This window comes from Protopterus annectens, chromosome 2.part1 (assembly GCF_019279795.1).
Source record: "Protopterus annectens isolate FY-2018-M chromosome 2.part1, PAN1.0, whole genome shotgun sequence".
NCBI classification, from domain to species: Eukaryota; Metazoa; Chordata; order Ceratodontiformes; family Protopteridae; genus Protopterus; species Protopterus annectens.
Genome location: NC_056729.1, coordinates 1,573,852,337 through 1,573,924,425, shown reverse-complemented (window position 1 = coordinate 1,573,924,425; position 72,089 = coordinate 1,573,852,337).

Below are 72,089 nucleotides of genomic sequence, written 5' to 3'. Positions count from 1 at the left end.
TATTTCTGTGATGTTTGGTTATGCAAATCCAGTTCTGATAACAAGATTGCAGAAATACTATTTATTTTACCCAGGCAGCAACAAAGTATCTCAATGTATGCCTACCTGGTAGCAGTATAAAATTTATGTCTAAAATATCCTGCATTTTGAATGAGAAAATATTGCATTCCAAAGTGAATATTTTAATCAAGTGCTTTACAAATAAAAGTGTTAATGAAGGAGAAGTAAGGGGAATAGTATTAATTGGATGAATCCACCTGAAGAACTACTATATTGACCATACCTCTCAACCTTGAAACATCAAAAATCTGGACAAGGCCCATGAAAAATAGGTACAAATCTGTAAGCTGTTTAACATAAAATTTGCATACATAATTATGTAACCCCGCCCACTCCAGTGGAATTGTGGGATACCAACTTTCGTGCAAATTGAAGAACAGGCAAACAAAATATGGCACCAGAGTCACCCTGCAGCCATTCCCAATATCCCTTTACCTGGCTATTTTGCCCCATTTACCATAAACACTAATGTGTGCATACTGCTTTGCTTCTACAATGATTATTTGGGTTTTAATTTTTACACTTTACAGCACAATGGACAAACACCAATAGACACCTGTTAAACTGTCTCACAGTGAAAATAGATTTGGCATTAAAACTTCTCTACCCTTGAAACTCACATTCATTAAAATAGCATTGAAACATGCACCACATCCAAAGAAAATACATCTGCCCAGTGGTGGATAAAGATTACCTTTTGGGTTGCTTTCAAATCACTGGCCCCTTGCACACAAAACAAGAAACATACATGGCTTTAGTAAATTATATTCCTTGTATAATACAGCACACTTGTTAGAGCACATTTTTAATTTGTTTGAACATTTTTTCAGTAGGCAATGAAACAAAATGCATGAACCAGTAATAAAAAAACTGCCCAATTCAGAACATTTCCATCATAAAAGTGCACTTACACACACATACACACACACACACACACACACACACACACACACACACACACACACACACACACACACACACACACACACACAATATACATAAAAATAAAATGACAGTAATTTAAGGCATAGGTATCTTGCACAGCTCTTATTTTCAAGTTATGTTTTTTTTTTGGGGGGGGGTGTGGTGCAGAAGGCCAAAAACCAGGGGCACATTTTAAGCATTGCTTATTTAATTTTGGAAAGTTGCTAGAATAAAATGTGTTACTGCCATGTATTTCACTGGCAAGTCTTAACACAGGACTCTGTGCACTACAGTCAGAGCAACATACCACTATGCCAAATCAGCAGCTTGTTTCCCAAAAGATAGGAAGACTGAAACTTAAATGGCTATCATTTAGTGAATTCATTTCTCACTTCTTACTATAGTTCTCAACCTCTTAGCACAAAAACCTGGACAAAGCCAACAATGGGAGAATACAGCCCCAAATTAGGTACAAATTCAAATACTCATCTTATAAACTTATAAAACTGCTAGAATAAAAGGTTTTTGTTACCATTTATTTTCTGAAGAATATGAAGTCTGAAATTTAAATGCCTGTCATTATTTAATAAATTCATCAGTGATTTGTCACAAGCATCCTGAAACCACAGAGTCTGAGGAACAGAACAAAAACAATTCACAAATGGTGGTGGCTAGGGACATTAGACTCTTTTTACCCTATACCCAGGGTACAGGGTTTGAGCCTGAGTACCTCTAGCCACCAGGTGTATTATAATGGGGGCATTTACACACACGCACACACAGATAAAAATGCACACCTCCATCCTGAACAGTGTCCAACATACCTTTAAAATGACCATTATTCAAGGGATCATTACTACCCAAACCTATGTAGACCTCGGCTGAAAAGGGGAAAAACTAGGATTACCTTTTTCAAATACTGACACGGAATGCACAGCAAAAAGCTTTAAACAGACAACTTGTCTGCTAACATTAACCACACAAAGAATGCTTCTGGTACAATGCTGACGGCACCTGCCTAATACACCTTTGCTTAAATTAACATCTCCTGGCTTATCTATACATAGCCCATGAAAAACGCAATGCCTCACTCTCAAAATACCCAGTTATTCATTAAAATGTGGCTATCCACTGTATGGGACAGGAAGGTTAACCAAACAATACCGATTCCAAATAACATCATACTGTTCCATACTACCTGATCCAAAGATACACAATACAATGACACAGAAATTGAGAGCAACATAAACATACAAATACTACTTAAGTTACCACACTATTAAAAGTAAAGGCACTGCTAGCAAATTGTTGCTTGCCACTCCCACTAATCCAAGGTTCAGTAAATTTTAAGTTGGTATATACTTCCCTGTAATTACATTTGAGTTTTCACACTTCAGAAAACTGCAGTTATGGTGCTCAAACAACTTACAAGGGTAACCTTTGTGTTAGAAATAACTTGTTTACTTACTAGCCATGAGACAAGTGAAAGATGCTGTAAAGTGTACTTCCTCCTTTCTGGGCTTGCTATAATACTTTTCTCTCTATTTTCTAATCAATCATTTCATCAATAACCATAAATAAAGGGAAACCGTTAATATATGAAAGGTGACTACTCCGGAAACTATGTTATAAAGTGCTCATAATATAAAAAGACACAACGTATGGTGAAATGGTTGCATAGGACCTAGCTTGCCTAATTAAATTGTGTTAAATGTACAGAGATCTTTACAAAATGGAGTCTTAGCAGACAAACCCATGACAAACAAAACATAACATAGCTGAACATGCCTCCATAAAACGGTGCGCACAGGTACTATTATTAAAATAGTAAAATAGGTAATATTATTAAAATAAGATCTGCACTGTAACTGTTGTCATGGGAAAACTGTGTGTGTGTGTGTGTATACCAGACCTCCCAACCGTCCCGAATTACTCGGTTTTTACCGAGTTTTGGGGTCTAAATGAAGGGGTGCCACGATTCCCGAGTGGCACCCCTTCATTTCCGATTTCTTTGCTTTTATTTTTTTTATTTTTTTAATTTTCACGCTGTCGGAGCTGACGTCATCACGTGCGTGATGACGTCAGCTCCGTCAGCACTACCAGCCAGTCGGAACTGAGCTCAAGGAGCTCACGTCATCATTTCCGGCTGGCTGCGAGCAGTAGCTGCCGAAAGAACCAGGCGGGAAGTGTTTAAAAGTAACTGTTGCTGCCAGAAGAATTGCTGGCTTTGCTTTAGCCTAGCTAAAATGACTTTGGTGCTGCTGTCAAGCCAAGAGAAGGGCTTTGCTTTGATGCTGCTGCCGTACCCTGTAGCGACTTAATGGATCTTCTGCTGCTGTTTTGGAAATGACTTGGATATTGGATTAGGTAAGGAACAAAATGTGAGTGTGAGTGTGTGTGCGTGTGTGCATTATGAGCCTGTCAGTTAAGGTAACGGGCGGAAACTTCAAATGCTGCTGCTTGCAAACATATTTTGTGTGCGCGTGTATACACACACACACACAGTTTTCCCATGACAACAGTTACAGTGCAGATCTTATTTTAATAATATTACCTATTTTACTATTTTAATAATAGTACCTGTGCACTGCTTTATGGAGGCATGTTCAGCTATGTTATGTTTTGTTTGTCATGGGTTTGTCTGCTAAGACTCCATTTTGTAAAGATCTCTGTACATTTAACACAATTTAATTAGGCAAGCTAGGTCCTATGCAACCATTTCACCATACGTTGTGTCTTTTTATATTATGAGCATTTTATAACATAGTTTCCGGAGTAGTCACCTTTCATATATTAACGGTTTCCTTTATTTATGGTTATTGATGAAATGATTGATTAGAAAATAGAGAGAAAAGTATTATAGCAAGCCCAGAAAGGAGGAAGTACACTTTACAGCATCTTTCACTTGTCTCATGGCTAGTAAGGCGAAACAAGTTATTTCTAACACAAAGGTTACCCTTGTATGTTGTTTGAGCACCATAACTGCAGTTTTCTGAAGTGTGAAAACTCAAATGTAATTACAGGGAAGTATATACCAACTTAAAATTTACTGAACCTTGGATTAGTGGGAGTGGCAAGCAACAATTTGCTAGCAGTGCCTTTACTTTTAATAGTGTGGTAACTTAAGTAGTATTTGTATGTTTATGTTGCTCTCGAATTTCTGTGTCATTGTATTGTGTATCTTTGGATCAGGTAGTATGGAACAGTATGATGTTATTTGGAATCGGTATTGTTTGGTTAACCTTCCTGTCCCATACAGTGGATAGCCACATTTTAATGAATAACTGGGTATTTTGAGAGTGAGGCATTGCGTTTTTCATGGGCTATGTATAGATAAGCCAGGAGATGTTAATTTAAGCAAAGGTGTATTAGGCAGGTGCCGTCAGCATTGTACCAGAAGCGTTCTTTGTGTGGTTAATGTTAGCAGACAAGTTGTCTGTTTAAAGCTTTTTGCTGTGCATTCCGTGTCAGTATTTGAAAAAGGTAATCCTAGTTTTTCCCCTTTTTCATGCGAGGTCTACATAGGTTTGGGTAGTAATGATCCCTTGAATAATGGTCATTTTAAAGGTATGTTGGACACTGTTCAGGATGGAGGTGTGCATTTTTATCTGTGTGTGCGTGTGTGTAAATGCCCCCATTATAATACACCTGGTGGCTAGAGGTACTCAGGCTCAAACCCTGTACCCTGGGTATAGGGTAAAAAGAGCCTAATGTCCCTAGCCACCTTGTTTTTGTTCTGTTCCTCAGACTCTGTGGTTTCAGGATGCTTGTGACAAATCACTGATGAATTTATTAAATAATGACAGGCATTTAAATTTCAGACTTCATATTCTTCAGAAAATAAATGGTAACAAAAACCTTTTATTCTAGCAATTTTATAAGTTTATAAGATGAGTATTTGAATTTGTACCTAATTTGGGGCTGTATTCTCCCATTGTTGGCTTTGTCCAGGTTTTTGTGCTAAGAGGTTGAGAACTATAGTAAGAAGTGAGAAATGAATTCACTAAATGATAGCCATTTAAGTTTCAGTCTTCCTATCTTTTGGGAAACAAGCTGCTGATTTGGCATAGTGGTATGTTGCTCTGACTGTTGTACACAGAGTCCTGTGTTAAGACTTGCCAGTGAAATACATGGCAGTAACACATTTTATTCTAGCAACTTTCCAAAATTAAATAAGCAATGCTTAAAATGTGCCCCTGGTTTTTGGCCTTCTGCACCCCCCCCCCCAAAAAAAACATAACTTGAAAATAAGAGCTGTGCAAGATACCTATGCCTTAAATTACTGTCATTTTATTTTTTTATGTATATTGTGTGTGTGTGTGTGTGTGTGTGTGTGTGTGTGTGTGTGTGTGTGTGTGTGTGTGTGTGTGTGTGTGTGTGTGTAAGTACACTTTTATGATGGAAATGTTCTGAATTGGGCAGTTTTTTTATTACTGGTTCATGCATTTTGTTTCATTGCCTACTGAAAAAATGTTCAAACAAATTAAAAATGTGCTCTAACAAGTGTGCTGTATTATACAAGGAATATAATTTACTAAAGCCATGTATGTTTCTTGTTTTGTGTGCAAGGGGCCAGTGATTTGAAAGCAACCCAAAAGGTAATCTTTATCCACCACTGGGCAGATGTATTTTCTTTGGATGTGGTGCATGTTTCAATGCTATTTTAATGAATGTGAGTTTCAAGGGTAGAGAAGTTTTAATGCCAAATCTATTTTCATTGTGAGACAGTTTAACAGGTGTCTATTGGTGTTTGTCCATTGTGCTGTAAAGTGTAAAAATTAAAACCCAAATAATCATTGTAGAAGCAAAGCAGTATGCACACATTAGTGTTTATGGTAAATGGGGCAAAATAGCCAGGTAAAGGGATATTGGGAATGGCTGCAGGGTGACTCTGGTGCCATATTTTGTTTGCCTGTTCTTCAATTTGCACGAAAGTTGGTATCCCACAATTCCACTGGAGTGGGCGGGGTTACATAATTATGTATGCAAATTTTATGTTAAACAGCGTACAGATTTGTACCTATTTTTCATGGGCCTTGTCCAGATTTTTGATGTTTCAAGGTTGAGAGGTATGGTGTATACGCGCGCACACACACACAAAATATGTTTGCAAGCAGCAGCATTTGAAGTTTCCGCCCGTTACCTTAACTGACAGGCTCATAATGCACACACGCACACACACTCACACTCACATTTTGTTCCTTACCTAATCCAATATCCAAGTCATTTCCAAAACAGCAGCAGAAGATCCATTAAGTCGCTACAGGGTACGGCAGCAGCATCAAAGCAAAGCCCTTCTCTTGGCTTGACAGCAGCACCAAAGTCATTTTAGCTAGGCTAAAGCAAAGCCAGCAATTCTTCTGGCAGCAACAGTTACTTTTAAACACTTCCCGCCTGGTTCTTTCGGCAGCTACTGCTTGCAGCCAGCCGGAAATGATGATGTGAGCTCCTTGAGCTCAGTTCCGACTGGCTGGTAGTGCTGACGGAGCTGACGTCATCACGCACGTGATGACGTCAGCTCCGACAGCGCGAAAATTAAAAAAATAAAAAAAATAAAAGCAAAGAAATGAATGAAGGGGTGCCACTCGGGAATCGTGGCACCCCTTCATTTAGACCCCAAAACTCGGTAAAAACCGAGTAATTCGGGACGGTTGGGAGGTCTGATATTGACCAGAAACATTATTGCTATAGAAACTAATATTAAAAAAATAAATTAAATACCTAGGAGCAGTGAATAAAATTCATTCTTAATGTTACATAGGTACATATTTGAACACCCAAATTATTTTTACACAACAGTGCGATGCCAGGCAATATCACAAATTAGAAAACTAAAAATAAATGTAAGAAAATAAAACAAAATTACAGTCTGCAAGAAATGTATATTGTTAATGAGCAACATATGACAATTTAATGGCTCACTGCAACTGTATACTATTATAGGATCATAGGATCATAGGTAGTTACTAGGTTATTGGCCCTGATGCCCTTATAAGCCTAGCCAAGTGATTAGTCCATGCATATACAAATCAGCACCCGATGCCCCTGTCCAGCAGGGGCATGGGTGGAATCCCAGGGATGAATTTTCTATTTTCCATCCAGTTATCCAGATTGCACTTAAAAAGGGGTAAAGAGGTACTCTGCTTGACGTGGAGAGGGAGTTTATTCCATAGATGGGGGAGTCCATCGGACACAAATCTGTCCCGCCAGCAAGTCCTATTGATGTCACAGACCAGGTTGAGGCCGCGTGTGCGGGTTACTCGAGTGGAGCGTGACTTGCAGATATGCAGCAGTCCCATCAAGGCGGTGTCCGAGATCGCTTTGTATGCCAGACAGAGGTCACCTCTGAGGCATTTTTATGAAACAGAGTAGAGGCATAGGGCTTTTAGCTTATCTGTGTATGGTAGATTTTTGAGGCCCTGGATTCTCCTGGTGAGGAACCTCTGTGGTCTCTCCAGCTGCTGCATGTGCTTTGTGAGGTACATGCTGAATGGGGCATTGTACTCAGTAATGGGCCTTATAAGGGAAGAATACAGGGATTTTATGACCTCCTTGTCCCTGGATGTGATACCCTTACTTATGAGGTGGGCCATGTAGAAAGCTTTCCGTACAATGGAAGCAACATGGTGGTCAAAAGTCAGGCTGCTATCAATCTGGGTGCCCAAATCCCTCACAATTGACTGCATGCTTAGAACATTATTAATGTGATAATTTGTGGGGACATCTCTCTCCCCAAAGGGAATGATGATGCATTTTTTTGTATTCGGCTTGAAACCATGTTTCTGACACCAGTCATTTGTTTGGGTGAGACCATCTTGGAGGATGTCCATGTCACTAGGGGAATTGATGACAGATCCCAGCTTGCAGTCATCTGCAAACTTGGTCAGCCGTAGCCCACTGGTTTTGTCCTGCACCTCAGAAAAGTATATCCCAAATAACACAGGGCTCAAGACCGAACCCTGGGGTACGCCACTTGATATGGGTCTACTGCTTGAGGTGACTTCCCCTATTTTGACTAGGTGGGTTCTATCAGTGAGCCAGTTGGCTACTCATCTGGTAACGTACAGATTGATGCCTAGATGAGAGAGTTTATCTATTATGCCTGAGTGGGGAATAGTGTCGAAGGCTTTGTCCCGGTCAAGTAGGCAGTGTGCACTATCTTCCCCTCATCCATGGCTTTGGTGACTGTCTCAAAAAAGTCGACCAAATTTAACAGACATGACCCCCCCCCCCCCTTGTTATAGCCAAACTGTGTGGGATTGAGTGTTTGGAGGTTGCCAATGTCCTTGTTTATGAGGTCTGTGATAATCCGTTCCATGGCCTTGCAGATCAGGCTAATTAGGCTTATGGGTCTATAATTTCCCATATCAGTGGATGCTCCACCTTTGTGTAAAAGGATGACAGTCACTGTCCTCCACTCAGCTGGGACAAAACTGGTACTCAGGCTTTGGTTGAATAGGGTGCCTAATGGTGCTGCAAGTTCCTGCCTGAGTTTATGTAGGATGTAGCTTGGGATGTTAACAGGTCCCATGGAGGCTGTATTTTTTGCCTTTGAGAGAGCAGGGATGACCTCATCCCTAGATATAAGGGGAAGGGGGCAGATACTGAGAATGTCCTGGTTTTCTGATGGGAGGGGGCAGAGGAGTGAAATTTTCGCTGAATCTGTCAGCCAGCAAGTTTGCTATATCTATGGCATTTGACCACCAATTCTGAACAGATCCGGGTGCTACCTTTGAGATTGTGGACGTATGTGAAGAAGGCCTTAATGATTGTCTCTAGTAGATGTGGCCAATTTGGACTTGAAGTTTGCTTTAGAGGATTTCACTATTGCTCTTATTTGCTTGTTTAGGCTAAGGAGAGATTGCTTCCAATTGGGCAACTGCTCCTTCTTGGTCCTGGTCAGCAATTATTTTCTTCTGTTATAGAGTTTACTTATTGTAGATTTCCGCCAGACAGGTTTACTCTTGCTAATGAGCAACATATGACAGTTTAATGGCTCACTGCTACTGTATTCTAATATAGGATCATAGGATCATAGGAAGTTACTAGTTGATCATAGGAAGTTACATATTAAATGTGCTTTCTATAATAATACATCACATTCATACAAATGGCAAAAGACGTTCATGGTTATTGTTCACCCTCCTTTCTGAAACACCACCCCTGTAATCCCACCCAGTAAAATGCTTTTCATTATCTTAACAATGAATATGTTATATTATGCTGTCAATTTCACAGTCTTTATAGCAACACATTACTTTTATGCAATAATTCAGGGACAAGATGGGACTTTTTTCTTAGGTGTTCAGTGTGATGGTGCTTTTTTCTAAGAGCTGTTCTAATAGTCCTCCCTCACCAAGAGCAGTGTCTTCCAAGGAAACAACTCAATCAGCACAATTCCCCTAAGATCAATTCCCTTATTGCTATTTTCCATAGGAAATCACTGCCAATGTGGTTTCTAACTGTACACTGACACTGATTCCTTTCTTTTTGGAGATTTCTCCTTTTTTCCAACTATGTGCAACTATGGAGTTTGCATATTTGTGTGTGTATATACATATATATATATATATATATATATATATATATATATATATATATATACACACACACACACACACACACACACACACACACACACACACACACACACACACACACACACACACACACACAAAACAACACATACACACACACATTCTGAATCTGGGGTGGTGGGGCTTCCTCTGACATGGAAGGGTAGGGGGGCTTGCCCCCTGGGAAAAAGGTTAATGTTTTCTGTGTCACTATTTGTTAAGTCCTCTTTAGGGAAATGCTTCCTCATGCAGTTGTTATTTGACAGCTCACAGTGCAAGAGTTTCACATCTGCCTGAGAATTATTGCTTGTTCTTATTTCAGTCTACTATATATAAATAATATGCATGTTATTAAAATCTAATAATTCAGCTGCAGTCTGAGACTGCAGGGTCTAGGAGAAAGAATGAGATGGTTCTGCCTGCTCTTTCTCCAAACTGCAGTGAATTCTGAGTGAAGAAATGAAAGTAAGGGAGATGTGTGGATTTTGTTTTACTACAGTTGCATGAAAGTACTCAGCCACAAGTACGTGTGTTAAACTGCACTGTGAATGTGAGTCCTCCAGATGTTGCTTTCATGCAAATGCAGCTGGCCAGAGTCATTTAGAGCAATTTAGTTTAATCAGACATAACCTTGTGTTTTACCCTGTGCAAGTTCATAGGTTCATAGGTAGATACTAGGATATTGACCCTAGGGCCTATACAAGCCCAGCCAAAAAGGTACCCTGGCTTTTGCCACCCAAGAAAATTATTTTCCTGTGCCAATGTCGAGCAGAGCCACAGAAGTGATCCCTGGGGTGAATTTCCTATTTCCCATCCAATCATCAAGATTTTTCTTGAAGAGCGCTAATGAGAATCTTTGTTTGATATAGATAGGAAGTTTATTCCAGAGTATGGGAAGTCTCCGGGACAGGAATTTATCCCTTCAGCATGTTCTGTTTATTGTGGTGACAAAGTTTAGGTCCCTAGAGCATGTAGCTCGGAGGGATTGGGATTTCTTTAAGTGGAGCATGTCCAACACCTCTGGGTTTGACATAGCTTTGTATGTTAGGCAGAGATCACCTCTGAGTAGGCGATATACGACAGAGTAAAGCTGGAGTTTTTTGAGACGGTCTGCGTAGGGCATCTGTTTGAGGCCGGTAATCCTCTTTGTGAGGTATTTCTGCGGCCTTTCCAGTTGTTGTAGAAGTCTTGTGAGGTACATACCAAAAGGGGCGTTGTACTCTATAATGGGTCTAATGAGTGATGAGTAGAGGGGAACAATTACCTCTTTTTTTCTGGATGAGAAACCTTTTGTGATGTGGAGTGTCAAGTAGAAGGATTTCCTGACTACTGTGGTGATGTGATTATCAAAGGAGAGACTACTGTCCACCTGTGTCCCAAGGTCTCTTATCACACTTTTGGTGTTAAGTATACTGCCACCTATGTTGTAGTTCATGGGTACAGAGTTTTTGCTAAAGGGGATGACAATGCACTTTTTGGCATTGAGCTTGAGGCCATGGCTTTGACACCAGGCATCTGTCTCAGTGAGGCCCTTTTGTAGGATGTCCACATCATTAGGAGTTTCGATTATGGCTCCTAGTTTGCAGTCATCGGTAGACTTCGTTAGCCAAAAACCTTCTGTGTTAGCCTGCACTTCAGAGAAGTAGATATCAAACAGGAGAGGAACTAGGACTGAACCCTGTGGTACTCCACTTGTCACTGGTCTGAAGTCGGAGTTGGAGTCTGCTACCTTCACAGTTTGGGTTCTGTCAGTGAGCCAGTTGGCAACCCATCTTGTGACATAGGGATTTATACCTAGTTTAGTGAGTTTATCTATAATTCCAGAGTGGGGGATGGTGTCGAAAGCCTTGGCAAGATCTAGATAGGCTGTGTGAACCACCTTACCCTCGTCTACGGCTTTGGTGACTGCTTCAAAGAAGTCTATCAGGTTTAGGAGACATGATCTGCCTTTTACAAACCCGAACTGGGTGGGGTCCAGAGTTTGAAGATTACCAAGTCATTTATTTATAAGTTCCATGATGATAAATTCCATGGCCTTGCAGTCCAGGCTCATCAGGCTAATGGGGCGGTAGTTCCCAGGGTCCGTGGTGGCTCCCCCCTTGTGGAGTGGGATAACCTTTGCTGTGTGCCATTCAGCAGGCACAAAGCCTGAGGTGAGGCTATGGTTGAACATGGTACTTAGGTGGGTGCCAGTTCATTCTGTAATTTCATATAGAACGCAGCCAGGGATGTTGTCTGGTCCCATGGATGCTATTTTCTTGGCTTTGGAGAGTGTGGTTTTTACCTGTGCAGCCGTGATTACAGGAATTTTGCATTCTTCCAGTATAGAGATGGGCCCTTTAGGTGGTGAGGTGGGGTAAAGTTAGCACTGAACCTATCTGCCAGGATGTTGGCAATATCAGTTGGGTCTGTATATTTAGTGCCATTGTGCTGTAACTCAGAGCAGATCTGAGTGTTGCCATTGATATTCTTGACATAGCTATAGAATGCTTTGTGGTTGTCTTTAGAATCAGTGGTGATTTTGTTTTCGTAACTAGCTTTGGAGGATTTTTGTCAGGGCTCTCAGCTTCTTACTGAGGCTGACCAGGGAGCTCCCCCACTCATGGGATTTTACTTTCTTTGCAACAGTTTCTTCCTTCTGTTGTAGAGTTTGTTTATGGCAGGGGACCAACAGATTGTCTTCCTTTTTTTGGAGGATAGCATCTTGGTTCTGTTTGGGATAGCATGATCCAAGCACTTGTGTAAGTGCTTATAAAGTGCAATTGTGTAGGATTCAGTAGTCGTAACTGTATTGTCCATCTGCATGAGTGTCATGAAGTTCACCACTTCTGTCTCAAGAAGCATGAAGTTGGCTTTGGAGAAAAAATTTACCATGGTTTCCTTAATGGAGGGTGGGGGCAGGATGTGGATATCTAAGGTGATTATTTTATGGTCGGATCAGACCAATGAGGCATTGACGTCAGGTGTGGAACACCGGTCACTCATGTTGGTCATGACTAGATCTAGGATATTGTTGCCCCAGGTGAGGGTGTGGATAAGTTGATCCAGGGCATTGGAGTTTATGAATTCCAGAAAGCGTTGAGTGAAGGAGTTGGTACATGAGTAGTTTTCCCAGTTAATGATGGAGTAGTTGAAATCGCCCATTATTAGGGTGTTCGGTTGAACCCTAATATTTTCCAGTACATCAAGAAAAGAGGAGTGGGAATCCTGAGGCATGGTGGGGGATCTGTAGCAAGCTACAATTTGGATTGCAGTTTTGCCCAGAGTTAGTTGCACTTGGATAACCTCGGATGCATTATGCTGAGCAACTAGCCTGGAGATGTGGATATCCTTAATGAATATGGACACACCTCCGCCTTTGGTGTTCCACTCCAGGTTACATGGCCGAAAAGTGTGGTATGAGTTATAGCCTGGTAGTGCAGGGGTGCTCTCTGGAGCCTTGAACCAGGTCTCAGTCACTGCACAGATATCGATGTTCTCCATTTTAAGGAGTGCCTCGAGTGAGTGCATTTTGAGATTTAGACTTCTAGCATTGAGTAGCATCACCCTCAGTTTTTGCTTGCCTGTTCCTGTTATGGTGGTGAATTTGTTATTTGAACCTTGCCTAAAAAAGGCACTATAGGGGCAACAAGAACCTTAGCCAGTATCTGGAATCCCAGGGGTGACAGGTGCAGGCCATCTCTGGCAAAGCATCGTGGTCTGTCGACCATGTCATCCCAGGCAGACAGATACTGGATCACTTTAGAATGAGACCAGACACTTAGCTAATTCTTGAAGTCAATCATTTTGTCCTTGTACTGCGGTATCATTCTGGGTGATGGCAGAATGCTACTCAGGGCTAAAGTCATACCTACCTGGGCTACAAGATTGGAGAGCTCTTCCAGGTCACTTTTCATGTAGTCCAGGGAGGTACATCTCAGGTCATTTACACCAAAATGGAAAATAACAGAGTCATATTTGTACTTGTTGTGGAGTGACCTGAGTGCGTGGGTTATGTGGCGGATCCTAGCACCCGACAGGCAGCTAACAGTAACCTTCTCCTTGTTTAGCCTGGTGAGTGGGACATCAGTGTGCCTGACTATAGAGTCACCTATGACTAGTGTGTTGTGTATGTTGTTTTGCCTTATTGGCTGTGGTTGAGTGTCACACTGAGTCTGTGGGCTATGTGTCATTTGGGCTGTGTTGGAGGGTTGAGGTTGTTTGCATTTCTGCTTTGGAGGACTCTGTTGCTTGAGCAGATTATTATTGAGAGCCTCCGTGAATGTTTTTGTGTTTCTATGTGTGGATTTTGGTGGTGTAGATTTAGTGAGACTATGTGGTGAGTGTGGTGTGGTGCAAATGTTTACCTTCTCCTCTTGACTGTCAAGTTCATTCTTGATTGGAGAGAGCTTTACCTCCAGTTTGGCTAAATAAGTGCATCTCTCACAGGTTGTAGTGTTGGGTGGTAGGAGGAGAGGGTTGTCTGTGTACATGAGGCAATTTCTACATTGCCCCAAGATGCCCAGATTCATCAGATAGACAGGAGAGAACACTGGGAGCTGACCCTTGGACATGCCTGAATAAAAAACTATTTTCGTCTAGACAAGTGAGGAAAGTGAGTATAAGAGCAGTTTTTCTCTAAGAAAGTGAGGAAAGTAAGTACCAAAACTATTTTCCTCTAAGTAATGAGGAAGGTTGAGTGCTACAGTAATTAGCAGCTTATTTAGTGCTTACAAGTTCTGAACAAGTGCTGAGCATGAATAAGTAAATTTAAGTGCTAAAATTAAGAATCTGTATCTGGACTAAACTAGTTACAGGAAAGGGGAAACAAGTGCAAATGCGGGCTTTTAAATCAGAAAGTTGAGAGAGATGGAAAAACTGCCCAAACGGCCAATAACTACAATTTCTGGGCCAGAACCACTCCTCCTTACATGGTAGATAGGTTACCTAGTGCTTACCACTCCCACTGATAAGCTAGAAGGCTTCCCTCCAACACAGAAAGCTTGGGGGGGCTCAGAAGCTTACATAGAGTCCTGGATACAGCAAATCTGAATCTGGACTACACTAGTTACAGGAAAGTTAGGAAACAGGCTTAGATTTTTTTTATACAGAAAAGTAGCTAAAACAGCAGTAAAAACAATTCAAATGCAGTGCAAACTAGCACACTTGAGTATGTAGCAATGTTAGACCAAACAGTTTAAAAAATGCAATTAAATTAAAAATGACTAAAAACAAGTGCAGAAGGAGTATATTAGGTAGAATGAGGTAAAGAGATGGGACCGGGGGGAGTGTCCCAGATCATATCTACAGTGGGGGCAGGCAACTGCAAAAGCCTCCAAATTTAAACAAGATATGGAGGGTGGGTAGGGGAAAAACAACATCTTCAGCAGGGATCTGAAAAGCTATACAGTGAAGCAAAAATAGTGCACAACTCTGAAGTCAGCCAGCAATGATATAAAATTAGTCAAGCAACAATTAACAGCACACAACTCTGAAGTGCCAGAAAAGTATACTTAGCTCTGTATATCTCCAGATAGTTTGAAGAGCACTCTTTCAGGACACAGGAAGGCTCCAGCAATGATATGCAGGTTGTTACTAAGAGGGTCTAATTTTATGCAAGTAATCCTTGAGATAGTCAGATAACACATTTTATTATGAGGTTTTTACACTGTTATAATGAGGTTTACCATGCCCTGCAAAACAGCCAAAGAAGATGAATTTCTAGTGAAGAAATGTTATAGACAAGGATGAGTAATTTCTATCATAACCCACATCCCATCTTCATGGATTATTTTATTTATTTACTTTTCTTTCCAGGATAGCATAACTGGACTGAAGAGCATTAAATTAATTTCATTAGGATTTAGAAGTAGGTTAGAGTTAGACATCCAACACTCGATGGCAGTAAAAGGTTCTTGTGTGACAAATTATATGTGGCTAATGTTGAGATTGAGCAGATCAGAATAGCAACACCTGCATATTAAATGGAAGTAGCGTGAGATGAGGTAAAGGAGAGGTTATTCATGAACAAAATAAATTGCAGAGGAGCAAGCATACAGGCATGTGGGACACTAGTGAAAACTGTAAAATAAGAGAAGGCAGAGTGCCACTTGACTGTGCACGATCTTTAAGATAGCTGGTGAACTAGTTAAGAGCAGAGCAGTAGAAGACTAAGGATGAAAAAGTGTGTAATTATTTATGGTGAGAGACTATCAAAAGCTTTTTTTTTTTTTTTTTGAAAAAAACACCTGTATTGAATTATCACTTGTGACACAGGGCAAACCTATATTTATGTAACAGTAATCAAACCATATTAACAAGTTCACATTTACAAACATCACCTATATTATGTCATACCACATAATCAAAGCAACATTACATAAATTGTTCAACTCTTGCCTTCTCTTGTGCCTCATTTATCTTTCAAAACATTTTTCTGCATGTATTGTTCTCACAATTTACATTTTTCTTATGCAATTTGCTCCTATCCTTTTCTAAAAACCCAAATTCCACTTCTTTTATCTCTGTTACAATATTCACTTCTTCAAGTATAGTTGGTTTGATTTCCATTTTATGCTAATTAAACTTAACCAAGACCTTACTATATCTAGGCATTTCAGATCCTGTATTCCAGCTCAAAAAAATCATTTCCTCAATTACACTCATTTGCTCGCCCAGTATTCCTGACAGAGTAAGGAATGTTTAAAGTCTGCCAACTCATTGCACTCTGAGAACATATATTCCCAGGTATCTCTTTCTGCCTCATTACACCTCCAACATTTGCCATCTACCTGAGGAAACATTTTTTGGAGTCTGCTTGGGGTATAAAAGTATGTATGTAAACACTTCCAGGCAAAAATCCTAAATCTTCTAGATATTGTTGCATATTTACGAGCCATACATATGTCCTCCTATTGTTTCTTTGTGAATTTCTTATCTAATCTCTCGTTTCCATCTTTTCTGACCTCTTCTGATTGGTTCCTTATAGTTATTGTGCAATATTTTATATACCCTACTAATTACTCATTTTTTAACATCAGCTTCTGTTCTGGATTCTACTGAAAACCCTACCAGTGCTGGTCTTCCACTTAGGATTCCCTTTCTCCTTGCCTATACTCTGATATCAATCCCTGATAGGAAAGGTCATCACTACCCTGCAGTCCAAATGTCTTCTTGGCCTCTTGCCATTCCATTACGTTTCCCTCTCTAATTATTTGTTCCCAATACCTTGGTTCCTTTGACAGCCCCCTCTTGCCTATTCTGTGTACTCCTAATTGCAGTCATTGTTAAAGTCAAAGTCTCCTTTCTCTGTTTCCATGTTGGCTTAGTTCTTAGTATACGTTCTGCTGCTTTATGAATATAACATTTGTATGACTGTTGTTTTTCTCTGTAATGATCTGTGTCCAAAATCCCACTCTTATTTTTAATTTAATTTAATTTATTTTATTTCTTATTTCTTGAATTACACCCCTGCTTTATCATCTTCCTTTCCATTTTGAATTGTAGCTTTCTGCTTGTGTTATGTATAAGAGCCTTAAATGTGTATCTCTAAAATATCCCTTCAAATAAGATAATCCTAAATCTCCTTGTTCTATTGGGAGGATAGGCTTATCCCACTTGACTCTTGCCCTCTTCCCCTGCCAGATAAAATCCTTCATCTCTTTATTTATTACTATCCACAGCTCCTCTGGTTGATAAAATATGCTTGATCCATGTATAAAAGTAAAGAGAGGAAAAACAGTTTTACTGCTTGTATCTTGCTATCCACATCCGGAGGCAAGAGCTCCCAGTTTCTCAGTTTTACTATTAACTTTTGTTTAGTCTCTTCCCACATAGTGTTAGCTGACATAACAGAATCCTTTTTAATCCATACTCCTAAATACTTCATTTTATCATGTCCCCATAAATATGGGTATTGCTGAACCAATTCATGTGTGGGTACATGTTTATATGTATAGCCTTTGTTTTATTTTAGTGTTTAACTGACTCCCCCCAACTCAGTATCCACCTACATGGCTTCCACCAACTTATAACATCTCCCACTCACTTCCATAAAAATTCCACTTTCAGCTCCATCATAGACTGGATCCTTACCAATTCCCCCCACCAATACCACAATCCACCCACCTTACCTGACTCCCTCAGTGATCATCTCCCTACCACCATCTTAAGACACTACTCCCATATTCCTAAACCCCACCTTATCAAAGACTGTTGAAAACTATCGACTTTCAATTCATCTCAATTTAACTCCATTCTCCACAACATAGATTGGTCCATCCTGAAACACCTTCCCCTAAACGATGCTGTAAGCACTTTCAATAGCATCTTCACGAATACTCTAAACTCCTTAGCTCCCTCTAGGAAGATCAGAATAAAATCAAATCATGCTCCCTGGCTCTCCAAAGAGACTAGGTCCCTTATGAAACAAAGAGATTGTGCTTGGAAAACCTGGACTAAAACTAAACAACCACCTTTTCTTCAAAAATACAGGCAACTGAGGAACTTTGCAAAAAACATACAACTAATGGCAAAAAGTTATATTATAGCTCTGCTCAGCTTAACAACAAATCCAATCCTTGAAAATTTTGGTCAACTCTCAACAACATCCTCTATCCTGGAAAGCCCTCTAATCCCTCCCCATACCTTAACTCTTCCTCTCAGGAAACAGCTACCCTCCTGAATAAACACTTTATCTCTTCCATCCAAAATCTGGTAACCTCTAAGCCAAACTCTACTTTGACACCCACTCCTCCAAGTCTCACTAACACAACTTTGTTTTCTTTTGAGCCAGTTCCCATTACTTACATCAAATCTCTACTACTCAAGCTAAAACCTTGCTCTCCTTCCACTGACAATCTATCTCCTACATTCCTCAAACTTGCTGCTGACTCAATTGCCTGTCCTATATCTACACTAATTAATCAATCTACTCTGGACTCAACTGTCCCCACCCTTTGGAAATCTTTCTTCACTATCCCTCTTCATAAAGGTGGAAACTCCACTGACCCCTCAAACTACTGACCCATTGCCATTTTGTCCCCCCTCTCCAAGATATTAGAAAAATGTATTCACTCACAGCTTCTCAATCACCTCCTCACACACCACTTACTTACCCCTACCCAACATGGATTTTGTCCTCACCACAGCACCACCACTGCCCTCCTCTCCTTCACTCATATAATTGCAGAGGCCCTAGACAACAATAAACTCATTTCCTGTCTCTTCCTAGATCTCTCCAAAGCCCTTGATACTGTCTCTCATCCTCTACTAGTATCCAAACTCGCAAATCTCCACCTACCCCCCTTCGCACTTGCCTGGTTTAATAGTTACCTATCTGGCAGGGAACAGTCTGTCAAATGGCTCTCATCCTCCTCACCTTTCCTTCCCATCTCCACTGGTGTTCCTCAAGGCTCTATCTTGGGATCCCTTTTGTTTAACATCTTCACCAATGATCTTTACACCTCATGCAAAGAATCCTCCCTTATTCAGTATGCCGACAACTCCACACTTATATCCATCTCAAATAACATTCCTAAACTACAATCCCTGACCCAACAGGCCCTACTATCCATTGAAAATGGCTCTCTCACAACCTATTGATCCTAAATCCCAAAAAGACCAAATACCTACTTTTCCTTCCCCATTCTCTTTCTCATCACAAAACCTCCTTTTTTATTACATCTTCTAACAATACAACTATCCAACCTGACACCCACACAAAACTCCTAGGGGTCATTATCGATGATGAACTAAAGTTCAACCTACATATACTCCAATGTATAAAAAAAACAAACCAGAAACTAGGTCTGCTATATCAGAACAAAAAATTCCTAACCCCTGAATCTAGACTTACCCTGGGCCAGGCACTCCTCCTCCTATCCCTCTTATATGCCAACCCAGTTCTTACCAATATCCAGGCCTCCATTCTAAACAAACTCCTAACAGACTTACCATAAAATAGCCAGATTCATTACTAACTCCCCATACAACTCACACCACTGCATTTCTTTAAACTCTCTTCAATGGCTTGAACTTCCCCAATTTCTGCTATCTTTTCAATTTCATATGCTACACTCTATTCTTTATAAACCCTCCTTCTGTCCATCTCTATCTTCCTTAGTCTCCATCTACATCTCATCCTGGACCCTCCATACTTCTAACCAACAATTACTTGATATCTACCACCCAAAAAGGTAAGTAGGCAAACTACTCTACAAACACTCCTTTGTCCATGCTTGGAACAAACTTCCCCTTGACTTACGTTCAATCTCCCACACCTCACACTTTAAAAATGAACTAAAAGCTTATTTTCTCAATTCCAGAACCTGCCCTTGCCATGACCTACCTAGTCTTCCTTCCCTTTATGTACCCTCAAAAGGACCATACTTAGTACCTCATTACACCTCTCTCTCCAATGTGTCTACTATGCATTTGCATAATTTTATACAAACAAATTTTGTTTATTGTTGACGTATTGAACTATATCAATGTAAAATTGTTACTTAGCTTTTTTTAATGCAACTTTAACTTCATGCGTGTAACCCAACATATGTGAATCTTTTTGCTATAACTTCTATTATATTAATATTGTTTAAAATTGTACTTGTTTAAAATGTATTACTGGAGCTTTTCTCCTCGGGTCTCCACTGAAAATGGGACACAAGCCCAGATGGACAAACCCGGTTAACAAATGTCGATAAATCAATATTTATCCCGAAAAAAAACAGAAATGTCTCATAATGTTCCACAAAATTTTCTGATTTCATCAGGTACAAAATAAAATTATCTACAAATAAGTCCAACTTTCCTTGAATACCATACCAGTTATATCTTTGAATTTCTGAATCCCTTATTTTCTTTGTCAATGGTTCTAAATAGACTGGAAATAACAAATGGGGAAAGAGGACACCCCGCCTGGTTCTTCTGTTCAGACACAACTTATCAGAGAGGAACCTTCCCACTTTGATTTTTCCTCAGATCCCTCATATATCCTTTTAATTAACCTTATTATTGTGTCAGTAAATGCAAATGCTTTCGTTGCACTACTGATAAAATACCAGCTTACTCTGTTGCATGATTTCTCTGCATCAAGACCACCAATAACAGCGGTATTTTTCTTGCATTCTGCTTTCCTCTAGATCATCATTGGTCTATTGGTGTTGTCAAATGTTTGCCTCTCCTCCAGAAAACCACATTAGTCCATATCTGTACATTTTGGCATCACCTCTGCCATTCTGCTAGCCATTTATAATCATGGCTTAAAATTTAAATGGGCCTATGTAAAGCTGGATCAGATGGGTCTTTACCATCTTTAGGCATTACAGCCACCACAGCTTTTTTCCAAGGTGTTGGTGCCTCCCTCTTTGTAAATACTGTTAAACAAAACCTTCATCTACCTCTAGCTTTGGCATATTTCAGTGTTCCATAAATATTTCTGTTTGTGCTTTTTCTTGATTTCCCCACTTCTCTGGTATACACAAGTGTTCATAAAATATCTCAAATATCTTTAATACCTCTACAGGATCCTGGTAATTTTTTTTCTTGTTATAGACTGCCTGTGTTTGGCTACAATCATTTGTACTTTCTATTGCCTATGACTTTGTGCTATTTTTTTGTGGATATATTATCAATAAGTAGTTGCTTAACAGCAGTCTTTCTAAACTCATGCATATTATTCAGGTCCTCCTTTATTTTCTCTTTAGCACTCTGCAGTTGTACCTCTTCTTGTTCTGTGATATTCTTCTTATTCTGTAATACTTTAACCTTTGTCAGCCTCTCTAAATAATCCTCATTACTTCTTAATTAGATCTCTTTTTCTTTTATTTCTACTCTATTATAAGCTCCACTTTAATTTTATTCTATTCACTATAACTTTTGGAGTACTTTCTATCTCATATAATAACTCCTGAATAATTTCTAGTACCAATTCCTTAAATTCCATACTTTTTAACAGGTAGGTGGGGAAGCATAAAAGTGTCTCATTTTTACTTCATTACCCTGCATTTTTATCATAGAAATTATTGGTGTGTGATCTAAAAAAGTTATTGGATTTGTGTCAAAGTTCTCAAATGTACATGTTCCTGAGAAATATAATTTTATCTAGTCTAGTCCAGTTATTTTATATTGTAGAAGAATATGTCAATTCTCTCTTCTGAGTTCCTACTAATGAATACAAGTCTTTCATACCAAATATTTCATAAATTTCTTCAGAAATCTACATTCTGTTATATTTTCCCTTCTAGGCCACCAGATACATCCCCATTGTTGCAAATCAAATTTGAGTCCCCATTTATAAGTAATATTCCCTTCTAAACACTAATTATCTCTCTCATTTTTTAAGTTCTGTAATAGCAGTTTTAAGTGGAATACAAATACATGCCAACATAATCTTCATCTCTTGCCATTAGCCACTTACTACCACAAGTCTGCCATTTTCCCCATCTATCACTATTGGAGCTTGTCTAGCAATAAATATAAGTACTCCTGTTCTCCTTTGTCCCAGATATTCTGCAGAATATCCATCCTGAAATCCTTTCTTTGTCAAATTAACATGTTCAGTTATTTCCAAATGTGTCTCCTGTAGGATTGCTATTTGCACCCTGCATTTCTAAATATAATCAAGTATCCTTTCCATTTTATCTAAACCTGTGAGATCATTCACATTCTAAGATAATATGGCAAGTGTCATCCTTATGGTAAGAAGGCCAGCATGGATCTGACTTCTTGCACTTCCTTTCTCTGCAGATGACCACCCCAGATGTTGAAAGGGAACCTCAGCTGATTAGTTCAGAGGGAGCAAGGGGGATTCTGCAGATACTTGTTCAGGAGGAGGTTCCTACTATATTACTTGAGTGTAGGTAAGGGTCTGAATCACCTTATGTGTTTAGGACAAATGTCCCTCAAAAGAAAAAAAAAAGAAAACCAATCATATTTCCCCTGCTCCTAATGATCCTCGGTGTGAATGGCAGGATTTTATTCAGGGATTATTTAATCTACTGATGGCCTTGATGCCTCTCCATGGAGTTTCTGTACCTGCTCCCCCTTGGTCCTCTACCCCACTCAAGAGGCCCAGACAGGAGGGCACCTCTGAAGAGAAATTGGATTCTGGAGAAGAGTCTTTGGTATATTCCTCTCAAATCCCTTCCCCATTGGATTATGAATCTGAGGAGGAAGACTCTATTATCCCAGAGTCTCCCTATGAAGAACTCACCTTTGGGGATACTATTTTTTTGTATGATGTCATTTTTTAAATGGGACTGTTCTCAGGTTGCTGACATTCAAAAAAGGTTTTATGAGCACCTCCAGATGGAGTCTCCTAAGCCCTCTGCTGTCCCACCAGTCTTGGCTACCCTTTTAGATACCTTTTCATCAACTTTCGTGGCCTTGGATTCTGAACCACCAACGCCTAAGAAACCTGATATATTTTACAAGGTGCCTGATGAGTGTGAGTTTCTCATAGGTTCATAGGTTAGTACTAGGCTAACTGCCCTTGTGAGCCATTGTAAGCCTAGCCAATTATCCCTTGTGAGACTCAAACCCTGCACCTTGTGTTTGTAAGGCAAACACCTTAACCATTAGGCTACCCTCCCTACAAATGTTCTTCTCCTACCCCTTCTGTAGTGCCTGTGTCTTCTGACAAACCCTCTAAACTTTTGGCTGTACTAAACTACTTCCTTTTGATAAGGACAATAGAGCTATGGAACAGGTAGATAAGAAGATATATACTGTTGCCACCTTGGCCTTTTGGACTATTAATTGCCAGACTCATATGACCAGGTATGTTTTGGCCTTTCCTTCTCTGCCCTCCCAGTCTATCTCACCTTTCTGACTCTGAAGGGAAAATCTCAGCCCTCTCTTTACTGGGCTCTATTTTTCAAGTACCCTGCCACTCTTTTAAATGTAGTTATGATGCAGCTGATGCCTCCTCTAGAGATGCTGCTTTTAGTTTTGTTTTGAGATGTTAGTCTTGGCTTCATCTCCATCCTTTTCCTGATATTATTAAGGCTAAACTGTTGGATGCTTCTCTTGATAATAAGAACCTGTTTGGTTCTGCAGTTGCTGAGCTTTTTAAGTCTATGCAGGATAAAGGTAAGGTCTTGCAGTAATTGAAGCATATTTTTGTTTCTCACAAGTTCCAGAAGAATTATCCATTTAAGTCAGCTTTTTTTCGTAGACAGCCTCGCCCTCCTCCCAAAGTTAAGAAGGGCTCTAGGCAGGTTCCTGCTAAGTCTACTCAGGCTCCTACTTCTCAGAAACCTCCTTTTCAAAACAAACTATGTTCTATCTGACTGTTTGCTTCCTCCTTTCCTGAGCCATGTTCCTCTTTCTCTTCATCTTTCCCTGTCCCTTCCAAATTGGTTAAGGATCACTCAAGGCTCTTGGGTTCTGTGCATCATCTGTCAGGAAGACCTCATGGTATGGAAATCCCTTCATCCTTTTCTGGGCATCCCTTAGCCTCCTCAGGAACAGCTTCCTTTCTTCCCAGAACTACTTCAGGGCCTTTTGGTACAAAGCACCATTCAGGCTGTGCCCCCTTCCCAGGAGGGGAAGGGGTTTTATTCCAGAATGTTTCTGGTTCACAGGAAGCAAGGCACCTGGAGACACATTCTAGACTTCTCTCAGCTTAATACCATTCTGAAAATCCCTGCTTTTTGGATGCTATCCCTTCAGACTCTGTTTCTTCTTCTTCTTCCCCAGGCTTTCCTGGTCTCCCTGGATCTCAAGGATGCTTATCTTCACATCACAATCCATCACTGTTTCAGGAAGTTTTTGCACTTCTCTGTCTCTTCTTTGCATTTTTAGTTTTCTGGTTTGCCCTTTGGCCTTTGTACTGCCCAAAGGGTTTTTACTGCTTTTTGCAGAATAAGAGGGGTTCAAATCTTTCCTTATCTGGATGACCTTCTCATTCAGGCTTCCTCCCATGAGACCTTGTTTCAGCACCTTCACTATACTGTTTGTCTCTTGCAAAACCTGGGGTTTACAATAAATTTCCAGAAATCAGCCTTGGCTCCTTCTCAGGATCACGTGTTTTTCAGGTGCAGGCTCCAGACCATCCCTATGCTGGCTTCCCTGCCTCCCCCACAAGGCTCTTTCTCTAGTCACCTTTTTTTTTAATCCCTTCTTGCTTGGCTTTCAATTACAGCCAGTACTTTCTAAGGGCACTAGGATTCATGGCTTCCACCATTCCTGTGCTGTCTCTGGGCAGGCTTCATATGAGAAAACTACTGTGGATCCTAAAGTCAGTATGGCTCCAACACTGTCATCTTCTAGATTTTCTAGACCATCTTCTTTCATGCCTCAAACTTGCGCTTCACTGGTGGCTTCATCAGCTGGCTTTTAACCCGGGACTTCCTTTTCAGCCCCTAGCCCCCTCTCAGAAACTTTTCTCAGATGCCTCAGACACAAGGTGGTGGGCCTTGCTCCTCTCAGGGTTTATGATCTCTGGCCCCCTCATCAGAGGTCAGAACACATCAAAATCAAGCAGAAGAGAGCTCACCTTTTTGCTCTTCAAACCTTTTATTCTCTTTTTCTTCCAGGGCCTCTCAAAATCTTTACAGGCAATACCATAGTGATGTGGTACATTAACAAGCAAGGGGGAATGGTCCTACCTTATTTGCAGGCTAGCTTTTCAAGTTTGGGGTTTAGCTGTCCAGAATCAAGTGACTCTTCAGGTTGTATACATTCCTTCAGAGCAAATATAGTAGCAGACTCTTTGAAGAACTCCAAAACACAGCCTCACAAATGGATGCTTCACAGAGATGTGTTTCTGGACATTGTCTATCAGTGGGATACTCCTCAGGTGGATCTTTTTGCCTCTCCTTTAAACAGACAACTTCTTCTTTTTTGCATCAGAGTCCAAAGTCCTCCAGCTTGGAAGGTAGATGTTCTATCTTTTTTTTTGGAAGGGGATGTTTATCTATGCCTTTCATCCACTTTCTCTGATTCTGAGGGTCTTGTTCAAGATACAGCAGGACTCCCCCAAAATTTTGCTAGTGATTCCATTTTGGCCCAGATAGCACTGGTTCCCTCTTCTTCTGCACCTAGCCAAGGGCAGTAACCACAAGTTACTGCACAGGATGGATCTACTCACACAAAACAAGGGGTCTCTCATCCATCTTCACTTGTCTCCTCCTCAACTGACATTGTGGGTGATAAGGTTTTGATCTCTTTTAGGCACCATTTTTTTTTCTGAAGAAGTGCTTTGGGTTCTGAAGGAGGCCAGGAAACCCACTACCAGGAAATCCTATATGTCCAAATGGAAAAAGTATTATATTTGGTACCTGTTCATAACCTGGATACACTTTCTATGGAGATCCCTCTGGTTCTGTCTTATTTGTGTGAATTGACCCATGGTGGGTTAGCATATTCTTCTGTTAAAGCTCATCTTTCAGCTATTTCTGCTTGTCTGCCATTAATGCGTCCTCTGGCCACTAGGTTTGAGGTCAAGCAATTTTTTAAAGGCATCCTTCATATCAGGCCTCCCAGGAAGCCTATTCCACCTTCCTGAGACCGTAACTTTTTTCTCGAAGAACTGACTCAGGCTCCTTTTGAGCCTGCAGCTTCAGCTTCCTTACAACATTGTACATGGAAGACTGTTCTTGTTTTGGCCCTTACTTCACCTGAGTGTCTGAACTCCAGGTTCTTATGGCTGTTCCTCTTTTTTTAGATTTTCATAGGGACAGGGTATCTCTTCGTACTAATCCTTCTTTTATGCCCAAGGTGGTTAATGAATTCTCTTAATCAGTCGATTAATTTTCATTTAGTTTTTCCTTCTCTGCAGCCTGCTAATGAGAAGGTTCTTCACACCTTGGACTTGCATAGGCAGGTCAGATATTATTTAGATAAGCCATTCACAAGTCTGAACAGCTTTTTATATCCTTTCATCCTAGATCTCTTGATTTGGCTGTTTCTAAGCAAACCAGTTTTTCATGGATCTCTAAGACCATTTCTTTCTGTTACTCTTTTCATGGGAAAATCCTTTCTGCCTCTGCAAAGGCTCATTCAACTGGAGCCCTGGCTTTCTTTCATCCTTTTTTCAAAGGAATGGTTACCAATTCCATCCTTGAAGCTGCTACTTGGACCTCTGTTCATACCTTTACTAAGCATTACAAATTGAATGGTGTTTGCAGATCAAAAGTTGGCTTTGCCAGAGCTATTCTGCATGGGTTTCTTGAGGGCTTTTCTGGACCTTTCTCCTCCCAAGTTTCCTCTTGGGCTTTTATACTCTCCCTTTAGTAAAGAACACTGCAACAGTGATATGGAAGGACATAGTACAGTTCTGCAAAATCTTACCATAACAGGAAATGTCCTTCCCTTCACCGTTGCAGTATTATATCCCTCCTTCCTTCCCTTTCTGTTCTGTTCTTTTTCTTTTTTCTCCTTCTGGATGCACATGCCCCTCCTACTTCCTTGGAGTGTTGTTCCTCCTGGGGCTTTTCAGTTCTGAGGTATGTACATCTGCACATCACCTTTATGCCTTATGCCTCGAGCGGGCAGCATATGTGTGATGTATGACATCTATAAAATCGTAAGGCTTTGGTATACTGGCCAGAAGGGCTACGCTTGGCAGGGAATCCTTTTAGTAAAAAAGAATACTGCAACAGTGAAGAGAAGGATTCAATGATTCAAAGTAAAATGTATTGTCATTTAGGACTACACATGTGTAAACCTAAACAAAATTATGAGTATCAACTCACTATGAGAGTACAGAAGAAGCATAGGATACAACAAATACAACAATAAGACATATCAAGTAAAGGAATTACAGACTAATGACTATGCTCCAAGATCATAAGGAAAAAAAGCTACCCCCCCAATGTATCCTATAAATACTGTACAGTAGCAGCAGGACAGGTAAGATTGGTTATTGCACATGAACTAAAACTGTCACTCTTTATGTATTATTACATAAAGCAAGTAACAGGCAATTGCACTTGAATGTAAATTTATAACTAAGTAAATAAATAAATATTGCACATTCCAAACAAAATAGTGTTATTAAGTTAATTTGTGGTGGAGTCACTAGGGCTGGTGTCTGAGTTAATAAGTCTCATCACCGTTGGGTAGAAGCTGTTAATGAATCTGGAGGTCCTACAGTAAATAGTACAGTACCTCCTGTAAGATGACAGTTGAGTAAACCAGCTGTGTGCAGGGTGCGAGGAGTCATTAAGTATTTTGTGGGCTTTTTTAAGGCTCCTTGCTGTGAATAGCTCTTGGATTGATGGTAGACTGTGGACATCTACTGTTATGGTAAGATTTTACACAAGTGTAATTTCTGTCTTTTACTGCCCTATGATTAGACTGTCTCCATGGAAATGTAAGAGAAAAAAGAAAATTGTATGTTCTCTGCTGTAGTCTGAAAGACAAGCTGAAACATTTATTGCTAAAGGAAAACTCTTCATTATATTCAGTATTCTCAGATTTACTTTGTTTCAGTGAAAATTTGTTATCAGATAAAGCTGAGTCTTTATTCAGACATTTACTTATACAAACATAAGAGAAAACATATCAGCTCTACATATATTATGATCCATGTACTTTTGCATCTCATCCCCACCTCAACAACACAAGGTTACAATACAGCTTTTTTATTTAAACATGTTTTTGTTTAGCTTTTCTTCTCTTTTTTCACTGTAATGCCTATGTTTCTTAATACTAAAAAAGAAGAGGAAGAAGAAGAAAAGAGAAAAAAGGCCCACATTTCCTTTAGAAATGTTATCACAAATACATACAAGAATACAAACAAATGGATACAAGAACAGCTACAAATACTTTACTATAAAAAAAAATGGCGGCGCCCTGTGTGGCTGCAGCTGTGTCAGCTCATTCTATAGATATGCATATTTTGTCTTCTGTTGCACAATCTTGAAAAAATCTTTTTCTGCACTTCCACTTGAAGGTACAATAACTTATAGTAGACAGAAGTTACTAGAAATTAAACAGCTGACATCTACATTTTGCTGGTTGGATGCCTTGAAGTCTGCAGAGTATCTGGGGCCTACTACTTGCACAGCTACAACAGCTGAGTATTTTAACTCTTCACACTCTAAAGTGCCTGAAACTGGTAGAACATATTTCTGGAATATGCTGGACAAGAAAAAAGAGAAAGAGGTGTCAGAGAACAAGGAAAAGATGTTGCAGAGCAGGTATTGATGTAAAGTTAAAAGCAACCCCCTACTACCAAGTATACAGCTAGCTAATGTGAGATCACTGGATAGCAAGATGGACTACCTGAGACTGGAACTCTCCAACAAGAACAAGATGAGAAATACCACAAAGAAACAAATCAGGGTATGGCCCAAGGGTGCTATGGAGTCCCTCCAAGACTGCTTTGAAAGAAGCAATTGGGATATGTTCAAGGAGGCAGCCACAGTGAATCAGCATCTGAACATTGACGAATACACTAAGATAGTGATGGCATACATTTCAAACTGTGTTGATGGGGTAACAACTGCCAAGAGTATCACTATTAGAGCTAACCTGAAGCCATGGTTCACCCCTAAGGTATATGAACTTCTGAAGGAGAGAAATGCAGTTTACAGGGCTAAGGACAAAGCAGCCTTAAGTGTAGCAAGAGGTAATCTGAGGAGGGGTAAAAGGAGGCTAAGAGGGAGTATAGCAGAATGGCACAGAGCCCCTTTGAAGACATAAAGGATGTAAGGAGAGTATGGCAAGGCATACAGGAGATCACTGACTACAAAATCAGGTCAGCACAGTGTGAGGGCAACATTGAATTCCTGGACAGTCTGAACATCTTTTTTGGTAGATTTGAGGAAAGAAACAACAGCTTGGAACTAAAGCTACCCACTGATGACAAGGATGCAGTACCTCCTCAGCACAGAGGAGATAAGAAGAGAGCTAAGTAGAGTGAACCCCAGGAAGACTGCTGGCTGAGACAACATACTGGGCAAGGAGTTTAAAGGCTGTGTTGATCAACTATGCACAGTGCTCAAGGAAATATTTAACACCTATGTGAAGATGCTGTTCATAGACTTCACGTCTGCATTTAATATGGTGGTACCAATGCAGGTGATAGAAACACTGGCACATTTAAGAATCAGTAAACATCTCTGTAACTGGATCCTGGACTTCCTGATTGAGAGACCACAGAGGGTGTGTTCAGGTAAGAACACATCAAAGTGCATCACGAGTAACATTGGTGTTCCACAGGGATGTGTTCTAAGCCCACTGTTATTCACCATCCTGACCCACGACTGCTATGCTAAACACAAGTCCAACCAAATCATCAAGTTTGCTGATGACACCACAGTCATTGGGCTCATCACAAAGGAGGATGAAAAGGCCTACAGAGACGAGATGCCATCTCTGATCAGTTGGTGCAAGAACAACCTTGACATGAATGTAAGATCAAAAAGATTATCTTCGACTTCAGGAAAAGGAGAACAAACCACCCAGTGCTCAGTATCAATGGTGAGAGTGTGTAGAGGGCTACGAGCATGGGGTAGTAGTGTAGTGGTTTGCATTGTCACCTCACAGTAAGGGGAGCTCTTGTTTGATTCTCAGCTGGGGTGCCTTCTCTGCAGAGTCTGCATGTCCTACCTGTGTTCGTATGGGTTTCCTCTGGGTGCTCCGGTTTCCTCCCATGTTACAAAGACATGCACTTGGAGCATTTCTCCTTGGGCCTCCACTGAAAATTGGCTTGTTTCAAGTTGGACTTTCCCGTTAAACAAATGTTAAATAAATAAATAAATAAAATAAGAGTATGACATTCCTGGGTGTACACATATCAGAGGAACTCCCGTTCTTGGGAAACACCAGCCAGCTGGTCAAGAAAGTGCACCAATGCCTCCACTTTTTAAGAAGGCTGAAAAAAGCTAAACTTCCTCCTCATATTCTCTCCACCTTCTATAGAGGTGCAATAGAAAGCATCCTCAGCTGCAACTTCAGAGTGTGGTTTGGAAGCTGCACAGTTACAGAAAGGAAGGCACTACAAAGAGTGGTGAGGGTTGCATAGAAGGTAACAGGTTCCAGTCTTCCATCGATACAACATCTTTATTCTGCAAGAAGCATCTGAAAGGCCACCAAAATAGTACAAGACAATATGCATCCTGCACATGGACTGTTTAAGTATCTGGCATTGGGCAGGAGTTATCATAGCATCCACTGCAGGACTACAAGATTCAGTAACAGTTTCTACATTACAGTGATTAGACTTCTTAACTCGGGCACTAGTCTCAGGGGTCTGGACACATAATAAGTCAATTTATATGTATTTGTGCAATATATACTTGTGTATATTCCAAGTAAGTGCAATATTTATTTATTATATCCATAGTCAATATTATTTAACTCACTCAAGTGCAATAACTTAGGACTTTCAATCTGTACTGTGTTTTGTATTACTTTAAATAGGGTAGTTAATTTAACTCAGAGAGGGTATTCTTTCCGTTTATGAGTTGATAAATATCTTTTCTTTTTTGCATGTATTGGGAGTAGTATTGTATTTGTCTTTGTTAGTTATGTTTATTCCTCAACTTGCATTTGTTGCTTCACTTTCCTTTGTAATCTCAAGAATCGAGCTGATGCACAACATTTTGTTTAGGCTACAAGTGTGTAGTTCTAAATGACAATAAAGTATACTTTGACTATAACTAGAAAACATGCAATTTATATTGTGGAAAGTTTCATAGATGTACTTTTAAGAACAGAAATTGTTTTATGTACCTTTACCTTTTACCTTCTTCTTTCACCCCTCCTCAGAGTCCTTCCAAACATTAATGACATAAAGTGAGCAAATGCTTTTCAGTTCCTCACAAGTTTAACAACGTGAGCAAAAATACACTCTTTCCACTTTTCTTATACAGCCTTATTTCACAAATGCAACGGGTGCTTTGCAGTCTTCATTTATTCACTAACTTCTGTGTTTCTGGTCTTCTTACTTTTCATCTCCATCAACCAACTCCAGATTCTGGATCACTTCCAAGGTACTCCCAATTCTTCTGGTCAATTCCTATGCTTTTGTCTGTCTCTCCAGCATTTTCCTTTGGAACAGTGGAAAATGTTTCATTGGCAAAGTTTTTCTGTGTGCTTTATTATTAGAAGAATGAGAAGCAGAGTCTTCTTCTATTTGATGACACTTTTTGTTGGACAAACTTTTGTATTTCCTCCTTAGCCTGTTCTGTCTCAAAAAATTACTTTGATCCTCCAAGAAAAAGATATTCTGAAGACAGCTGGATACAGCAGCTTGAATATCATACCTTCCTCTCGACATACACATTTACTAGAATAAATGTGTTTCTCTTCGGCTTGGTGTACAGTGAATAATAATTTTCCATAAATACTCTACAGTCTCAAAACCTTTAAAACTTTGCCCTTTTGTCACAGTTTTATCAAGATTAACTCTTTTGCTAGTAGGTTAGGTCCTGGCTGCTTTTCTCATGGTTAGATTTGTAGCATACACACAGTGTGTCCTTTCAATTAACATTCCCTGCTGTGGAATACCAGTTTAGTTGTTTATTTGTGTCTTCATAAAATTAATACAGTCTGTTTCTTCTAGTTTCTCTGCTACAGCAGAAAATCTCAGGTTATCTCTGTGTACATTATCTTCTACTGCTGCTATTTTTTGAAGCAGCTTTTTTTGAAAAGCCTCATACTCAGCAAGTCTTTTTCTTCATTTCAGCCTCTAATTTTTGCAGCTTTATCAATTCATAAAACTTCTTCTATTTTCCAGCCCTTTGTCATTTGAGTTGATATATTCCTTCACTGTTTTATTTATTTATTTTAATCGCATCAGAGTACATTTGATTTATTTTTTTCCCTCTGAATTGCTGGAACCCATCTCTTGAACCAAAGCTGAAACTTGAACTACTTTTTGCTGGTGTGAGCTTTAAACTTGGTTTAAGCTATCTACAGTTTTTTTGTATGAAAATAGGCTAGAAAACTGAGACAAAATGATGAAAACCGTGAAGAATGTTAAGCTCATTGCATCTCCGAAGATATTAACTTGTTTTTGTTTTCATTAGCAAATATTCTTAGTGACAGACAAGAAGTCAGGAAACTTCTGTTGCAAATGAAATTGACCAAGATTCATGCATTTGCAAGTTGATAGCTTTTTTTTTTTCTTTGCTGACTACTTTTACATGGAGACAAACTGTTTGCAGGTGCAAGCAATTAATCTTGAGAGGTATGCGCATTCTTCACTGTGGGAAATTGACATTTTAAAGGTACAAAGACAAGCAGTTCAGTGAAAAATAAAGTTTGAAATTATGGGAAAGTGGATAAGACATGGTAGACTCTCCAGCAGCTTTACTACTTTAATGCATTTAATAGAACAAGACATTATTTAGTTTTATTTAAAGGTGCCCATTTCACTTTTTCTTATGGTTAAAAGTTAATGTTTTCTGAGGACACAAAAGCTAATTTCACATCTAGGAGGGGACTAGAGATAAAAAAGAACATATGGCAATTAGTGTAAGTGGGAACACAGTCTGTAACATTTGATTTAGCATGGGTAACCTTAATTTTAGACCAGGTTATGCCTGTAGGTGCAGCTGTCAATTTGGGACAATATTTCCTATCTGGGGATTAAACTTTATTTCTTGCAAATGTGCATAGTTTTGTGTGTTTGCTTTACATTAATAGGGAATGGAGTGTTCTGAAAATGTATTTAGCCTTTTGTTTGTTGGTTTTCATTAAATCAAAAAGTCTTGCAAAATATGACATAGACTCAAATGCAGATGAGTAAAAACAACTATATAAAATATCAGTCTGCCAAAATTAATGTGTGCATGTAAGATAAAAGTTGAAAATACACATTAAAAAACTGTCATGTATAATAAATAGGAATAATCACTTTTTATTATATTGGCCGATCTGTTCATGGCATCTTATAATGTGAATGTTCTTACTTGTACAGACAAAGAGAAAATAGTATTGAATTATATTAAGAAATAAATGAGCATGTGAAGTTGACAAAGGAGGGATTTCAGGATGGATATGAACACCCATAGATTCCTTGACTTTGTCAATGCCAATGCATTGGATCATCTGGTCGACACCCCTACGAGAGGTGAAAATATCCTGGACCTGGTAGTAACCAACATGAGTAGCCAGTGTAGCACCCCTACAGTGTCATCCTGCTTGGTAAGATCTGAACATAAAGTGATCACCTTTGAAGTCATCATCTCCCCTGAGCCCCTCCTTGTCAGGGTCTATATCACATTATCAGATGATGAAAAGAGCGAATGCCCTTTCATGAATCTGATAATGTTGAAAGGAGAAAATAGTGAAGTCACGGAGCGGTAGGCCGTCTTTGAGACTTTGCCATTTTCTCCACTATGGTGCGATTTTGGAGTTGGTACATTTAAGTAGGGGGGCACCACCCCCCCACATTGGTGGGTATATTTAAATAGGGGGTGTGGGGGGCACAACCCCCCCACATTGGTGGGTGCGGGGGCAAAGTCCCCCACTTCATTTTGTGTTTAAAATTTTTCTTTTTTTTTTGCGGAGCAGCGAATTTTTTCCCTGGGAAAAAATTGCTGTTCAGTGTGTTCACTTTTTTGTTGTTTCGATATTATTGGTTCGATGAAAGAGCGTTCGCTCTTTTCATCATGTGATAATATGATATAGACGCCCTTGTCAGGGTCAAACAAAAAACTTTTCCAAAGATGACCTCAATCTCCTGAGAGCAGGTATAAGCAACTTCTCAGCCACCATCCCTTCAGTAGGAAATAGCACTAATGTCCAAGCCTACACCAAAAAATTATATGAGCACCTACTTAGCTGTATGGATTCAGCAATACCTACAGGACCAAATCATCTTCCTCAAGGAAGAGTAAACCTGTGTGGTGGACAGCAGCAATAAACAAACTCTATAATAAAAGGAAAAAAAATTGTTGTCCAGGACTAAGAAGCAGGTTCCAAGGTGGACGCAATCTCTCCTTTGTCTGAACAAGCAAATATAGGTCACTGGTGAAATCCTCTAAGGCTAACTTTAAGTCCAAACTGGCCGCATCCACTAAGGGCAATCACAAGGCCTTATTCACATACACCTGCAATCTGAAAGGTAAACCCAAATCTGCTCTGAACTGCTAGTCAATAACACCCTATACACAAATGATGTAGATATAGCCAACATACTGGCAGACAGGTTCAGTGAAAACTTTACCCCCCATACTCCCCATCACTATACCAGGACATCCCCAGCACCTGCCCCCCTCCTCTCATCACCAGGGTGCAGGTGTTTAATGCCCTGTCAAAGGCATAAAATATAGTCTCCTTGTGACCAGACAACATCCCTGGCTGCATTCTACATGAACTCAGGGATGAGCTGTCAGCTCCATTAGGCAACCTATTCTCAACCAAAGCCTGAGCATTGGCTTTTTCCTGGCTGAATGGAGGGCAGCCACTGTGATCCCTCTGCACAAAGGTGGAGCATCCACTGACCCAGGCAATTATAACCCATCAGCCTAACTAGATTGATCTGCAAGGCCATAGAACACATTGTCATGGACCTTATAAACAAGGACATTGACAGCCTCCAAAGGCTTGATCCCTCACAATTTGGTTTTGTCAAAGGGAGATCATGCCTGTTGAACTTGGTTGACTTCTTCAAAACAGTCAGCAAAGCCATGGATGAGGGGAAGACATTGCATACAGCCTACCTTGGCCTAGCCAAAGCCTTTGACACTATTCCCCACTCAGGCATAATAGACAAACTCTCCCAGCTAGGCATCAACCCATATGTTACCAGATGGGTAGCTAACTGGCTCATGGATAGAACCCACTCAGTAAACATAGGGGATGCCACCTCTAGTAGTAGACCCATAATGAGCAGTGTACCCCAAGGATCGATCTTGGGGCCTCTACTGTTTGGGATATACTTTTCTGAGATGCAAGCCAAAACTAGTCATCTGTGGCTGACCAAGTTTGCAGATAACTGCAAGCTGGCTGCTGTCTTAAATTCCCCTAGTGATGTGAGCATCCTCCAAGAACACCTTACCCAAACAAATGACTGGTGCCAGAAGCATGGCCTCAAACTTAATGCCAAGAAATGCATCATTATCCCCTTTGGGGAAAATGGTGTCCCCACTAATTATTACATTAATAACAATGTACTAAGCACACAATCAATTATGAGAGACTTGGGCACCCAGATTGATAGCAACCTAAATTTTGACCACCATGTTGCCTCTGTTGTACGGCAGGCTTTCTACATGGCCCACCTTATAAGTAAGGGTATTTCATCCAGGAACAAGGAGGTCATAACATCCCTGTATTCCTCCCTTATCAGACCCATTATTGAGTACAATGCCCTCTTTGCCATGTACCTTGCCAAGCAGATGCGGCAGATGGAGAGACCACAGAGGTTCCTGACCAGGAAAATCCAGATTCTCAAACACCTGTTCTATACTGATATACTAAAAGCCATGTCCCTCTACTCAGTCTTATATGGACTGCTCAGAAGTGACCTGTGTCTGGCATGCAAGGCCATCTCAGACCCAGCCTTGATGGAGCTGATGCATATCTTTAAGTCAAACTCCACTCACGTAACCTGCATGCAAGGCCTCAACCTGGTTTGTGATGTTAATAGAACTTGTCGGCGGGATAGATTTCTGTCCCAAAGACTCCCCCATTTATGGAACTGTCAAGCATAGTACCTCTTTACCCTTCTTTAAAAGGAACCTGGATGACTGGATGGGAAACAGAAAATATACCCCTGGGATCCCACCTGTGTCCATGCTGGACAGGGGAAACAGATGTTGACTTTGTGGGAACATGGGCAGAATTCTTGGCTAGGCTTATGAGGGTCTCTGGGCCAATAGTCTATTATCATATAAACGCATTCTATGAACACCTTCAGGAATGCATGGATCATGCAATCCCAAATAAAACCAAGACCCAATCTTCCAAAGGCAGGCGTCCTGTCTGGTGGACCCCAGCCATAAACAAACTATACAATAGAAGGAGGAAGCTACTACATGATAGAGCAAAATCCCAAAAAGGGAAGGCATCTCTGATCAGTATTAGCAAAAAACTACGGGCACTCATAAAATCGTCTAAGGCCAGCTTCGAGAGAAAAATTGCACAGGACACTAAGGATAATCACAAGGCTTTCTTTAGTTATGTTAGGAACCTGGGTGGGAATTCCCAGATATGCTCAGAATTAGTCCAAAATGACAAAAACTACACCGAACCCACAGACGTTGCCAACATCCTAGCTGACAGGTTCAGCGCAAACTCCCCCCCCCCCACCAAAAGGGTAAATATCTATCCCAGCAGAGTGCTGCCCCCCTGACATCTCAGATGCTCAGGTAAGAGCCACCCTCTCCAAAGCAAAAAACACAGCATCAATGGGACCAGATGGTGTCCCGGGCTGCATGCTACATGAACTCCAAGAAGAGCTAAACCCAAACATAAAACTACTGTTCAGTCTCAGCCTTACTACAGGATATGTACCCAAAGAGTGGCGTACAGCAACAGTGGTCCCTCTCCACAAAGGTGGTGCCTCAACGGATCCTGGAAACTATCGCCCCATAAGCCTGACTAGCTTGGTCTGCAAAGCTATGGAAAGGATCATTATGGACCTCATAAATAAAGATATTGGGGACCTACAGACACTGGATCCTACCCAGTTCGGCTTTGTTAAGGGCAGATCCTGCCTCTTAAACCTGGTGGATTTCTTTGAACCAGTCACCAAGGCCATTGACGAGGGGAAGGTGGTCCACACAGCCTATCTGGACCTCGCAAAAGCCTTCGATACAATACCCCACTTGGGCATTATAGATAAGCTCACCAGCTTAAATATAAACCCCTATGTCACTAGTTGGGTTGCAAACTGGCTCAAGGACAGAACCCACATGGTTAGAATTGCTGGAGCCATGTCAGACTCCAAACCAGTTACAAGTGGCATCCCACAAGGCTCAGTCCTGGGACCTCTCTTGTTCAGTATATATTTCTCGGAGGTACAGGCCAACACGGAAGGACTGTGGCTGACCAAGTTCGCAGATGACTGCAAACTGGGCGCCATAATCGATTCTCCAGCCGACACAAGCATCCTCCAAAAGGGCCTCATAGAAACAGACAACTGGTGCCAGAGCCATTGCCTCAAGCTAAATGCCAAAAAGTGTATAGTCATCCCTTTGGCAAAAACAAAGTGCCCACAAATTACCACATAGGTGGTAATCCATTAAGTACAGAAGAAGTAATTAGGGACCTGGGGACCCAAGTTGATAGCAATCTCTCATTTGACAACCACGTGGCCAAAGTGGTTAGAAAAACATTTTATATAGCCTACCTAATCATGAAGGGATTCACATCTAGATCAGGGGAGGTCATCGTGCCTCTTTACTCATCCCTCATCAGGCCCATAATTGAGTACAATGCCCCTTTTGGGATGTACCTTACCAGACACCTGCAGCAACTGTAAAGACCCCAAAAGTACCTCACCAAGAGGATCAAAGGGCTCAAACAGATGCCATATGCTGCCCAGTTAAAGAAACTCCAGCTCTACTCAGTGGCATACCACCTGCTCAGAGGCGATCTGTGCCTGACGTATAAAGCAATGCCCAACCCAGAATTAATGGACGTGATGGACGTGCTGCACCTCAGAAAATCCCATCGAGCTACGTGCTCGAGAGACTTGAACCTCAGCACTGAAATAAATAGGACATGCTGGAGGGACAGATTCATAACCCAGGGGCTCCCTTCACTCTGGAATAAAATCCCAGTCAAGGTTAGGCAGAGTCCCTCATTGACTCTCTTCAAGAGGAATCTTGATGAGTGGATGGGAGATCGTAGGTTTACCCCGGGTATTACTTCTGTGTCACTGTTAGACAAAGGCACAGTATACTAACCTCGAAAAAGGGCATAGCAAAATTAATTTAAAATGGGTGGCGAAAGCCAAACACACTCTGGCTAGGCTTATAAATGCCCTAGGGCAGATAGCCTAGTATGAACCTATGAACCTATGAACCAATGCATTAGTGTTTGGTGATAGGAGGAGAGGGTTGTCTGTGTACATGAGGCAGTTGTAACATTGCCTCAAAATGCCCAGATTCACCAGTTGAACTGGAGAGTCCACCTGAAACTGCCCTTTGGACATGCCTAGATAGGTACAGTGAACTGTTTTACTGAATGGCTGGTAAGGTCGAATAGAGAGCCTTGTCCTTCTGTACAGTATAGGGGGGGGGTCTAGTGCTAGGGTTTATACGTGCTTGCTATACGTTTTGAGCAAGTGCCGGGCTGAGAAATGAATGGTTTGAGTGCTTAAGTTGAAAGTTTGTCTAGTTCCAAGGAAAAAAACTGAAGAGGAGACTTTGTGGAGCCGGAAATAGTTATACCCTAGCTAACTGGTGCTGCCCAGCGCGCAAAACCTGGCAAATGCGGTATTTATCGCAGGGAAATGAACGAGATAGAAATTAGCCCAAAATGGCCAATAAACTACTAATTTCTGGGGTGAAACCACTCCTCCAGGGACAGATAGGCTGCTCAAAGCTCCCCTCTCTCACAGGTGAACAGAGAAACTTCCTTCTATCCAAGTAAGGTATGGGCAAACACAGAGATTTGTAACGCAGCCCTGAATTCAGCACTAACCTGAAAACTGGACTATACTAGCTTAGAAAGGCGGGAAACAAGTATGCATATTGTTATACATCTCAGTTCAGAGTTGTGGTCAATGCCCTTAGTAATAAAGTAGGAAGAAACACAAATTGGGCTAGACTGGATAGAAATTATGTTTTCACAGGAAATGTGGATTTAGTTGAAAACTTTGGCAGACATCCAATAACTATTTCAGATCATGCACCAATAAAAACTAAGTTAAAATGCAGAGTAATGAAGTACAAATGACACTCTGGTGCTTTGTCACCTACCTGTTAAAAAAGTAATTTAAAGAATAGTAGTGGAAACATTGTTACTAGGGAAGATAGCCATTTCTTAAGAATGGATAGCTAGTGTGCTGGATAAAATGAAAATGGAGTTTAAAAATAGAAATAAAAGAGAAAGAGATATGGTTAAGAAGTAATAGAAATTATTTAGAGGGGCTATCAAACATTAAGGTATTGCAGAAAAAGGCATATTTCAAAGAACAATAATAGGAATAACTACAGTGCGATAAACAGAAAATAAAGGAGTGTTTGGATAATATGCATGAGTTTAGAAAGATTGATGTAAAGCAACTATTGTTTGATAACTCCAGAGTACAAACATTTTTAACATAGCAACTTAGACAACAGAAAGTAAAAATGGTTGTTGTTAAATTTAAGGAGATTATGACAAGAAAAATAACCACAGATCTTACAGGTACATTAGAGATATTGTGAAACATTTATGAAAATTTGTATAACGCAGAAGAATGTGGAAACCAACAAAGAGCAGAAACTGAAATATTTCTGAAAGACTTAATTATGCTAAGATTAGAGGAAGATGAGGGTCAACAACTAATAAGACAGGAGCAGATGAGATAAAAATGGTGATGAATAATCAGTCTGCAAGGTCTCCAGGAACAGATGACATTCTTTTGGAGGTTTGGGAGTTAGGAGGGAAGGAAGTGATAAAGATCTGGAAGGTTTTGTGTAATAGTAATTTACAGGGAGGGGAAGCACCAGCTGTTCTCTGCCTGATTATTGCTTCTGTCTGTCTACATTTGACTACTGATCATTGTCTGCATTTAATTTTTGATTGTAGTTATTCATTTAAGGTTTGGTTATTTCCATTTTTCATCTTTTCTTTTATATTGCATTTTGTTTTGTTTTTGCTTTTTTTTTTGTCCTTTTTGGAGATTAAAGAGGTCTTGGATAGGGTCAGTTAGAAAAAAGATCTTTTGCAAATGAAATAAAATCTAGTTATTTAATGGGAGGAACTGAGAAATAGCATTCCTCACTTAACCTACAAGCATTTAGTGACATCTTTATTTAGATGTTGTGCTGTGTGACTTGCTGTGCTGTGCCTGACTATTGCTGATCTCTGTCTGCATTTGATTTTTCTCACTCACCTGCCACAGTCCTGCTGTGCTTTTAAACATTGTAGTTTTTGAGTGCCTGAGCCCTACTGTAAATCTGACTTTGGACACTCTTCCCGGTCTTATTTCATCAGCTCATTCTACTGAGCACTGAGAGATCAATTGGGAAGCCCCTATTATTCTCTTAAACTTGAATAATTTGCTGTTTCCTACCTTCCCATGTACTGTAAAAAATGCACATTTTCAGCTGCTTTTAATGTAGTCATGCTTATTCCTACATTATTTAGCTTTATGCTGCACATTCTTAAAGGTGTCCAGTTGTATTTAATCTGCTGCATTTACTACTGCTTGTTAATAGCCTGATGACATTGTAACTGTTATTCTAAGCCTCTTAGTTCTGATTTAAGCACTTGGTCTCCAAGCTAGTTATCTTACATAAGGAAGGTTTGTGGTCTACACTCTTGTGGCAGGAGAGGTAGCTTACATCCTTCTGAGTTGGGAATTTCTGGTTGAAGTATTGCATCTATTATTCAAACTATCTTTTTTCTGGTTTAAGCGATTGGGATCCCAACAAGTTATTTTTCATTAGGAAGATATGTGGTCTACACTGTTCTGGCAGGAGAGAATAGCCTGTTATGAAAGGAGATACTGCCAGCACAGCTATCTGGAATTTTGTAAATAATTATATGTGATTTGTGAATATCAACATGATTTATATAAGATGCTTGTATTACAACTGCATTAGAACTGTATGTCATGTGTACATCAAACTGGTTTGTACATATATATGTGTTAAAAAGGTATTTTATAAAGTGCTTGTCTTTAAAATGTAACTACAGTGTGCCCTGCTGGAAATGAACAGACATGCACATGCACAATTGTAACTGTTTAAGTATATATATTTAACAGTGGAAACTGGAATACAGGAGGTTAACTTCAGAAAAATAGCTGAAATTAAATTAATTTATGGCTATGCATTAAAAGGTGGTATCTTTCACTTTTCAATGAGCTAGAGACACAGAGTCTGGGTTTAGAAGCATTCTGTATTGTCTTTGGGTGAAATATGTGCTATTCTTAAATATGGAGAAATGTAATTGTTTTATGACTTCTAGCATCTGCCAAAGATCTGAGGTCTATGTATTTTCATAGGTAGATGCTAAATACTGCCATCTCCAGCAGTAGAGGGATAGTGTTCGATGACAAGAAATGATGTCATTCTGCAAGCTTTCCCAGCAGTCATATTTGAGATATTAATTTAAGAATTCTCTTAGAAAGAGAATGTGTTTGTACTCTCAAGCAGCCACTCTGCAGACATTCAGAGTTTCATATCAAAATAGTTTTATTTATTTTTTTGTTAGCTTACTTAGTCAGGGAGAGCAGGCAGGGATGTCAGCAGAGGAGTATGGGAAGCTGACAAGGAGCCAGTTGGCTGAGATCTGCCAAGACAAAGGACTGGTGTATGACAACCTGACCAAAGCAGAAATGATTTTAGCATTAGTCACAGCTGCATCACAGACCAGCAACCAGGAGGACAATTAGACCCGCTTTGGGGATGTACAACTCTCAGAAAATGGACATTTCAGGCTTTCCATAGAGGACTTAAAAATCTGTCTGGAATAAAAGAGATTTGAACTGGAGACCAAATGTTTGGAAATAGTATCAACAGAGAGACTGAGGGGTTTAGAGGCTGAAGAAAATAAGAAACTAGAGCAGAAGAAACAAATGGAATTAGAAGCAGCAGAGAGACAGCGATGACTGGAAGCTGAAGAAAATGAGAGGCAGAGACAACATGAAAAGGAGATGCTGACTCTTTACCAGGGTCATGGAGATAATGGGAAAAGGAATAACTGAACCTTAGAAGCAATAAAAGTCAGTAAATTCTTCCACAATTTACAGAGGGTAATAATTAATTCATATGTTTGAAAGGGTATGTAAACAATATAATGTTGACCAAGGGCTCTGGGTATGGTTCCTGACCCCCTTACTCTATGGTAAATCTGTAACTGCTGCTTCTAAATTGTCTGATACTGATTGCTTAAATTATAATACAGTTAAATGCTGTTTATTAGAGTATTTTAAACTAACACCTGAAGTTTATAGAACAAAATTCTGTGAGCATAGGCACAAGGAAGATGAAAGTATGTGTGAATATACTGCTGAACTAAGCACTTATTTTCATAGGTGGGTGAGTGGTGTCAGGTCACCACTTTTGAAAGGCTGTCAGATGTTTTGGCGAGGGCACAAGCACTTAGAACTTTGCCTGAGGACATGAGAATCTGGTTGGCAGACAGAGAATGTAATACCACAGATGAGTTGGGGAAAAAGCGAGACCTATCTCTAGCAAGGAGGGCATCACTGCACAGGAAAGGGATATGCAGTACTGCTGGTGGGTCTAAGGGAACCCATGGTAGGCATCCTAAACCACCCCAAAAGAGTCCAACAGTAACAGGGGAAGCCACTAGTTCAGGTACATGGCCAGGATCAAGGGTTAAATGTTTTAAATGCAACCAGTGGGGTCATGTAGCATACAGATGTCCATGGAGGCAAGGTGGGGAACAAAAGGTGGGAGAGCCAGTAAATAGGAATGAAAGAATACCAGCAGTAAGTTGTCTGGAGACAGTAAGGGTGCCAAACTACCACAAGAGATTATATCCTATCTTAATAGATGGGAAACAGGCCACTGCTAAGAGAGACACAGTCTCTGACTTAACCATTGTGAAGCCTGCAATGGTTAAAGAGGAGCACTACTTGCTTGGACAGTCTACTTCAGATAGAGCTTTAGGATGGACCCCATTCCAAATACCTTTGGCTAGAGTTCACCTTAAATGGGAAAGTGGAAAAGGAAGCAAGCAAGTAGATGTGTTTGAGGACATCCCTGCAGATGTCCTGATAGGGAATGATTTTGACAATGCAGTACATTGTGTGCATGCAGTTGCAGGCAGTCAGGCTTGGAGACAGGCATGTGGGTCTGGTAGCCTGGTGTGTGTGTGTGTGGGGGGGCAGACAGACTACACACTTGAAGCCACAACTAGTAACGTGGCTACTTCAGTGAGGGCACTACCCTGTAGCAGCAAGACTGAAGGTGAGCCACAGCTGCTGGTGAGTACTGATGTTCCCTTGGACAGAGTGACTGCAAGGGCAGAGGTGAGTAGTACTATCCAGGCTGACAGTGAGTGACCGCTGTCAGAGGATAACAGACCTCCTGTGGAAGGTGAGCTGGGAAGGGTTGCAAAGAGAGAGTTGAGACAGGCTCAGCTCTCATACTCTACATTACAAGGTTTGAAGGAGGTAGCCAGGGAGGCACCCGATTGTCAAAGAAAAAGGGGATCTGTATACTGGGACAAAGGTTTACTGTATAGAGAATGGACCCTTGAGAGAGGGCTTGCAAATGAGAGAATACAGCAGTTGGTAGTGCCCAGAGCCTACTATCTGGCACTTCTAGCCATAACCCATGGTTCATAGGTTCATAGGTTAGTACTAAGCTAACTGCCCTTCCAAGCCATTTTAAGCCTAGCCAATTACCCCTTGTGAGACTCAAACCCTGCACCTTGTGTTTGTAAGGCAAACACCTTAACCATTAGGCCACCCATCCCTTTGCAGATCATATGGGCATAAAGAGTAAAAAGAAATATATCATGCAGAACTTTTATTGGCCTGGATTTCCAGGGATGTAACAGGGTACTACAGGACCTGTTAGCAGTGCCAAAAGGTAGGCAAGGCAGAAAACAAGGTCAAAGCTCCTTTGATGCATTTGCATGTGATTGAGGAGCTATTTCAGTGGGTAGCTCTGGATATTGTGGGGCCTTTGAGTACCCCAAGTTCCTCAGGGAAGAAGTATATCCTAGTGGTAGTAGATTGTGCTACCAGATACCCTGAGGTGGTGGCTCTGTCCTCCATTGAGGCAGAAAAGGTGGCAAATGCTTTATTAGAGATTCTCTGCAGGATAGGTTCCCCCAAAGAAATACTAACTGACAGAGGTGCTAATTTCATGTCAGAACTGCTGGCTTGTCTGTGGAAGCACTGTGGGGTGAAGCACATAAAGACCACCCCCTACCATCCACAGACAGATGGTCTTGTGGAGAGGTTAAACTCTACACTAAAGACCGTGCAACAGACATTTGCAGACCAGTTTAAGAGGGAGTGGGATAAATATTTGCCCCATTTGTTGTTTGCTTACAGAGAGGTGCCCAGGTATCCACAGGTGTTTTACCCTTTGAGTTGCTGTATGGGCATAGGGTGATGGGACTTCTAGATTTGATTCGTGATGAGTGAGAGGGTGAGTGTGAATCCCAACAGGAGTCTGTTGTGGCATATGTCTTAAACCTGAGGACAAGGCTCAGTGAGTTTGTGGGCTTGGCCCAGGAGAACCAGGCAGAAGCCCAACAGCAGGAAAAAAGGTCTGGTATGACAGGAATGCTCGAGCTAGGAAGTATGCTGTGGGGCAGCAGGTTATGGTTCTCATTTCTGTCAGACACAACAAGCTGCAGGCAGCTTGGGAGGGACCCCTCAAAGTGGTAAGGAAGGTCAGTGATGTTAACTACATGGTAGAACTGCTAGGCAGGAGGCAAGGCACAAACTTTGCCATGTTAATATGATGAAACCTTACCATGATAAGGAGGCCCTGGTGCTAAGTATTTGCAGTAGAAGGCAGGATGAGTCTGAGGAGGATCTATGGCCACAGGGAGCCAGCTAGCAATATCCCAAATTACAATGGTGGAGTCTAGGATGTCAGGCATATGATATGACAGCGCAGCTCTGTACTGAGATCAACAATGCAAAGGCAACTGGGATCTCAAGACAGGCTATGGGGTAATGTATTCTCAGATAGGTTCATCCCTCTCAAGGAATGTTTTTCAAGGGTCACTTGAAAAACTAGCTTGAATCTTCGAAGGGGAAAGAAGTGTCATGAAATGAGATACTGCCAGCACCGCTATCTGGAATTTTGTAAATAATTATATGTGCTTTGTGAATATCAATATGATTTATATAAGATGCTTGTGTTACAACTGTATTAGAACTGCATGTCATGTGTATATCAAACTGGTTTGTACAGATATGTATGTTAAAATGTATTTTATAAAATGCTTGCTCTTAAAATGTAACCACAGTGTGCCCTACTGGAATAGAACAGAAATGTACATGCACTATTGTAACAGTTTAAGTGTACATATTTTAACAGTGGAAACTGGAATACAGGAGGTTAACTTCAGAAAAATAGCTGAAATTAAATTACTTTATGACTACGCAATAAAAGATGCTATCTTTCAGTTTTCAGTGAGCTAGAGACATAGAGTCTGGGCTGAGAAGCTTTCTGTATTGTCTTTTGGGTGAAATAATTACTAGTCTTGAAATGTGGAGGAATGTAATTGTCTTATGACTTTCAGCATCAGCCAGAGATCTGAGGTTTATGTATTTTCACAAGTAGATGCTAAATACTGCCAGCTCCAGAAGTGGGGGTTTTACCTGAGATAGAGTCAGATGACAAGAAATGATGTCATTCTGCAAGCGTTCTCAGCAGTAATATTTGAGATATTAATTTAAGAACTCTCTATATTATGTCTTGGACCTGACAAGAACCATTCACCACACCATCTGCCTTGCTCTGATAAAGTAAGTTTCTGGGAAAAAGTATAATTCTCTTGGACATAGTCAGGAATATAGCAAAGCTTAGTTTAGATATTTTTCTTTATTTGAGACTATGCTGCAATCTTGTTTTAAATATTTCCTGTGATTTTGAACTCTGTTGTCACTATAATTATATACTGAGTACTTTCTTGTTATTTTATTATTTATTACTAAATATATTTAAACCTTTCATTGTGGCTGCAGTGTCTAAAGATATTTGGGTTTTGAGAGTACTTGCATATTTATTTGGTGACACTGTGTGGGCCACTCCTAATAGCCTTACTTTTGGTCAAACTACCATTTGTATTAATATTAATATTAATACTAATATTACACAAACCGTTCCACAGTACAACCATGGCCCTTGTCTCATTCTCCAATGTTATTAATCAAAACAAAAACAACAATAACCTTTCATCTTCCCTATTTCTTGATCTCTTCAAAGCCTTCAACATGGTGAACCACCAACTACTCATACACACAATTAAAACTATTCTCCTAGATGTCCAGGCTATCCAATGGTTCAAATATTATCTGAGTGGTAGACAACAGGCTGTTGCAGAACAAACTATCTTCCCTTCTACCTATCACACTTGGGGTCCCTCAGGGCTCTTTATTAGGACCCCTATTATTTTCTATCTTTATTAATGACCTGTACACAGTCATCCCAACAGCCACCTGCATTCAATATGTGGATGACTCCACTTTGATTTGCTCTGCCACTTCCCCTTTAAGTCTGAGACTCTATCCCAAAATATTTTAATACTTTCAAAAATTGGCTCTGTAATCGATGTCTCCTATTAAATCCTAACAAAACAAAGCTACTGCTTTTCTCCCCCGCTCATAAAGCCTCTGCTCCAACCTTTACTATAAAATCTAACAATGGCACTGTCATTGTCCCAGATCCCTGTACCAAACTCTTAGGTGTAACAGTTGATAATAACCTCAACTATGATATGCATATTAATCAACTATTAAAAAGTTAATAAAAAACTTGGCTCACTATACAAGAAATAACATTTCCTCACTCTAATAGCTAGGACAGTAATTGCCCATACACATCTACTTTCCACCCTCCTTTATGCATCCCCTTTCTTCACGACCTTGAGTAAGGCTGACCTTAATAAAGTCTCTAGCTGCTTTAATCATATTGCTAGATTTGCCACTGGAGCAAAATACAGAACACACCACTGTCTGAACCTAAAGAATCTAGGGTGGCTAGAATTGCCTATCCAGCTTCAGTACAATCTGCTAATAGTAGCACATAAAATTCTCTACCAACCTGAAAACACACCCGTATTTACAAAAATTATCACCCCTTATAGCAGCCTCAAGACACTTCGCTCATTCAAGAAATTACTAGTCCAAACCCTGAAAAGCAACAACTTATCTGAAGACTCTCTATATGCCAACTCTGTTGGCAAAATATGGAACTCACTTCCTGCTGGGCTTACTTCAGAACCCGTTCTAACCCAATTCAGAAAAAAATCTAAAACAGTACTTTAAAAGGCAATGGCTATGCCCTTGCTTTAATCCTGACAAACTCTGGCAATATAAACATGTGCTAAAGAGGTATTTTGGCCACCCCTACATTGCTTCCTAATTGTTACCCTATAACAAATCAGATTTATACATGACAGAATGAATGACTTTTATCCAATGCATTGTATCTATAACAGTACTTTAACTTGTTTAATGTAACAATTTTTCTGTCTGTATGTATGGAGCTTTTCTCCCTGGGCCTCTGCTGATGCCACACAAAAGGACTTTCTGATCACAGTGGCAATGTGGTGGTTGAAGGAGAGGTTGCATATAGTAACACTGTATCCAATGTCTTCACTGCTAAGTCCTTAAGGCAAACCAGTGCACATTCAAATTTCTTGGTAATTGGTGATGTACCCCTCACCAGATGAGTAAGGAGAGAGTCACAGTTAGCTACCTTTGCAGGTCTATGATCTAATAAGTCACATAGGCACTTAGTTAATTGAACCACAGCTACCACTATGACTAGTCTATGGGAGTGTTGGTGACCTGAGATGTACCTTGATTGACTATATGAAGCAATATATGATTGAGCTCACTGATTATGTGTCTCAGGCAGGTATGAGTCTAAAACTGAGCAGAATGCTACCTACTCCAAGGATGACAAATCACTGGTCCTGTCACTGTACTCACCCTCCAAAGTTATCCAAACTATTTCCAAAATTCTGACCACTAACTGCCCATTATTTCTAATTTCAGCTGCTATTTTTATTTATTAGCTCTCTCTAGCGCTTCTACTAGGCTTTTACCTGTCTGTGTAAACCTAAAACTTTAACCTTCGTAGACTAGCTTTCAAATCTTTTACTTCTCTTTTCTGTACTCTATCAAGACTTAAATTACTAGCAACTATATACTATAATTTTCTATATTGTCACATTTGCTATATTTTTGTTTTATAGCCTTTACTTATATCTTTATTGTATAAGAGGTTTTCTAACCTTTCTGTATACTGCATCAGCAAACTTTAGTGTAAAATATGTGGAGCTTTTTCCCCGGGCCTCTGCTGAAAAAGGGCTATTAGCTCAGTTGGACAAACACGGTCAACAAATGTAAAATAAATAAATGATGTCACTTTACCAACAGAAACTGATTGATTTTAATAACTGGCTTAGCTTCTGGTGTCAGTCCAAGGGGGTACAATATTTGACAGCCTGGAAGGACATGGCTGACAAACCACGCTGCTTTGCTAGGGATGGTCTGCACTTATCCCCTCTAGGATTTTGGATATTGCCAAAGATCTTTTCCATCCCCATAGTGCCTTTTTAAGGTAATGCCAAACTGATAAAAGTCTTGACTTAACTGAACCTATGAAGGAGTATTTGAAGGTGGTACTGCTCAGTGCTAGAAGTCTTAAGAACTCCACTCTCTGTAAGCCTTTCTCTCCATGGAGACTGTAGATATCTGTGTAGTAATGGAAACATGGTTTAAAGTCATGGATAGTACCCTGTCAGTGCAAGCTTATAATGCTTTTCACACCTTTCTGCCAGCCACTGTACAGGAATGAACTAAAGGTGAAGTGTATGATCCACGGGAACTCATACATGTACATGTAGTTTACCATAAACAGGGTCTCTTTCCATATCCTTGCAACCTGTAGGTCCCCCTCCATGTCCCAGGAAACCCACACTACCTATCTCATTTATCCCAATACGATCTTCATGAGGGATCTCAACTGCCCTTCAATAGACTGGGAATACTACACCAATTTTAATGCACAAGCCCAGTGATTCCTAAACTTCCAGCAAGAGAACAGTCGCTAGGGGAGTTTCCCAGGGCTTGGTACTGGGCTCGCTTCTTTTTGGCATTTATTTCTCTGAAGTGGAAGCAAACACTGACTAAGTTTGCAGATGATTGCAAGCTGGGTGTTATCATCGACTCCCCTGTAGATAGTAGCAATCTTCAAGAAGGCCTATCTCTGACTAAAAAATTGTGCCAAAGCCATGGTCTTAAACATAATTCTAAGAAATGCATAATTGTATCTTTTGGGAAATCAACCATTCTGGCTAATTACCATGTTGATAATACAGCCCTGAGTGTCAACCAAGTTATCAAGGATCTGGGTACACATGTGGACAGTAGCCTTACCTTCGACCATCACATGGCCACAAAAATAAAATCCTTTTATGCTGTACAACTTGTAAGTAAGGGCATGGCATCTAAGTCCAAAGACATCATTATCCCACTGTACTATGCCCTTTTCAGACCAATCATAGAATACAATGCTGCCTTCATTATGTACCTGACCAGCCATATGCAGCAACTACAGTGATCTCAGAGGTTCCTTACAAAAAGAATATAGGGTGTAACAAACCTGCCTTATGTAGAGTGCTTTAAAGCCCTTTCCCTCTACTCAGTCTCATATAGATTGCTGAGGTGTGATTCTGTCTTGCTTACAGGGCATTCTGCAAACCCCACACATATGAATCTCTTGCATATACAAGAAATACAAGGTCTAGGGACCTGAATTTTGTCTGTGACTTAAAAAGAACATGCTGGAGAGACAGATATGTGTCCCACAGACTGCCTTTCCTATGGAACAGGATTTCCATCCACGTGAAGCTGAGTTTGTCTATTACCCAATTTAAATACAACCTAGACCAATGGATGGGGAATAAGAAATTTACACTGGGCCTGGCACCCATGTCTTTTATGGACAGAGGTAGATTATAAAGGCCTGGTCCACAATGTCCTGTTTTGATACAGGATGTCTTTATTATTTTGGGAAAACCTGGCTAGGCTTAGAAAGCCCCCCCCCCTTCATTATTGCCTAATAGCAATCTATGAATCTATTCATGTAGGTGTTTAGGAGAGATGGCAGTGGAGTTTTTAACCAGATTGTTTAGTGAAATCTTGGAAAGTGAGAGGATGCCTGAAGAATGGAGAAGAAGTGTTTTGGTACAGATTTTTAAGAATAAGGGTAATGTGCACAGCTGTAGTAACTACAGAGGGCTAAAATTGATCAGTCACAGCATGACTTTATGAGAAAGAGTAGTGAAAGCTAGGTTAAAAAGGGAGGTGATGATTAGTGAGCAGCAATATGGTTTCATGCCAGGAAAGAGCACTACAAATGTGATGTTTGCTCTGAGGGTGTTGATGGAGAAGTATAGAGAAGGTTAGAAGGAGTTACATTGTGTCTTTGTGGACTTAGAGAAAGCATATGACAGAGTGCCTACACAGGAATTGTGGTATTGTATGAGGAAGTCGGAGTGGCAGAGAAGTATGCAAGCGTGCTACTGGGGATGTACAAGGGTAGTGGGACAGTGATGAGGTCTGTGGTAGGACTGATGGATGCATTTAAGGTGGTGGTGGGATTACATCAAGGATCAGCTCTGAGACCTTTCTTATTTGCAGTGATGATGGACAGGTTGACAGACGAGATCAGACAGCAGTCCCCATGGACTATGATGTTTGCAGCTGACATGTGATCTGTAGTGAGAGTATGGAACAGGTGGAGGAGACCCTGGAAAGGTGGAAATATGCTCTAGAGAGAAGAGGAATAAAGATTAGCAGGGTTAAGACATAATTTATGTGTGTGAATGAGAGGGAGGATAGAGGAACGGTGAGGATGCAGAGAGTAGAGTTGGCAAAGGTGAATGAGTTTAAATACTTGGGATCTACAGTTCAGAGTAATGGAGAGTGTGGAAGAGAGGTGAAGAAGAGAGTACAGGCAGGGTGGAGTGGGGGGAGAAGAGTGTTAGGAGTGATTTGTGACAGACAGGTACCAGTAAGAGTGAAAGGGAAGGTCTGCAAGAGGATAGTGAAACCAGTTATGCTATATGGGCTGGAGACTTGGACAGTTGGATGGGAAACAGAAAATATACCCTGGGATCCCACCTGTGTCTATGCTGGACAGGGGAAACAAACGTTGACTTTGAGGGAACATGGCCAAAATTCTTGGTTAGGCTTATAAGGGCCTCTGGGCCAATAGCCTAGTATCATCCTATGAACCTATGAGAAGGTGGCATTGATAAAAAGGCAGGAGTCAGAGCTGGAGGTGGCAGAGTTAAAGATAATAAGATTTGTATTGGGTGTGATGAGGATAGACAGGATTAGGAATCAGTATATTAGAAGGTCTTCTCAGGTTGGAAGGTTTGGATACAAAGCCAGAGAGGCAAGATTGCGTCGGTTTGGACATGTGCTGTGGAGGGATGCTGGGTATATTGAAAAAAGATGCTAAAAATGGAGCTGCCAGGTAAGAGGAAAAGAGGAAGGCCTAAGATAAGGTTAATGTATGTGGTGAGAGAGGGCATGCAGGTGGTTGGTGTGACAGAGCAGGATGCAGAGGACAGGAAGAAATAGAAACAGATGATCCATTGTGGCGACTTCTAATGGGAACAGCTGAAAGAAGAAGATTATAAAGTGTTTATGTCTATTCTAGCTAAAAGAATGGCAAAGATTTTGACAAAATTGATAGAAATGGATCAGTGTGGCTTTGTTGAGGGGAGGCAAACATTTGACATCTCTAATAGAACAGTGATGATCCAGAGAGAAGCAGAATGTAAGAAAGCACAGCTGTTGTTGGTGGGTCTTAATGCTGACAAAGCATTTGACATTATAAGCTGGGATTCTTTTGAGTAGAGAAATAGAAACATTTGCATTTTCTGATACAAAAATAAGGTTAATTAGGAGGATATATGAAGGACTGGAGGCAAGAAGTAATGTAGGAGGGTTCTTCTCTTGTAAGTTGTGTTTGAATGCAGGAATCAAGCAGAGGGTGTCCTCTTTATCCTTTGGTTGCTTTATATTTAGAGCCACTGGCAAAGAAAATAAGGGACTCAGAAATTCAAGAATATTATTTGTAGCTTTGTCAAGAAAAGTTGGCTTTATTTGCAAACACTTTTGTACCTCATAAAGCCAGAAAATGATTTTCCGGTGTTGTGAAACATTTTAAGACAGTTTCGAGTCTTTTCAAGATAGAAAATTACTGAAGATAAACCAAATGCTATAGCCATAGATTATGTACTCACTCATAACTTGATTCAGCAATACCCACTTATGATAAGGTGACATATTTAGGAGTATGGATTAAAAGGGCTTCTGTAATGACAGCTCTTGTTTATGGATATGGATACAAGCAGTGAAAGTTTTTAATCCCTTTAGTTTTATATTTAATTCAGGCATGTTTTTTATCAACCTGAGAAAAAGTTGTGGAATTTATCTAGGAAGGAAAAGGGCCTAGAGTTAAGTGGGATAAGCTGATCCTTCCAATATACAGGATGGTTTAGTATTTCCTGACTTGAGATATTTTAGAGCTACACAGTTAAGGCTCATATACATAACACAAGCAGAAGGTTATAATTCAAAGTGGAAAGAGATGATGATGATAAAGTGGGAGGGTTAAAAAATAAGGAGAGAGTGGAATTTTGGATGCAAATCCTTATGGATTATAATAACCACCATACAGAGTATTATATTCATAATGTTGTGGAGAGTATTCTAAGAACTAAGGCAACACATGAATAGGGAAAGGAGATTTTGCCAATAGGGATGGCTGCAAGTAGGGGTACAGAAAATAGGCAAGAGCAAGTTGGAATTTACTGGAGAAAACTGATAAAGGATCCAAGGCACTGGGAGTAAATAACTAGAGATGGAAAGGTAATAGAATGGGGTGAAGCTAAGAAGTTTAGACTGCAGGTTAGAGACCGCCTTCCCTGTCAATGATTGATATCACAGTATAGGAAAAGAGAAATGATTATGGAGTCCTAAGTGAAAGACCTGTTCTGGATGAGTGTTTAGTCAAATCTTGAACAGAAGCAGCTGTTAAAAACTGGATAATTAGTGGAGCATATAAAATATTGTATGATAACTCACACAGTAACTCACCATTTGAAACTGCAAATAAAATTCAACTCTTATTTCATAGATAGTATAGCGGCCCTAACAAAGAATTCCCCAACATCTAATCCCAGTACTGCCCAACAGCCACATTACCACATCCACGTTCACCTTGAAACCTGAGCCCACATCCTATATAAAACTACTCTTAAACAAACTCAAACAATACCCTACTTCAGCTGATGAACTTCAAGCAAATACCTTAAAATAGCAGCCAATAGCATGCCTGTCCTGTCTCATTCGTTACAAATAAGTCAGTCGAGGAACCACATGTTCCTTCTGTCTGGGAAAAGAATTACACATTATCCCTCTACACAAAGGAGGAAATGGAACAGACATCCCTAACTTTAGACCTGTCACAATCTTATCCCCCTCTCCAACATACTTGAAAAATTATGCATTCAAAAGCAATTGCTAAACCATCTTTTGCAGGAAGAACTCCTGTCCCCCAGACAGCTTCTATCTTCCATCCCTCCCACAGTAATAACACTGTACTTTTAACCTTTTTGGATACTGTCAGTAAAGTTACAGATAACGGCAAACTAATCTCCTTATTTCTAGACTTGTCTAAAGCTTTCAAAACAGTTTTTCACAGTAAACGTCTATTTCAAATGTCCTCACTACGTCTATCTCAGCACACACTTCTGTGGTTCAAATGCTACTTGTCCAGTACATATCTGTCGGTAAAGTGACAATCCTCTATCTCTTCATACCCCCATTCACCGGTTGTGTACTACAAGGCTCTATCCTTGGTCCCGTTGTCTTTAACATTCTCACCAACACTCTCTACACATTCATACAACAGACCTACCTAATAAAATATGCAGATGTCTCCACACTCATATGTATATCAGACAGCATGGAATAGCTCAAAAAAAAAATCCTCAGGAAGCTTTAACAGCCACTGAAACATGGCTTTCTAACTCACAATGCATGCTCTCCCCCAAAAAATGTTTTTTTTTTTCACAAATCTCTCTATCATGGGGGGAAAAAAACGACAAAATTTAAATTCCTCTCTCCTAATAATGCAATCATAAGTCATTTCTAATAGCAAATTATTAGGGATAATAGTGGATGATAATCTTAAATTCAACCTGCATATACAAAATTGTACTAAAATATCACAAAAAATTAGTAATGCTCTAGAGAGCCAAACTTATTCATCGAAGCAACGAAAACTACACTTGCCACTACTTAGTTCCTACCCTCACTACTTTATGGTGCTCCCATCCTTATTAACCTCCAAGCATCCCAAAAATCAAAACTTGAACAATACTATACTAAAGTAGCTATATTTGTAGGAAATACCCCTTTCAGAACCGTTCCCTGTTTAGCACGCAAAGCCTAAGTTAATTAGAACTACCCCACCAACTAACATATACACAGTTTCTTGCCACCTATAAAATTACCCAGTATACATCTGCTTGTCCAGCACTAAATACCATTCGACCAACTGTGTTCTCCATTGATCATTAGGATCCAATAGGTTCATAGGTTCATAGGTGGATACTAGGCTATCTGCCCTAGGGCATTTATAAGCCTAGCTAGAGTGTATTTGGCTTCCGCCTCCCTATTAGATTAGCCTACTGTGCCTCTGTAAAGTAGGTCACAGAAGGTACCCTTTTTAAGATTAGTTTACTGTGCCTCTGTCTAGCAGGGACACAGGAGAGATCCCAGGGGTGAATTTGTGATTTCCCATCCACGCGTCCAAATTTCGCTTGAAGAGGGTCAGCGAGGGGCTATGTCTAACATGAATTGGGATTCTATTCCAGAGTGAGGGGAGCCTCTGGGAAATGAATCTGTCCCTCCAGCATGTCCTATTTATTTTTGTGCTGAGGTTTAGGTCCCTGGAGTGTGTAGCTGTAAGGGACTTGGATTTTTTGAGGTGGAGCATGTCCATTAATTCTGGGTTTGATATGGCTTTGTACGTCAGGCATAGATCGCCTCTGAGTACGCGGTAAGCAGCTGAGTAGAGCTGGAGTTTATTTAGTCGAGCTGCATAGGACATCTGTTTGTAGCCCATGATCCTCTTGGTGAGGTACTTTTGGGGTCTCTCCAGTTGCTGCAGGTGTCGGGTAAGGTACATCCCAAAAGGGGCATTGTATTCAATTATGGGCCTGATGAGTGACGAGTAGAGGGGCACAATGACCTCTCTTGATCTAGATGCGAACCCTTTCGTGATAAGGTGGGCTATATAAAAGGTCTTTCTAACCACTTTGGCAATGTGATTATCAAAGGAGAGATTACTATTTACGTTGGTCCCCAAATCTCTAATTACTTCTTCCATACTTAATGGATTACCACCTATGTGGTAATTTGTGGGCACCTTGTTTTTCCCAAAGTGGATGAATATGCACTTTTTAGCATTTAGCTTGAGGCCATGGCTCTGGCACCAAACATCCATCTCTGTGAGACCCTTTTGGAGGATGCTTGTGTCAGCTGGAGATTCGATTATGGCCCCCAGTTTGCAGTCATCTGCGAACTTTGTCAGCCATAATCCCCTCGTGTTAGCCTGAACCTCAGAGAAGTATATACCGAACAAGAGAGGTCCCAGAACTGAGCCCTGTGGGATGCCACTTGTAACTGGTTTTGATTCGGACATGGCACCTGCGATTCTGACCATGTGGGTTCTATCTCTGAGCCAGTTTGCAACCCATCTTGTGATATAGGGGTTGATATTTAAGCTGGTAAGCTTATTTATGATGCCTGAGTGGGGTATTGTGTCGAATGCTTTTGCGAGGTCCAGGTAGGCTGTGTGGACCACCTTGCCCTCATCTATGGCTTTGATAACTGTTTCAAAGAAATCAACTAGGTTTAAGAGGCAAGATCTGCCCTTAACAAAGCCGAATTGGGTAGGGTCCAGTGTCTGGAGGCTCCCAATGTCTTTGTTTATGAGTTCCATGATGATACGCTCCATAGCTTTACAGACCAGACTAGTCAGGCTTATGGGGCGATAGTTTCCGGGGTCTGTTCTGGCACCACCTTTGTGGAGTGGGACCACTGTAGCTGAATGCCATTCTTTGGGTACATATCCTGTAGCAAGGCTAAGTTTGAACAGTCACTTAATGTGAAGGTTCAGTTCTTCTTGGAGCTCGTATAGGACACAGCCTGGGACACCGTCCGGTCTCATAGATGCTGTGTTTTTTGCTTTGGAGAGGGCAGCTTTCACCTGTGCATCTGTGATGTCAGGGAGGTTACATTCAGTTGGGATAGGCATTTTCTCCTTTGGGGGGGAAGGGGGGGGAGAAGTTTGCGCCGAATCTGTCTGCCAGGATGTTGGCTATGTCTGTAGGTTTGGTATATTTTGTATCGTTATGCAACAATTCAGAGCATATCTGGGAGTTTCCACCCATGTTCCTGACATAACTAAAGAAGGCCATGTGATTATCTTTAGTGTCTAGGGCAATTTTTCTTTCGAAACTGGCCTTTGATGATTTTATGAGGGATCGAAGTTTCTTGCTAATACTGATAAGAGATGCCTTCCCTTTTTGGGATTTTGCTCTGTCATGTAGTAGCTTCCTCCTTCTGTTGTATAGCTTATTTATGGCTGGGGTCATGATCAAAAACTCCTCCCTGTAAACATACCTATGAAATCCATTGGATCTGTACCATGGTGCTATGGCCTGGAGCTCCTTACCTGGATCCATCAGTTCAGTTTAATAAAATCATTCTGAAAGACTTCTTAGCCAAAAGCTGGTTCTGTTCTTACTCAAAACCAAGATAAACTATATCCCTAAATATAAACAAATACCTAATCATACTTTATACTTCCTTACTCTCCCTTCTTCATTCACTTCCTTACTTCAATCTATTTCTCTCCTGACTGTTTTTCTAAATATGCCATAAACCTGTGTTTTCACTCATGTCATATTGTAATTCCTGCTTGTATTATATTAACATACCTTTAATTTCACTATTAAGTGGCTAAAGTTTGTCTAAATATTACATCACTGTCATATAAGATGTATCTATTCTTTCAGATTATGCCCAATTTGGAATAATTCTTTAAACTGTAGATGTTTTTGCAGTATTTTTGAAGATTGTAAAATTATTGTTCTTAAAATATTTTTGTAATACTTTGGAGCATTATTCCTAGGCCTCCACTGAAATGGGCACCTACCCAGTCAGACTTTTCTGATAGTCAAATGTGAATAAATAAGTACATAAAATAATAACTGTAACAATCAATTTCAGGAGGTTACAAAAGGTTAAAAAAGAGAATGAAAAAGCATTTTACAAGGATGTGTGTATGGCTCCCAAAAATATAACAAAAGTCCAGGTTGTTTAGGATTTTTTGCTTGGAAGTGCTTGTATAGGTTTGTATAGGTATTTTTATACTGAAACCAGACTTCAAATAATTTTCCTCTGGTAGATGAGGTGGCAGATGTTAAAAATTCATTACAGAGTACTGTGTCAGAAATATTGGGGAGTAAATGGCTTTAACTAAGGAAATGATTCTTTTGAGCTGGGATACAGGATCTGAACTGCCTAGACATAATAAGGCCTTAAGTTTAATTCTGTTGGCTGCCAAAAAAGCAATTAGTAGAAAATGGAAATCAGAATCTAAACCAATTGTATTTGAAGTATTGATTAGTATAAAAGATATAAAAGAACTTGAAGAGGGATCTTCAAAAAAGGGGAGGAACAAGTTACATATAAATAAATGGCATTTGTGGGAACACTGCATGCATAATACAATTCAGGAGAAGAAGTGAAGTTTAAGAGAAGGCAAGAATTAAGTGAGTTGTGCAATGTTGTACTGAAAGATAGAAAACATACAATGTATAATGTGTTTAGATGGAAAATGTTAATATGTTTTTTTTCTATTAATTTATGTGTGCCTATGTGCTAAGTGATATTTTAATAAAGAGGTGTTTAAAAATACTTTGTGCTACTGTGTAAATATAACATTCTGTATAATTGTTATTATTCTCTTTAAGAGCCTGCATCCAAAATTCTACTCTCTCCTTATTTCTTGAACTCCTCCAATTTCATATTCATCTTTTTCCACATTTATTTATTGTCTTTTCTTCATGTTGCCTACAATCCACAGCCTTAACTGTGAAATGGTAAAGTATCCCTTATTTGGTAATCCTAAACCACTTTGCTCTGTGGGGAGAAATGGCTTATTCCTCTTAATTCTTGTCCTCTTTCCCCACCATTTAAATTATTTAAATTCTTTATTAATTATGGTCCACAGCTTCTACTCTCATTGTTAAAAATATGCTTGACTTTTATATAATATTAAAGGAATGGAAACCTTTTCACTGCTTGTACCTTACTATCTATAGCTATAATCAAGAGCTTCCTTTTTCTCATATTTTGTATTATCTTTTGTTTATTCTTTCCCACCAATACTTAGCTGCCATAAAATAATCCATTTTAATCCATGCACTAAAATATGTCATCTTGTCATGTCAAAATAAATATGGGTATTGCTGAATCAATTCATATATGGGTACATAGTTCGTCGCTATACCTTTGTTTTATCTTTATTAATTTTATATTCCAAAAAGGCTTGAAACTCTCTCGAAATATTCTACAACACAGAAATATACTGTTCTGTATTTATTTCATACAAAAAATATCATCTGCCAATAAAGCTAACTTTTCTTGATTACCATACCAGTTTTAACCTTAAATGTTTGTGTTCCTTATGTTCTTTGCTGATGGCTCTAAATATAAAACAAATAAAGAGGAAAGAGGACATCTCTGCCTGGGCCCTCTTTTGAAAAACAGCTTGTCAGAGAGGAACCCTCTCACTTTAATTCTTGTCTCCAACTTACCACTCGTGGAGAATACCAAGCAGCAGGGTTGGATGTGGTATATACTAATGAGCAACATTATTAAAATGAGTGGCTTGGTGTATGCAAATGAGGTAAAACAAGATGGCAGAGGAATTCATAAATGTATAAGTATCAAGAAATGGAGTTGTGAAGTTATGTAAATGAACACTGCCAAATCTCCATGTTCATGCTAAGGGAATTATAAAAATGTTAGGGGCTGCTGCCATATTAGTAAATGTGATAAGTAATAAGTGAGTCTCTGAATTGTACACACCCTTTGCAAAGCCACTCATCACGCAAATTTAATCACAGCAATGTAGTATATTTTTCAGAATACTGGCCTATATTTGGAGAAATCATATTTTAATGAGTTAATAGTTATTTCACAGATAAGGGTGAGCTTTGTATTTGATAGAAAAATAGCACAAAATAAGTTCAGATTTCTTTTTGACACTTAAAACCACATTTTTATTTTATTATTTTTTCATTCTTATTTTTACTTCATTGATACATACAGCAAAGCCTTTCTGCTATAGAGAGATAATATAGGTTTGTAAATTTTAGGTGGTTTTGGTTTTTACTTGTATATAATGTCAAACTATATGTATTTCCGCTACTATTTGATACATGTTTTAAGATTAGTAGCAATTAATCACAAACCGTTTGATATTGATCACTTTCAGGAAACTGACAATTACATCTTATGTGTTATTTGTTTTTATATATTTCACATATAAAGATATGTGTGAATACAGTCATTGATTATATATGTATTAGTTAGTATATAATAATATAACAATGTCATTGTACACAATCAAGCATTTTTTTTAACAGACAGCTGAATGTTACTAATATTCTGCTATAGAAACTGATGTTACAGTTTTACGTTTAATGGAAACAAAGTAATGATAGCAGAGTTCATACAATAGTGGCATGCGTTTTAAAATAACACCAGCAATACTACTACTATTTGATCAGAGTTTTTTAATAGTTTAGCTAGTTCGATACATTTTTAGGATTTAGAGTATATGTAATTGCATGGGTAGAGTGACGCATACAAAAGGGCAATATCGCTTTAACTTACAGAATACTACTGTTTGAATTTGTTGATTTTGGTGCCAAAAAAGTAATATAAGGCATCTTGGAAACAGATATGGTGTTCTGAAGAAGCCCATATGTTATGGGTGAAAGCGCTTAACTGTTATTCTGCAGTGGCGTTTGACTTTTGCTATTTTTTTAGTAATAAAAGTATTATTTTTATTCTGGCATTGTGGATATGCTTTTATGAAGGAGTGGAGTTTTTTTGTACTGGAGATGAAGCTGTGACTCCCGGCTGGACTAACTTATCATATTTGAGGTGATTGAGCAGTTATTGGTAACTCCGTAGCACAAACATATGGGTTGAGCTAGCTTGGAGACTTTATCTATTATGCCCGAGTGGGGAATAGTGTCAAAGGCTTTGGTTAGGCCAAGGTAGGTGGTGTGCACCATCTTCCCCTCGTCCATGGCTTTGTTGACTGTTTCAAAGAAGTCGACCAAGTTTAACAGCCATGATCTCCCTTTGGCAAAACCAAACTGTGTGGTGTCAAGCATTTGGAGGTTACCAATGTCCTTGTTTATAAGGTCCATGATAATGCATTCCATGGCCTTGCAGATCAGGCTAGTTAGGGTGATGGACCTATAATTGCCTGGGTTAGTGGATGCTCCACCTTTGTGTAGAGGGATGACAGTGGCTGCCCTCCATTCAGTTGTGATGAAGCAGGTGCTCAGGTTTTGGTTGAATAGGGTATCTAATGGAGCTGAGAGCTCATGCCTGAGTTCCTGAGTTCATGCAGGATACAGCCAGGGTCCCATGGTGACTGTATTTTTTGAGAGAGGGCATTAAGGACCTGCTCCCTGGTGATGAGGGGAGGGGGGAAGTTGCTGGGGATGTCCTGGTTTACTGATGGTGGAAAGGGGGGTGAAGTTTTCACTGAACCTATCTGCCAGCAGGTTGGCTATATCTATGGCATTTGTGTATGTGGTGTTACTGACCACCAGTTCAGAGCAAATTTGGGTGGTGCCTTTGAGACCGTGGACATATGTGAAGAAGGCCTTGTGATTGTCCTTGGTGGATGTAGCGAATTTGGACTCGAAGTTAGCCTTCGAGGATTTCACCATTGACCTTATTTGCTTGTTCAGACAAAGGAGAGATTGCTTCCAACTTGGCGCCTTGGACAACACGTTTTCCTTCTATTATAGTGTTTATTTATTGCTGCTGTCCTCCAGACAGGTTTATTCTTCCTTGAGGAAGATGATTTGGTTCTGTCAGGTATTGCTGAGTCCATACAGCTATGTAGATGCTCATATAGTTTTTTGGTGTAGGCTTGGACATTAGTGCTAGTTACAACTGAAGGGAGGATGGCTGTGAAGCTGATTATACCTGCTCTGAGGAGATTGTAGTCAGCTTTGGAAAAGTTTTTTCATTTGACCCTGGTTTTGGGGGGGGGGGTAGGGGAGATGGTAACTATAAAAATTATCGCTTTACGTTCGGATCTTAACAAGGAGGATGACACTGTAGGAGTGCTATAGTGACTACTCATGTTGGTTAGGACCAGATCCAGGATATTTTCACCTCTCATAGGGGTGTCGACCAGCTGATCTAATGCATTAGCATTAATGAAGTCAAGGAATCTCTGGGCATTTATGTTTGGGCTAGAATAGGTCTTCTACTCTATGGTTGGGTAGTTAAGATCACCAAGGATCAGAGTAGAGGATTGAATCCTGATGGATTCAAGTAAGTCCAGATAGGTGGAGTGGGTGTCCTGAGTCATATTTGGAGGTCTGTAGCTAGCTATGATTTGAATAGGTGTTTTATCAACAGTTAACTGCACTTGGAGTGTCTCCTGTGCATCATACTGTTTGACCAGCCTGGAGGTGTGTATGTCTTTGATAAATATTGAAACTCCACCTCCTTTGGCTTTGTAGCCCTCTGTTTGGGGTCTAAAAGTGTGGTAGGATGAGTAACCTGGTAGGGCTGGGGTTCTCTATACATCTTTGAACCAGGTGTCAGTGACTGCACAAATGTCAGCATCCTCTAGGGCAGAGAATGCTTGCAATGAGTGCAGTTTCATGCTAAGACTCCTAGCAGTTAGCAGCATGACCTTTAAATTTCATTTATAAGAATTTTTAATTTTGGTAATTTTGTGCTCATGACTTTGCCTAAAAAAGGCACTATGGGGGAGGCAAGAGCCTTTGCAAAAAGCCTAAAGCCCAGGGGAGACAGATGAAGGCCATCTCAGGCAAAGCATCATGATCTGTCAATCATGTCCTCCCAGGCTGTCAGGTACTGGATCCACATGGAATGACACCAGAAACTAAGCCAATTGTTAAAGTTAATCATTTTCTGTTTGTATTGAGGTATCATTCTGGGTGATGGTAGGATGCTGCTTAAGGCTAGGGACATACCTGCCTGGGACACATATTCAGCAAGCTCAATCATGTCTCTCTTCATATAGTCCAGAGAAGTACGTCTCAAGTCATTCACACTAACATGGACTACGACAGAGTCATAACAGTACCTGATGCTAACAGACTTGAGTGTGTGCGTGATATGGCAGATTCTAGCACCTGACAAGCAGCTTGCTGTGACTTTTGCCTTGTCTAGGCTGGTGAGGGGCACATCTGTATGTCTCACGATAGAGTCTCATATGACTAGTATGCTGGGTTTGTGGTTGGGCCTTAGAGGTTGAGAGACACAGACATGTGTACTATGTGTGATGCTTGGTGCTGTGCATTGTGATGTGCGTATGTGTTTTTGCTTCAGAGGTCTCTTTTGTTTAGGTATGTTTTTGTTGAGAACCCCCGCATATGTAGGAGTGTGTTGTACAGATGTGGGTGGTGTTAGAGGTGTGGTGTTCATAGTGTTTGTGCAGACAACCTTCTCAGTGCCAGATGTACTGGCTTGTGACTGAGCAAGGATTCTAGGTTCATAATGTGATTGCATCTCTCACATATTGTGTTCTTGTACATAAGCCAGTTGCTACACTGTCTAAGGATGCCCATATTAACCAGACTAGAAGGGGAAACCATAGGAAATTGTCCATCCATGGATATCAAAAACTCTACCAGTGCTGGTCTTTCACTTCCACTTAGGATCCTCCTATTTCTTTCTCTTTGCCTATACTTTGATATCAGTCCTTGACTGGGAATCTCTAGCCCGCAGTCCAAATAAATTTTTGGTCGCTTCCCATTCTATTACCTTTCCCTCTCTAATTATTTACTCCCAATACCCTGATTCTTTTGCCACTTTTCTTCAATAAATTCCAGCCCCATCTTTTCTATTTCTTGTATCCCTAATTGTGATATCCCTATTGGCAGAATCTCTTTTTTCCATACCCTTTTTGGCTTACTTCTTAGAATACTTTATTCTACTTTATGAATATAATATTCTGTATGGTTATTGTTATTCTCCTTAAGGATCTGCATCCAAAATCCCAGTCTCTCTTTGTTCCTTGATCTTCTCCCCTGTTTCATCATCATCCCTTTCCCCTTTGAATTATAAGTTTATGCTTGTCTATGTATAGGAGCCTTAACTGTGTAACTCTGAAATACCCCCTTCAAATTGGGTAATCCCAAACTGCCTTGTTCTTTTGGGAGAATCAAATTATCTCAGTTGACTCTTGCTGTCTTCCCCTCCCAAATAAAATCCTTTAGCTCTTTATTAATTGCTATCCACAACTTCTCCCTCAGTTGATAAAAATATACCTGACCTGTGTATAAAATTAAAGGGACTAAAACATTTTAACTGCTTGTATATTGATATCCATATCCATGTAACAGAGGTTCCAGTTTCTCAGTTTTTGTATTATCTTTTGTTTAGTCTCGTCCCACATATCCTTAGCTGTAACATCAGAATCCTTTTTAATCCATACTGTAAGTGCTTCATTTTATCGTGCCCCCATGAACCAATTCATGTGTGGATACATAATTTACAGCTATTGCCTTTGTTTTAGCTTCATTAATTTTGTATCATGAAAAGATGTGAAACTGCCTCAAAGTGTTCCACAACACTGAAATTTTTCTGGTTTTATCCGGTATATGAACCAAAAAATAACCAGCAGATAGTGGAAGCCATAAAAATATATATTAATTCACTTGAGTCAAGACATCAATATACAGAAATTACAAACTGGTTTTGGCTTATAATTAACTAAGGCTTTATCAGTGTAAAGTTACAATAAAATGTCACACATTTATATACTGTGTCACTAGCCCATAAACCAATTAGAGATGTTCATTTAATCCTGGGGCAAAAAGCCCTCCCAGTTTAATGATCCATTTTCTCTCTTTGGCATTCAGTAACTCATGCCATCCAGATTTATTAAATTTCATACCCAAAATTTTATCAATAATCATGAAGTGAAAAGAGGCTGTTTGGTGGACTTCAGTATATTTGTATAGATCATTCGTATGTTTTTTATTTTTAATTTCACTGAGATGTTCTGAAATTCTATATTTAAAAGCTCTAGATGTTTGGCCAACATAAAAAGCTGAGCACTGACAAGTGGCCAAATATATAACCCAGTATGAGCTGCAGTTCGCAAAGAAGGAAATGTCACAAGGGATAATTGGCTAGGCTTAAAATGGCTCGCAAGGGCAGTTAGCTTAGTACTAATCTATGAACCTATGAACCATAAACTATACTGGTATTTTTATTAGTGAAGCTACTAGTTTTTATTATTCTACTGCAATGTGTACAATGACCACATGGGCAATTTGTCCCTGAATGGTACTCTGCAATTTTTCTTTAGGTTTATATCCTCCTTGTTTGTAATGGTTAAAGAAGGACGCCAAGTTTTTCCTGTTCCTAAAAGAAAATAAGCAATCTGCTCCCAATAATTCCGAGAGCCTATTATCTGCCTTAAAGATGTTCCAATTGGATTGTACACTATCAATAAGTGCCCCAACATTTCTACCATAAGTAGTGACTAGTCTAGGATAACCTTTAGTTCTACCCTGTTTGCCATGATATTGTAGGAGTGCTACCTTGTCCATAATATTGACAGCATTCCTGGCCTGCATAATATGTCCTAGTTTATAGCCCCTCTCCCTGAATCTCTTGGTCAGGTCATCCCTGTAATGCAAATAGGTATCGTCCTGTGAGCATATTCATTTCACCTTCATATATTGTGACTTAGGAATATTTCTGCATATATGGAGGGGGATGAAAGCTGGAGGCATGGAGAAGGGAATTATACTTGGGGAATTTACGGCAGACTTCCATTATCAGAGTGTTATCTGAAACCCTGCTTATCAATACATCCAAAAAAATGATATTATTTTTATGGTAGTTCACTGTAAATTCAATTCCCCATTTGTTTTCATTTAAATATTCCACAAACTCCATCAGATGTTCCTCATCCGATCTCCATACTATCCCGCAATCATCCAAATATCTTTTCCAGATATCTATTTGGTCAAGGTACAGGTTATGGGAGCAATCATATATGATCTGCTCTTCTATATGTGCCATAAATATATCTGCATATATAGGAGCAAATGATGCCTCCATAGCTGTATCCTTAATTTGTAGATAGCAAGTGTTGTGATAGAAAAAGACATTCTTTGTTAATACATGCTCAGTCAGGCAGAAAAGCAGTGTATTGAAACCTGGTGGATACAATTCTGACCTGTATAGCCAGTATTATAATGCCTGGATACCAGCCCAATGAGGAATATTAGTATAAAGGGCTTTGACATCCAGGGTACAGAGTATCCAATCATCCTCTATCTGTATCTCAGAGATGACCTGCAAGAATTCATTTGTGTCTTTCAGATGAGCTCTCACCCATTTTAGTAAAGGTTTCAAATACTTAGTCAAATACTGGGAGAGAGGCTCAGTCATAGATCCTCTACCGGACACTATTGGCCAGCCAGGAGGATTATGCAGGTTCTTATGTATTTAGATAGAAAGTATATGTACTGATTATTGGGATCCAGAATAGTGAGTTGTTTTTTTTACACTATCAGTGATAATTCCTTTTTCCACAGCCAATGATAAAAAATCATCTATTTGTTTTTGAAACTGTTTGGTAGGGTTATATGTCAGTCACACATAATATCTATTATCAGCAAGCTGATTTTTGGTCTCCTTATCATACTGCTCCCAGTTTTGCACCACCATAGCTCCACCTTTGTCCGCTCTCAAAATCACTATCTCATGATTATCAGCTAACTTAGAAATAATATTCCTCTCCTGTGTAGTTACATTGCTAGCTTTGATATGGCTATTCCTAGAATTAAAGTGGAGGTCCGTAAGTGTAGAGTTTTGAAATGCTTGTACACTTGTGTGCATTAGAGGTGAAAATGTAGATTTGTGATATCTAAACTCAACCACATCTTTGACAAAATAATCTTGAGAGACAAAACCACCAGGTATATATAAAAGACCTTTATTCAAGATACTTATTTCCAAAGAGGAGAGGGGGTAGGATGAAATATTCAGTACATTTTCTACTAATGTTTCTGTACAAACTTCCATAATAGTCCCTCCATATTCACTACGCTTTCTGTGTTTTCTACCCCCCCCCATTTTTGGTTTAAATCTTCCAAATTACTGGAGTTCCTCCTCTTTTGTGCTGGCGAGCCTGTGGATACTGATGTTTCAACCTCATACCCAGAAGAGGAGTCTTCCCCTGATGTATCAGATGCTTTTTTAAGTATTGATCTAGTTCGTTTTCTTTTTACCAGATTCCTATATGATTGTGAGAACCTAACATGCTTACCACTGTCCCTAGAGAAAGGGCCCCCCTGTTCATAGTCTGTGACATCCCTAAGGAATTTTTTCTTTTTTCTTTCTTTGAGTTGTATTTCCAAATTAATCAATTCAGTACTTAGTTTCTTAAGACATAAAGAATAAGTGGGCTGTCCCTCAAATTCTTTAACTTGTTCACTTATCTTAGTGATAGCAACAATTTCTGCGTCTATAGTTCTGTCATGAAAGCCCATCAGTATCTCCACAAATTGCATTGTAGTTTTTTGCTGTGCCTCCCTCCATTGCTGAAGTAGGGCCTGGTCAGGATTGCTCACCATTGGTTGGGTTCTGACACGCAAGCCTCTGGGTATTACCCCTTTAACTGTATAGGCCTTGAACAATTTATGATGCCATACATTGTTCCTAAGGGAACACATGTTGTTAGTTAGAGTGGCAAACAAAGCCTCACATGTATCACTCCTGTTGACCGGTGTGGCCTCATTCTCTGAAGTAAAATACATCCCAATACCAAAAATTGCCAGGTCATCACGATTGGAGGATAGCCCCTTAATCAAATTTGAAATATCCATAATGAGTGAGCATCAAATGAAATATATATATGTGATCACAGAGCTAAAAATATAGTGGACAATGTCAACCCCTGGTCACTTACCAGGACAATATCAGCCTAGGCTTTCCACTCAGATCAAAACCTATATTTTATAGGAATCATAAATCATCAGTAAAGATATATAGTAACAAATCCTAGATAGCCACACTGAGTCCTACTTCCTTTCTACAAGTGTTGAGTCCACTATAACTCATGTCCAAGTGATCAAACCATGTAGTCATTGCTCCTAATGATCCTCCATTCAAAATGGACATCAACCCCTCCGCATTCAAATATGATGCAAATATAACAATAATTTATTAAACATAGCAATGGATGGTAGATGGAGAACCTAGATATAGAGCCAAACTGGTCAAGGGAATATTTATATTAATCCTATGTAGATAAACTGATAGCCAATAAATGAACCGGCACCAATTAAGACAAATTAGTCTCTAGGGGTCATTATGGTTATACACTCCGTATCTCTCTATATAGATCCCAGAATCCACAAAACTGCAGAAAATTTGGAAAATAGTATAAACACTTAACTCAGGGAGCCCACTAACCAGGAATACATTGAGGTGCCTAACCATAAATCTTAGTATGCATTTATAATTGGATGATTCATCCAATATTAATAGTCATGAATTATAATCTTGCTCTTATAATACATGCAAAAAAGTTTTTCCCACCTACTAATTGAATCTATAGTGATGCCTAATGACAAGGTATAAGTTACTTGTCTTGGCTAACAGCCAGTCAGCATGTGGTCCTCTTATGTATTAATTACGAATCATTTAGACATTCATAATAGTTAAAATTTCAATAATTTCTTGCCTTAGATGTTAACTGTCATAGTTCTACATATAAAGAGATGCGTATCCAACCCCACAGATATAACTTGGATGTCCCAAATACTAGTTCCTAAGAGCAATATTGGTCCACATTACCTGCTTATGTTAGCATTGTGCCTAGAATACTTAATTCAAAGCCGTTAATATCAAAATTGGTATACTAAGAATCACCTCATTCCCTGCCGGGCATAGAAAGTGCAGTCCACTAATCAACTCTCATATGCCACCAAATCGGAGCAAAAAATTCTAATCTTATTGAGTGGACATATAACATATAACAGAATAGGGATCCACCATCTATCTAAACTGTTATTTTCCTGCTAATTATACAGAATGCTAAAAAGGACACTTGTTAGATTAACAGCACATAATTATTATAGTTTACTAGGACTAATAATTGAGCTCGGTAAATAAATGTCCTACCTAACAAAGTAAAACATACCAACAAGTGCTGTGTATCTCAAGCACATAATTCAATGTTGCCAATATAATAAAGAACAGCTAGAAAGTGATCCCTTCCCCATCCAAATTTATAAAATACATGCCACAGCTCAGAATATAAGTGCTACCCTGATAGGGCTGATATACCAATATTGTTATTTAGTATATAACATATCACAAAATACGAAAGCCTATATCTGCTAGAGCTATTGTTCAGATAAAGTACATGCATAAACCTGAAGAGGTCTACTTTGTAGACTGAGCATTAAGTATTTCCATTACAAAAGAGCTGTAAGCTTTGGTTCAAAATAGAATGCAAGTAACAAAGGGGAAAGAGGACACCCCTGCTTGGTTCCTCTGATCAGAAAGGAACCCACCCTCTTTAATTTTCACCTCAAATTCCTGCTATGTCCTCCTAATCAGCCTTATAACTTTATCAGGGAATGCAAATGCTTCCATTGCCCTGCTTGCTAACTCACAGCTTACTCTGTCAAATGCTTTCTTTACATCAAGATCAACCAACAACAGCAGTATTTTCTTACACTCTGCTTACCTCTGGATCATCAATGTTCTGTTAACGTCAAATATTTGCCTCCCCCCCATAAAACCACATTGATCCATATCTATTAATTTTGGCATAACCTTTGCCTTTCTTTTAGCCATTATAGTCATAAACACTTTATAATCATGGTTTAGGATTGAAATGGGCCTGTATGAAGCTAGATCTCATGGGTCTTTACCCTGTTTAGGTATTACAGCAATCACTGCTTTCTTACAGGATGTTGGTGCTTCTCCTCCTCTTAAGATATTGTAAAAAAAAACTTCCATATCTTTATCATCTTTTTTACCACCTAGCTTCTAAACTTCCACAGGAATGCCAACTATTCCTGGGGACTTTCTTGTGAATTGGTTATAAATCACCATTTTATCTCTTCTCCTCCTATTCTAACTGCTAATAATTGAGCCTCATCTCCCTCTAACCTTGCCATATTTAATTCTTCCATTAACCTTTCCATTTGGAACTTTTCTTGATTTTCATATTTCTGTGCTTTATACATACTTTCATAACATTTCCAAAATATTTCTAGTACCTCTACAGGATCTCTTGCTATCTTCCTTGTTATAGGCTCCATAAGCTTGGCAACAGCACTTTCTACCTTCTGTGCTAAAAGTTTTTGTGCTCTGGAGTTATTATCAAAATAACAATGGCTTAACAGCAATATTTCTATACTCATGCATATTATCAAGATAATCCCTTATTTTCTGTTTAGCATTTTGAAATTCCTACTCTTCTTTTTTGTGAGATTCCCCCAATTTGCAATACTTTAACATTTATCAGTCCCTCTAAATAATTTGTGTTACTTCTTAACCATATCTTTCTTTTATTTCTGTCCTGTTTTAAAACTCCACTGTAATTTTATCCTACTCCCTAGCTATATTTTTCAGAAGAAATTTCTGTCGTCACTAATAACTCCTGAATAATAAGGTCTTGTATTAAATATTTATATGAGGCACTGTACAAGCTTAGATATTTTAGTCTTTTATAATAACTTATATTTTTACATCCATGGATGCCCTTGGTATATTTCTGCTTTACTTTTCCAGTTTACTCATGCTTGTTTTCTTATGAGGTTTCCATACTGTTATTCCATATCCAGGTTTGGTCTAATGTAACTAATAAACAATGACTTCATCATTTCTTATTTTCTAGACTTTATAAATCTATTTATACAACCTATAGTTCTATAACTATCATTAACCAATTCGGTAATATGGTTAGAAAACCCCAAAGCTGGACCTTCCCATATACTCAGGTCCTTAAATGAATCTACAGTTTCAATCACTGTGCGCTGTATTAAATATTCACCTTTCAATTTATGTCTCCCAAATCTCAGATGTTTTGTTTTTGATGTATTTATCAGTATACTATTCTCCTGTGTCCAAACGGTAAATCAAGTCAGGTTCTTTTGCAGGCATGTCCTATCTGTACCACATATAATCAGTTTACTTATTTTTGAGTCATCTACATACAGTCTGTAGACCACCTCAGATGAAAAAGATAGATCTGAAAGATACAATCTAAACAAGTATGGGCCTACAAGAGAGCCGTGTGGGACACCTTGACTTTAACCTCAAATTTTGCCTGTCCAATTGCTGTATGATACTTGCTGTGTTCTATTTGTAAGCCATGTAGCTATCCATCTTATCAAGTGTACATCAACATCTACTTGTTATAATTTATTGATCAGTATTTTGTGTATGACCCTATCAAATGCTGAAGGTAAATCTATACAAATTACATCACAGTACAATTTTTCATTTACAGCTGTTATTATATTGTTATAGAACATCATGTTACAAGGTGATGATATATATATTTTCAACGTATGGAGGCTGATATATGGTTTCAAGTCCTAACCTTTCCAATTCTGACAATAATTAATCCAATATAACCTTCTCCATTATTTTTCTACAACATGAAAATAAACTATGCATTTGTTCTACTTTCTTTTCTCTTAAAGACAAGTTTAGCAAGTTCCTGTCTCCAGTCCTGGGGAATCTCCCCATATTTATATGATCTACTAAATAACTGATATGATGGTACTGTAAGTTCATGACAAAGTGCTCTTAGGTCATTATTACTAATTCTGTCTCCTCCCTGTACTTTGTTTGGATCCAGTTTGCTTAGTTCTTTTTCAATATAATCTAATTTGATTTCAATATCTGAGGTGACCTGGATGTCACTAGGACAATTTATTACCCACTTTGAGAAGCCAAACTGCTTTGCATAGGATTTTATAAATATATCTATAATCTGTTGTGTCTGAGAATAAATTTTAGATTTTAAACACAGTTTATCAGATTGTATATGTTTACTACTACAGCAACTTGTTTCTATAAAACTGTTTCCTATTATACTCCATATCATTATGTTAATTTTATTAAAATTTTTCTTGATCTTGTATGTTTAATTTGTCTGCCCATCTTGTTTATTTCAGTTTTCAAAGTCATAGTTTGACTTTTTTCCATTTTTTATATTTGTTTGTCTCTCACCTTAAAAAAGGACCTTGTTCCTATGGTAATATAGCCTTCTGAAGTTGTATGCCTAGATCCTGATGTTAAATATTTTTTGATTGTTTTGCATTCAAACTATTTCTCTTTCAAGACTTTCTACATTCCTTTTGCAGTTTTTTTCA